At 37.9% G+C, this 72089-nt stretch overlaps 2 protein-coding genes, 1 long non-coding RNA gene and 1 pseudogene across 3 annotated transcripts in view; 1 reads left to right on the top strand and 3 right to left on the bottom strand.

Annotated features, from left to right (window-relative positions):
- The window catches only part of LOC110737846, a 3252-nt gene extending 3044 nt beyond the window's left edge, over positions 1 to 208 (bottom strand). The window contains exon 1 of the long non-coding RNA XR_002514483.1: positions 172 to 208. This is a non-coding gene — a long non-coding RNA (uncharacterized LOC110737846). The remainder of the gene's footprint in view (positions 1 to 171) is intronic.
- A 37817-nt stretch (positions 209 to 38025) lies between these two features.
- Positions 38026 to 43615, top strand: LOC110737845 (annotated as a pseudogene).
- A 4960-nt stretch (positions 43616 to 48575) lies between these two features.
- LOC110737585 (meiotic recombination protein SPO11-like) lies at positions 48576 to 49058 on the bottom strand. Its single transcript, XM_021917923.1, has one exon. The coding sequence runs from the start codon at positions 49056 to 49058 to the stop codon at positions 48576 to 48578; it is 483 nt and encodes a 160-aa protein (XP_021773615.1).
- Positions 49059 to 66236: 17178 nt separating this feature from the next.
- Positions 66237 to 67025, bottom strand: LOC110737584. Its single transcript, XM_021917922.1, has one exon. It carries the CDS (start codon positions 67023 to 67025, stop codon positions 66237 to 66239), a length of 789 nt encoding a protein of 262 aa, XP_021773614.1.
- Positions 67026 to 72089: the final 5064 nt, after the last annotated feature.

The raw sequence follows: 72089 nt of genomic DNA, 5'->3' as shown, positions 1-72089 counted from the left end.
AACATTAAAATTGCAATTAAAATTAAAATTCAACAAATATTGCAATTAAAATTAAAATAGTTTAACAAAAATCTGGAAATTAGGGTTAACAATTGGTGAATTGGGGATTTCAAATTAACAAATTGGGAATTTCGAAATTCGAATTAGGGTTAGCAACTTAGCAAGACATACCATAAGTTTAGCAGCGACTCAGCGAGTGGTGAGGAACCCAGGGGCCAGGGCGGACAGGCGGTGGTCGGTGGTCGGTGGAGCAGCGAGCCAGTGACGCCTGACGCACTCACGCACGCGCCTACAGCGAAGACTGAAGATGGAGCACAACCGCACAGGAGCAGCGACGCACCACGCACGCACGAAGCCTCGACGGTCGTCGGTTGGTGGAATGGTGGAGCAGCGACGCAGTGGACTAGTGGAGTAGTGGTAATGGCGAATTGGAGTGAAGATTGAAATGGAGCAGCGCTGTGCGATTTGTTTTGCTTTTTTTTTTTAATTTTTTTTTTAAAATTGGGGGGACAGCTATCCCCCATGTCACTTAATTGGGTCCGCCCCTGACCCACATAATTCATACCCCATTGCAGAACCCGCATAATAATGCTTTACCTGATATACAAACAAAATACACAGCTAGCAGAAAGAACACTAACCTAACCATCTTTATCCTCTTTTTATTTTTTCTATATAGTTTATAACACTATGATTATGCATTTTCATCTAAATAACAAAACACTTATCAGTAAATTGGCAAACACAAGTTGACTATTTTTCTGCCTATCCTTAAATATAATTGTACTCACCCGCCAAGTCAAGAATGTACCAACTCCATGTACAAAAACAACAAAAGCTTTTGTAAACAATAGTATAAGATACCTTCAGCAACAAAAGCTTCACATCATATACAAGGGAACGACAAAACAAATTTAAACTGATTAACATGATTACAAAATGATAAAAGAGTTACTATCTCATGTTGATCCCTGGTGTTGCTATCTTAGAAAGAAGAGCCATATAGGTATAGAATTTCCCTGTTCTATTCAACATAGCATATGCTAGTGCTCCCATTGACAAAAGATGGTGAAGCACCTGTAAAGATGAACTACAAGGGTAAAACATACATGTCTTTTATTTTTAATTTTAGAAAGAACATGATATCAATCAATTGGTCCTCCATGGTTAAGCATTTGTTGCTTTCTTTGAGCTTAGCAGATGAAACTAATAAGCTACCTTAAAATTTCATTGATACATCAATCTAAGGTGAGATATAGAGTTAAGGTATTACTTACATATTCCATTCCACTTAAAACATGATAAAACCAAAATATCATGGCACTATCAGAAAGGAAGCTAAGTACCCAACTGAAACCTGTCAATGTAGACAAGACAGAGAGTCTTTCATATTTCTCGCTATTTTTCGACTTAAAATCAAACCCAAGCTCCATTATTTCACTTCTTAATTACATAATCTTATCTTTTTCTTTTCCTTAAACCCTCCAAAACCCACTATCATATATTCTTATCTAATAAGTTAAATAACCTAAGCACGCACATGAGCTTGAACAATGGATGAAAAAAGTGGAAAACTAAAAGAAATCAACCCCAATTAAGTAGTTAAAGTTTTTCAATAAAAAACAACCACCAAAGTAAAGTCAAGTTACAAATACTCCATGAAAACAAGGGTAAAGTGACATATATATTAGATAAATTTAATATTTTTGATCAATCCTTACTCAATATAATAGAAAATTCTAGCTTTTTCAAAACCCCAACTCTGTTCGATTGAATATTAAGGCAAAACAAAAATTTAAAAACTAATATTCAAAGTTTGATTACCGGAATGGCACAGTCAAAGGCCTAATTTATACTCGTACATGTAATTACTCTGTAAAGCAGAAAATCGAAGCCAAGGATTTCTAAGTTTGGACTGCAATTTTACAGTAGAGTTAAGGTAACAATGGAGTGTTTTCTAGACAAATTTCATAACTTGACTCAATTATTAGATCAGTCTCAAAAATTCACATAAAATTCTTCACTTAATCAACGTAATTGACTACACACTCATATCACTATTCCTTTCATGTTTGATAACTTTCCTCTTTTTAAAGAGTAGGGATGAGGATATTGATTTTGTAATACATTTTTTTGTTTTGTACTTTTGTTGTACAAAATCTGTGAATGAGCAAGGATTGGAGAGTTGGTGGTTTCTCGCTGCCAGTGTAGCAAAGTGGTTAAAAAAAATCTGATATTTCAAATAATCAATTGTATAGGAATGGAAATGAATATGTACCATACAGGTACCAGACTTTATTAGTACTTTGGTGCTCCATATATGTCCTATATTGTTAGTAGATCTTCGATTTTTTTTATTTTTTTCAGAATGGCTTCCTAACCCAATATGTAGCACGCAATTTTTGGGTTTTTAAGGCCCTGGAAAAAAAAAATTCGAGAATCATAGGGGTTTTGTTGAGTAATGCAATGCGCCTACGTGAGTGGAGACGAGACAATGGAGGCCCTTTGAAGGTGTCAAAAGACACATTATTCCGCCTAATTCGCAAACCGTGCAAACGTGATTCAAGTGCAATGCTCGTTACTAGGTGCACTACGCGTTACTTGAGTTGCATTGCTCGTTATTTGAGGATAGGAACAGACATGAGTCCTGACGAGATCTTGGACCACCGCTATAAATATTAGGGTAAATGGCGACAGACCTCGGAATAGCTTCTCGGACAGCCAAAATTGAAACCTATAGTACACGATTTTCCCATAATTGGCCAACGCAGGGATATTCCCTTCTGGCAACCTCAATGTCCTACGTTGCCCTTAAAAACTTGTGTGGCCGCATATCTGACCTTAAGAACCCATCATGCAATTTCTGGTAATTATCGTGTCAGGAATCCTCTAAAACCATAGACTACTCTTCAATTTTGACCCACCTGAAAGTCCAAACGAGTCACGTCTCTTTTTCTCTTGAATTTTTCTACCTCGTGTCTTAAGTCGCTTTAAGAGGTCCCCTATAAAAGAAACTTACTCCCTCTGTCCACAAATATTTGCTACATATTTCTTTATATCCATCCATTAAAACTCGCTATATTTCCATTTTAAGAATTATGGTCCCTACAACTCCTCTCTACTTTTTCTCTACCCCACATACAAAACAACAAAATTACCAACCAATTACACCCAAAATCTTAATAAAGCAAAAAAGTGATATGTTGCAAACTTTGATGGACAGAGGTAGTACCTTTTAAAATAAAGGAAACGGGTTGCATAAAAAACCTAAGAACCCTTCTTGCGATTTTTGGATCCCGAAAACCGTGGATTATACACTTCAAATTTTGGCCGTTCGAGACATATTACTGCTCGTACTTTTTTCTTATTTCTTTTTTTTTTTTTTTTTTTTACGGGCTAGCTTATTTTTTGTTGTAGATTGATCAAAGCAGTCCCTAGCATCTAGCCTTGCTATAATTTGCTGTAAAGTGGTAAAAGCAATTCCTTGATTCTAGCCTTAGTGATAGCTACGTAGACTGGTATTAATGATTCACAAAATCAATGATAATCAGCACGGATGATATTCTTTTAAATGCATATTTATTAGATCATGAGTAATGGTATAACAAGTTGAATTGCTGCTGCAAATCCATGTAAAGATTATTTAAAATATAATCTATGCATGATAAAGCGTACTCCGTAATCAAAAGAGATATAACAAGAGGGGTGCAACCATGTGTACTAATTGTTTACAATAAGCGTGATCAATTATGCTAAGAGGGGTGCAACCATGTGTAGAGCGAATCAGATGAAATAGTAATGCTACAAAATGTTTTTATTTATGTATAAACGAATGATATATGAGTAAACCATATACATAACTAGAATTAACCAAAAAAAAAAAAGCATGATGTTTTGATGTCCTTTCATATTGCTGGAGGATAAACCATTACAAACCATAGACATAACTAGAACACAAGTACGTACTGGAATCCTGAAGCTCGTACAACTTAACATCAGAGTCTTAGACAAAAAAACATTAAAATATAAAGCATTAGAGCCCTAGACTAGTAGGTTTGCAATATGTCTGGATCCCACCCATAGCAACGGAATACAGCATTGGGAGGGGGGTATCAAGGAATGTTAAGAGGTCGAGGTCTAAGTCAGTGACGGCAACAAAGGGAAGATGATGAGGGTAGAATGCCTTGATTGCTCTCAGAGCCATATACGACAATATGTCCCAACTCACACGAACAATAAGGTACTCAGACTTGGCAGCATGACTTGGCAAATTAGATTGCAAAATCTTCAAAATCAGGTCATTGGGAGCTAAAAATAGGACAGATGCAGAGGTGCGGACAGACTGGGATAACTCAACATCGACGACAGGAAGAGATCGCCCTCACTCGCTATACAACTCGAGACTATTGCCATCAATGCCAAGGTCTTCTAACTCAGCATATGGGAGTTGGAGTCGTAAATTCTTTGTTTTAGGTCTCGTTTCCCTCGATATTGTATAGCCATTCCTGCTGAGTATTCATAAAAATCGTTTTCTTTGACCTCTAGTATTGCGTGATCATGATCGGTGAAGGCATTAGTAACAACTCCGCTCAAATATATTCAAGCTGCTTAGCTAATTCTGTGTTCTGCAAAACGGTGAAAGCAGGGTTAGAAAAGTCAAATGTCAAAGACTTACAACCCATGTTCCTATGATTTCAGAACCAAAAAACGGAAACACTTTTCCATCTCCAATCAGATTCAAGCTTTTAATAAACGAACCAAGGTAATAGTTTTCAATGTTCACTAATCTTTAAAATGACTGCCCTCCCTATCATATAATAGGCATAAGAAATTTGAAACAAGAAATATATGCTAGTTGTGCCTCCAAAAGCACCACATGATTTGGTAGATCTGAGGTAGGATATCTGAAAAACAAATACAGACTTGTATAGAAACATAGCATTCTTCACCATTATATATTAGCACACAAACACGTACAAACCACAAAATAAAAGGCAGGTAAAAATAACTTTTAGTGCAAAAGCTGACAGCTCTCCTAATCCAAAGGACACTCCTACTCTACGCCCCATTATTTAAGTCAAAATGTCATTTCTATAGTCAGCTTCCACAGCATGAAATGTATAGCTTCTGCTAGAGACAACATGATGCAGCACAATACTTTCATCTATGAACCAAGAGTACTTCACAAGTCATCTCTAGCAGAAGCTGAGGTTACAGTTCATTGATGCAGGCAACTTTGTAGGTGTGTCTAAGCTCACCAACCATAGAAGTGAACTAGTAACTAAGCCAGGTAGGTAAAGCACGTCACCGTATGGGGGAGAAGGGGGGGGGGGGTGAAGGATCAGTAAGACAGAAACGGAGAGACCTTTGCAACCTCCGATTTGTCGAGTTTATCTATATAAGTTCGGAAAAGGAAAAGAGAACCCATCAGACACATATGAAATTTAAAATCCGATTGTAGATAAAGTTTAAAACTCACTTTAATTCTTTGGGCCTCAGAAAGCTCCTCCCTGATATTTGAATTCTCTGACACAATCAGCCAGCTTCTTCTTCAAGTTCTCAACTTCCTGTTCAAGCCAGCAGTCCTGATAGACCAATAGAAAAACTTGTAACACTCCTGGCATTTGAAATTCCCATTCCAGCAGACAGCACATTATTCAGATAAACAATTGAAACACCCAGCAGTTTCACTTATTCATATATGTTGTTTACCTTCGACAATACATCTGAGTGGCAAAAGCAATATAACTGGGACCTGCTTGTGCAGCTCATCTTTCTCTAACAATAAAAATAATACAAGCATCATGTGTTACCAGTACAGCAGAAGACTGATAGTAAAAAAGTATATCAGAACGTCTAGTACTGCTCACAGGAAAAGAAATTATGAATGACACTACTACAAGATATTCCATAGTGGGAAGAAATTGAACTTAATACATACAAAAAAGTTGGGTGTCAACCCTTAAGCAAAAATCAGGTGCAAGCAACTGGTTCCCAAATGTATAATCACTCATCATTAACAAGAAATTAAACAGTTGATCATCAATAATTATATAAATAAATTAATATAAACAAGAGGAATTTGGGAAAACGGATAAGAAAAACCAACCTGAAAAAATGAACCCTGAATACCGGAATCGCCAATAGAAGCTTCAACCCCCAACTCTCTCTCTCTCTCTCTCTAGAAAAATCAAGAAGTTGTTAATGGAAAGAAGATGAGAGCACGTCAAAATGAAAAAAAGAAAAGAAAAAAATGAGTGTGAATTTGAATTGGGAGTATAATATAGTTTGTGGACGGGAGATTGAGTAATTGACAAGAAGGGAGGAAGGTGTCAATCTGTCAAGTCCCTAATTTTGTCCGATCTTCGTGCTTGCTTGTTTCACTTCTAAGCACAAACGACATTATGATTGTTTTGATTAGATGCTACTAGGTTTTTTTTTTTTTTTTTTCCTCTGGACTTTACTCTTTGGATATCTAATACATATTTGATGCCAAAGTCAAATGTCAAAGACTCGCAGAGCTACATTGGGTACAATAGATGAATAGGTGGAGGTGTAGTAGATGCTTCGACAGGAGAATTGGGTGTTGTAGGAGCCTAGAGGTACAGAAATAAAGGTTATAAAAGGGAAAATTGCTTTCAAGTTCTTTCGCCACAAAAGGAAGTGACAAATCAAGAATTCAGTCAACATAATAAAGCAACACGATAAAATAGGAATGGAGGCCTTTAAAAGCCATGACTCGCCATAGTTATAACAGGGGTTAGATCCGTCTGATAAATAAATGGATATGATCGTCTAATTATGAAACAGGTGGGCTTTATAAAGGTTTTATGTAAACATGTTTTAAATATTTTTAAATATTTTCATACACTAAAGTATCAATTCTTTGTAAGTTTTTAAGATTTTTTTTAAAAAAAAAACAACTGAAATTACATTAATTAAACTAAGTTTACAACAAACAAAAGGACAGTAAGTAACATAAGTTACTATTGGCTTAAGAAGCCCTTACACAATATCAATTAAGGTCATTAACGACATTTATCTTTTAGCTATTACAACGAATGAGGACAACGCATATAAGGCTTACCAATATACATTTAAACATGCGATGACAAAAATTAGACAAAAGTACAAGGCAATTGGATAATTTAAGGGGAAAAAAAGTGAAAAGTACATTTATAGACAAAAAATAGAGAGAGAAAGTGAAAAAAGTACAATGCAAGTGGATAAGTTAAGGGTAAATTAGGAAGTTCAATGAATAAAGTAAAAAATAAGGGTATAATGGTCTTTACATACTATTCAAAAATAGAAATAGGAACAACATTTTGGGTCTCTAAAATAGGAAAACAGAAACTATATTGTGGTACAGAGGGAGTATATATTCTCATACAAGGTCATGATATTGTAATGACTTTTACCGATATCACATACAAATGGGTTTAACAACACCTACTACGGGTTTATATAAATCTGAAATTGAAATTTTGCTACATCTCCCAACAAACATAAGTAACACTACTTCCATTAAAGGAACACATTTTTTTAAAACTAAAGAGATTAAAAAGGGCAATTCCAAGAGCCAAACAACTCCATTTCATCCTCCAATTAACCCTGAATTTGACTTGTCTTCGCTTTTCGATCTATTATATTCGGTGCTTCCAAAAACTAAGTTTTATTTTTTAGAAAAATTTACTTTAATTTATTAATCCGAACTTTCAGCGATTTACTCTCAATAATCCCAACTTACATTTATTAGGGAGCACTATGAACTTTTGGGTTGATTTTCTTCCACTAGGTCGATTTACCAGCGACTTAAAGAAAGGGTGATTTTTATTTTGTAAAAGTCATGTGTGATGTGTCGCAACATAATTGGTCCAAATTTTTTTTGTGAAAAAAGAAAAAAAAATTAAAAACCCCTTCCCAGCCAGCCACCATCCTTCCTCCCCTTAGCCCCAACCTCCAGCCCGACCGAAATTCGACCGCCCGCCTCCCCTAGCAATCGATAACATCCTGTTGGCCCTTCCCTACCCCTAAAAACACTCGGGCGACCCACCTACACCATCTAAACCACCCCTCTTTCCCCATCCCCAAAATAGCCCCTCCCTTCTCAGGTCGATGAAACCGCCCCTCCTCCCTTCCCTCGTCGTTGAAACGACCGATTTTTTAGCTCCCTCAATTGGAGATTATTGCCAAGAAATTAAATGTAATTGTGTTACTCAAGGTTTTTGTGGTAGATTTTTTTAGATTTTTTTTTTACAAAAAAAATAAATAAATAAATGGTAGTTAGTTGTTCTCAAAGTAGTCATTATAATGGTAGTTGTTGGTAAAATTTTCTTAAACTTTCACAAAATTACCCTATATCTAAAGTATAATACTCCGTTCTTCACTTTTTATTGGATACGTTTTTACTTTTACACATTTGTCAATACACCTATTTGATTATTATTAATCACATACTTTTTAAAATTATAACGATTGAATATTAATTGAGCATTCGTTGAGACAAATCAAACATGATCTCTTATGACTCTTTTACTTTTGTGAGTAAATTTGAAGATAATCTAATACCCCCCTCTATCCCATAATACATGACACAGTCAACATTTCACACATGTCAATGCACTACCTTGAATTTATTTGTATATAATTAAATATTATGAAAATTATTTTTAAAATTTTATTTTGAAACTTTATATATATACCTATTTAACAACATATTTTATGATAAAATATGTTTTTATTATGTTAGTAAAAAATTATGATCAAAACTAATACATGAATATTGAAAAAAGTCCAACGTTTCATATATTTTGGAACGGGGGGAGTATTATAAATAATGTTTAAAATCTAAACATAACCAATAAAAAGAAACTGGAGGAAGTATTATGAATAATATTTAAAATTTGATAATAACCAATAAAAAGAAACGGAGGGGTACCCTACAAAACTAATCATCCTAAAGTTTTTGTCAAAAAAAAAAAAAAAAAAAAAAAAATCATCCTAAAGTAATTGAAATACTTTAATATACATTTTGTTGATACATAACATTATTTTACCTTTAATAATTTTGATCGTATGTTTATTATAATTAGTTGATACTATGAAATTTTATACAATGTATCAATTTTTTTGTGCATATTATTTATAGAATTCAAGTCAATCTCCTAAAAAATTATGCCGACTAAAGAGATGCGCACTTTAAAAAATGGAGTGATTATTTTTCTTGCATTAAATGTCTGAATTTATTATAAAATAATTTATTATAATTGTAGTTAAATAAAGATATCTTAATGAATGTTATTTTTTTATAGTTATAATTTATATAAAAGTTATCAAAATCGATATTCCACTTTGAATTGGAAGGGATTTAGATGTGTATGTGTTACTGATGATAGTAGTCGTTTCAGAAGTTTTCCTACAAGTTTTTATTTCTCACATGAGAAGGTTTTTTCTTGTTTTAGGCTAAGAATATTTTAATTATGCAATTTTATTTTGACAATAATTATTTTTACGATATAGGAGAATTCGAGTAAGATGAATTTTAGTGGTTGTGACTATTCACTATAATTTAATTTGGTATGTATGCATGTATAAATTTTTTAATATTCGCATAGTATCATATTAGATATTTTATATACTTTGAAAATTGAAGTGACATCATTATATGAAAATTATGATTCTTGGATCATTTGATAAATTCTATTTAATGACTTGTTTACAAGCATGATAAGAAGTGATAATTTAATTATGACATAATACATTTATTAAAAGTGAACTGAATCATGTAATTATATAATTATAAGTAACAAAAAAAATTAATGTAACCTTAATTCTATTTTATAAGAAAGAGCTACATTTATTATTTGTGAAACATGATTATTATTTATTTCTCACTCGTATTTATAGATTGAGACAAGTAAGTAAATTTAATACTCTTTCATAGAATGAGTCGAGTCAAAGAAGGATTCCAATGTAGAAGTGTAATTATACACATTTTGTGTGTGTCATAATCATGTAACAAATTGATTAATCACGAAATTAAGGGGTGAATGCAATAAATTATTACATATAACTATTTAAAAATATGATATTCTAACGAATAAATCACAAAAGAAATTCAAAAAGAGGTGTGTGAATAGTGGGAAAGTGTAAATAATGCAATTAAAATAACGGATAAAGTAATTAACAAATTACAAAAAAAAAATTATCAATTAACAAATTACATAAATATTTATAATTATAAAAACAAATGATTCATTCAACAAAATTATAATCATTTTGCCCCGTGCCACCACAATATTAGAAACGGTTATGGTCTTATAGATCTCAAAACCAGCAGGATTACAATCAATGAGAGCTAAAACAGGCACTTGTAAGGTTTCCCACACCATTCTAACAAACATCCTGCAATCTAAGCTTGGTTCACCCCCACCGGTTTTGACGACACATAGAAACTGGCGGTGGAACCTTTGTGAGAGTAAATCTTCAAAAACAGTTATCTTTTCTACAATAAGATTAAATTTTGGATGTTCTTTGGCAATTTTAATAGATTCGATATTGGAGAAATTGATTCTATACGGTTGATTCAATATACTAGCATCGTCCTCAATATCTCCATTTGAATCAATATCGCTTCTGATGATAACAATATTTCCAACAAAAATTGAATTTGAGTCTGACGCTTTAACACCTAATGATTGTCGGGTGCAAAGAAAATGGCAACGTTAATCATCGATATAAGAGGAAACTTTAGCCATGGTTACTTCCCCTTTTTATGGTTGTTTGACAAATTATAATAGAGGGAACGAATGGGGGTTAATGAAGTAAGTTTTCCCTGTACTATTGCTTCAAGTTTCGAAACAAGAAGGCTGGTTAGAATTTTCAAAAAAAGTGACGCTCAAAGGACGAAGCTTTCTATCCTCTTTGAATTCACAATAAGCATAACACTTATTCACCTCATTAAATTCAGAATTCATTTTGCCTCTATCTGGGAGATGAGCAAACTAATTTTCTTGGATACTTTGTAGGAGACCTCGTTACTTTGTAGGAGACCTCAACGTAGAATGTAGCTCCCTCGCTCTCGCTCTCCCTCTCCCTCCAACTTAAGATGCTCAAACTTGGCACTGACACCACTAACATCGGCATCACCACCAGTTACTTCTTCCGAGGCCATTTGGATTTCAATTAGTAGAGTCGCACAAGTACATAATAGAGATAAATGATAATCAGAAATATGAGGAACAAAACAATAACAAAAAACAGAACAAGGAAAAATTCAGATAATGCGAAATCAAAGATAAAAGAAGAAACGTCGATAAAGATCACCATTAGTTAATATGGTGTTTGGTAAACAGAGTTTTATAACAGATTTTTGGAGCAAAACTCTCTTTTTCAAAAAGCTCCTCTACGCAGCGTTTTATATAGAAACAAGACTTTTATGCCCATTATCATTACCTCTTAATTGAATAAAAGAATCAAAAACTTTCACTCTCATTCATACACCAAATCTACAATATGATCAAATGACCCTCTAAAACGTCTTACATGCTCATTTCTGCATAAATGAACTGGAAAACGTAATTGTGTCATCTAGTGCCTCAATGAAACTATCGACATCCTCTCTTGTGTTGTAAAAATATAGGCTAGCACGGGCACTGGCATTTGTCCCTAAATGGCGATGCAAAGAATGGGCACAATGGTGACCTAACCTGATAGCCACTCCATGTTGAAGAGAAACAAAGGAGAAAGAAAAAGAAAAACACTTAAACCTTTGACTTTTTCAGAATGATATATACTTCAAGAAAAAAGAAAGACGCACAGAAAAATTCAACGCCAACATTAACCAATATGATCCAATGTAAGGGTTTATTGCGTAAGGTTGTAGGAAGAGAAAAAATGGAAAAGTATAATTGTACATGTTGATCAAGAAAAAAGTGGCAATATCAGTTGGATGTAAGAGCAACTCCAATGGCAAGCTAATTGTCAAATTAGCTTGCCATGCCACATAAGCTTTTAAGCTAATTGTCATTTTAGCTCCAATGGCTAGCTAATAGCTTACTACTTATATGGATCACACCTCCTTAATTTACGTTGATAAATTTCATTTTATTTATTCTAATTTGTTTTATTTTAGCAAGTTTTTTTCCAAGCAAATTAGCTTGACAAAACTAATTTGCTTGGCCAAGCTAATTGCATTTTCTAGCTCCAATGGTTAAGCTTGTAGCTAGGGATTATTTAATATTGCAAGCAAGTCCCTAGCTACAACCATTGGAGTTGCTCTAAGTTCTCCACATTAAATGAACAAAGAGCAGCTCGTCGAACTGTCTGGGATGGCTTAGGGCCATATATTCGAACTTTAGGTACAGAGACTAGCTTTCCATATAGATAATCAGCCAATTCCACCTGAAGAGGAGCACAAAAGTTAATATAGTACATTGTTACAACACTGTATACAGACTTTCTGAGGAGCCATACAGTCTTAAAGGCTAATCATCAATAGTATCTCTCATTCATTGGCCTCTTTAGTCTTGTCTTTGTTTTCTGATGTAAGTGGGAGAAAAATATTCTAACAAATACCTGTAAGTTTGGATAACTGCAACCTAGTTCAACTCAATAAGAACAAATTCTGATAGGTTTACACTAATGAATATCATGTAAATACAATGAAGCCAGAAGCTTTGGTTCTAGTAAGGATTTTTATGGATATAATTTCCATATGAGTAAAAGCATCGACATTGACAAAACAGAACCACTAAATAGATTTTGAGATATACACATTATTAGGGAATGATAGAAATGAGCAAAACGTTACTATAATGTGGAATATGCCTATGATATATACTTGGAAAGTTGGAAGTCTATATTGGTGAGATTCCTTTGACAATTATAAATAACTACTACAAGATTGAAAATTGAAATTACAACTTTCAACTGAATTATAATGTTGGAAAATTTAATCAAATAGTGGATGATTGAAAAATTTACAATGTCCATAGACATGGAAAAGAGATGTCATTCCAATTGAAATAAGAAATGTGGTTTAAAAAATCGGAAATTCTAACTGAAAAGGATCAAGATGTAGTGGCTTGAACCCTATCAACAACAACAACAACAACAACAACAACAACAACAACAACAAAAAAGAAGAAGAAGAAGAAAAAAAAAAGATACAGTGGCTTGAACACTTAAAACATCTGCTTAATAAAATGCGTCCTAACTAACTACTTCCTTCGTAACAAAAAAACACAACCAATGAGGGCATTATTTGTGAGGTATAAAATATTCATTCGCTGTATTTTTTTCTGTTAGAGAAAGTACAATAACTATTGAATTTTCTGGATGAGTTGCTCTCCTCAATCATTCTCTTATATTGTCCCTGTCTTCTAATCAACCTTCTTTATAAGCTCCATCTTACTGGCATTATGGATTTTCCCAACTTCCCAAGGCGCCATGTGTTATCAATTAACACAACTTAAGAATCATTAATGGCAGAATATTAAGGAAGGGGAAGGTCATTGTACTAATAAAATGCAAATTACAGGGATTTGATTGATCTTTCCACTTTCGAGAGGTAAATTCTCACCCCAAGTATGAGCTTTCCATAGGCTCACTCTGTCCCACTAAACAACTGGAACTCTCTTCAACATTCAACATGAGGCTTTTCTTCTACTCTATATATACAAAAACTAACTTGCTTGCTAACTTATTCCTTAAACCACTACTAACCAACATATTATAGCAATCCTAAATTAACCCTTCCTACTTGGCTATTTTATAACAACCTTCCCTATAAGGAAGGTTCATGACATATATTTCTACGAAGTTTTATTCAATTATTAGTAATGATGTCTCAACAATCGTAGATGTTCAATTTTTTAAGTCCATACAGAAGAATAAGGGAAATGCTATTTCCAATCGGATGAAGACATAATCATTACTTGTTCAACTGACAATGATACTACACTAAATTATTGGAAATTTTGTTGAAAAACGGTAGATGTTTCAAAACTTTAAAGTCCATACGCATGGAAAAGGGAAATGATATTCCCAATTTAGATCAAGACATAACTTATGTTAGTCCAAATGATAATGAATTTACATAAATCTTTGAAGCAACAATTAAAGCTTTATGACAATTAGTCAAGAATTATTCATTGAAATTTGAATAGGGCAATGTACCGACAATGAACACTGGAACAAACCTCATAATCATGTATCTTTTGCATGCCAATTCCTGATAGATAATCTATAGCTGCTCCTAAGCCAATGAATTCTCCAATTGCTGGTGCTCCAGCCTCAAACCTGACTCATACAGAGAGAAACTTTAAAACCAGCACATTAATACATAACCAAGCATCGAGCAAACATACAAGGAAACCTAAGAGCAATATGTCAAGAAAGTTCTCAAGCGGTTCAACATGGTTGATTCTAAGCCTCGGCTCTCTCCTCTTTCATCGGATGTCAAATTGACAAAGGAGGATTTCCCTAAGACAAAGGTAGAAAAGGAAAGAATGGACACCTAAAAATGTCTCCCCAAAATAAAACCCGATCATGAACAACCTTTCACCGCCATTATTGATCGGGTTGAGTATATAATTTTTGGAGTGCTTAAATCCATATATGTTCAATCCAATACATTTCATAAACCAACCTAATTATTAGCCAATTTTGCCCAAACCATAACTTATTTTCCACTTTTCGTGTCCACATCACAAAACTGAGCTAAACTGATTTTGTGGCCCTATAATATTATTTGGTTGGATAGGAATTTCAATAAGATTTCCATCAATATATCATAAGCCCAATTCCGATTTAAAATGAAGAAAATATAAGTATAACACTAAAACTCGGCCCAAAACCGACACCCTTGCACTAAAACAACAATATCTTAAAATCTACAAAAGATTATGACCGGATTCTAATTGGGTTAGAAAGTAGAATTGATAAGATTTCCAAGGATATATTATAAGCCTTATTACGAGTTACGGATCAAAAGTTATCAAAGTTTTAAAAACGCGTAAAAACTGGAATGTGCCGCGCCACAACCATTTCTGTCGTGACACGGAAAATGCCAACGTGGCACGACAAATTTTCCGTGACACGGTATTTTTTTAGGGTTTTTTCCGCGGCACTTTTCACTTCTAGGTTTCCGTGCTTCACCCTTCTCTTTTTCTCTATAAATAGGAGGCTGATTTCCTCAGTTTTGGGGCACCAACAATCATTCTCTCTTCTCTCTCTTGCTTTAACCTAAACACTAGCCTACCTTATTCTTCCACAATACATCCCTTAAGCACTCCCCGGAGTCCGTACTTTACCCGTAGCTCTACGCTTAAACCAAGGCGTGAAAGGTAGAACTGTTTGAGGGTTTGGCCCCAAATCAACTCTAGTTTAGTTTAATTCAACATTCATTATTGTTTATTAATTTTTCCTTGAAGTTACTGACGTGTTTATTATTTTATACTTGCAAGAAAACGCAATCAAAGGAAGGGATCATGTTCCTTTTGTTCCTATTATATTTCTAATGATTTTTATTATGTTTGTCATATATTAATTGTTGGATTTATGGTTAAATTGCTTCCAATATTGATGTTTATTCTATTATTATTCATTGATCACCATATTGCATGTTTAAAGGGAATATGTAATTGAATATAATGCCTAATAAGATAATTTGGACGACCGGTTTAGGTTACTTTTTAATCTTGTTGTTTAATCAAGTGGTCACAAATATTTTAGAATTATGTGTTGCATTAATATTTAACCAATTTAGCCTAATAATAGTTTGGAGCAAATTGAATCTTTGTTTGCATGCCTTTGAGATCGCAGGAAATACTTTTCGCTATAAGAAAAGAGTAGAGTCTAATACGGGCGAATGCGATTCTAATACCCCGTATTTTTGAAATGTATTTTCTAATTAATTAATTAATTAATTAATATTTTCTAAAAAGGGTATCTTAGTAATTTATTTTACTATTTGAATTTTGGAGCCGTATAATGATATTTGAATTTTGGCGCCAAATACATTTTAAAACTCAATTATTACTTTGGATTTTGGATAAGATTTATTATCCATTTATTTTATTTTAAAAACCGGATTATTTATATATTTCGGATATTTTTAATTATAGCAAAAACTATATTTTATTATTTAATTAACAAGGTTCGAAAATTCCTAATTATTGACTAAGATTTTTGGATTTTCCTAGTGTGGAAAATCTGATTTTCTAGGTTAATTTACTTAGTGAATAATTTGTATCTTTTTAATTAATTATTTTATACAATAAATATTATTTACACGATTATTTTTAATTCCTTAAATCTAGCAAAATAACTCCCTAAAATATACTAATAGGATCCTAAAATTTGAGCTATGGAACCTCGATATTTTTGGCCCTCATGGTCAAATTTTGGGTGATTTATTTTGGAAAATTGTATTTTTAATTATCTCCTTAAAATCTCTTATTTTCCTTAATTTTATCTCCCCATCTCCTAAATATTTGATCATCTTATTTTCCTACCTTATATCTTCCTTGATTATTCCCCAAGTAATTTCTTTTGCCATATTATTTTTCATGACAACACACTTCTCTTATTCCATTATTCTTAATCACCTTAATATCAAAACTTTCCATATTTCTTTCATTCTCTTCTCCAAGTATTTCCTTAATTTTTTTTACCATAATTCTTCCTATATTCTCCTACCATAATTATTGCATGAGATAGCCTATAAATACCCCTCATACCTCTCATATTATTCACACCAAAAAATCAATTCTCTTGTTCTCTTTTACTCTTCTTTTTCCCCAACCTTTTCCTAATTTTCTTCTCCTCTTTTCTAAAAGAAAATCTGCCCGTATATCTTTGGAGCTAATTTTATGGCACTTTTGGTCAATTTTAGGGTTTTTCTATTTCACAAAAAATTGTTCCTCTCAAACAATCCTTGAGTTTAGACTCAAGAATCACCCAATTCGGAGTTATATCAAAGGAGTTATGTCCTCTGCAAGTTCTGCCTATTCTTTCCAATGCAAATTCAATTCTCTTTAATCCTATTCCTTTATTTTCTTCATGGTTAGTTTTCTAAAATATAATTCCTATTTCAAAGTTATAAATTTATATTAAAGTGTTATTTTTACAATATTTTTATAGTCCATGCACATTAGATTTGGGTTTATGTCTAAAGATGTTGTGGTAACCTTATGGTTATGTTAATTGCAAGGTGTATTCGTGATTGAACTTTGAAAGTGCGAAGTGTTGATTGATATTCGGAACTAAGGTACGCTTAGGTGGCTAGATACCTTCGAAAGTGATTGGTTTGAATAACATGTTTTATATGATTTTATTGGTGATTGAATTAAAATGATTTGAATTACGATTTATGAAATAAAGTATGCTTGGAGGTATTGATTTTAATATTTGTTTTAATAAATGTATTTTTAAAGGATTGATTTTAATATCATGTTTTGAATGGTTTGAAATTATTTATTATGTTTAAAGGAATTTCCTTTTTTTTTAAAAAAAAAGGATGTTGGATTGTTTTAAAGAGTTTTTAAAAAGGTTTTTCATAGGAAGAGTTATTGATTTTGAAAAGTTTTATATGAGATTTAATTCTCAAGTATTTATTAAAAGATTGATTTTGAAAGCACGTTGAATTAAATAAAAAGGAGTTTGGAGTTAAGCTATTATAAAGGTTGATTTTATTCAAAGAGGAATTTTATTGAATTATTAATTAAAGCTTTACAAGCATGTTGTTAGTAATCCCACTATGCGGATTTGGTTGATAAGACTTTGGACTTTGTATGACTGAGTCTTTCCTCAAGAATAGCCTTGCAATATAAGGAGACTAGCTTGGGGTGTGTGCACACTTGGGTGAGGAATTGGTTTTAAAAAGAGGAATTGGTTTTATTGAATTGATTATTGAAATATTGAATTATTGGAATTGGTTTTATAAATCGTTTCATCGAATTATTGAATTATTGAGAATTGGTTTTGAATCATGAGTTTTGGAATTCATTGGATTAATTATTGGAATTGGTTTTAAAAGCATGTTTGCAAATAAATTGAATTTACTTATCTTACACTTATCGTACTTAGCATATTTTGTTAATCCATACTTCCTATTTGTTTTGGTTCCCCCTGTTTACCGTAATGGTAAGCAGTGTTGACTACTTTTAGGTGGAGTCATGAATGAGCATATGGGAGTCCTAGGATTTGCTTCACCTAGTTTAGGAATGTTGGTCTTGTCTTTATATTGAGTACTCATAACAATGTTACTATTATTATTAGTATTAATAAAAGAAAGTTGAGTTTCCGCTGCAAGTTTTGTTATTGAGTTAAGTATTTTGAGTAGCCTTGCGTCATCACGCGACGGTAATACGCCTAAGCCTATCTCTACGATATAATTGTACGTATTATACTAGTATTTTCGTAGAGGGAGATTTGGGGATGTTACAAAGTGGTATCAGTTTACCGGGTCTTAAAAAAAAAGATTAAAATTGGGAAAAATAAAACGGTGGGTAGACATTAAGAGGGCATATAGGATAGAGTTTCGCATTTGTGTGTGAAAGTCAAAAGATTTATTTTTATATAAAAACTATTTTCCTATTTGTGGAAAGATGATTGAGAAAAGGATGCTCGGGTTCTCTACAGAGGCCTATAATGGACACGCCTCTCTGTCTAGGAAAGGCTCGCCTCGACGCTATAGGTAACTTTTTGGGAGACGTGGGCTCGACCGTCCTATATCATGACTCAAGTACATTATTATTATTTTCGAAAACAAAAAAGAATTGAAACTATATCAAAGCTCGAGTCAGTGTGATTGGTTGTGCATTAAGTTGGTGTTATAACACCTTGGTCTATGGTCAAGAGGCTCGAAAATTTTGAGATATTGTCCATAGTTGGGTGATCTTGAGTTATACTTGGTTTATTATTGAGTTATGTATTGCTTTAAGCAATTGGAATTTATGAGTTGAGTTGCTTATGTGCAATGACATTGAATTGATTGATTTGTAAGTGTAATCAAGAAGATAAAAATGATTGATGATATGAGGAATAAATTCTTTGGTTTATATTATTTTAAAGGTGATGGGAGGTTTGAAATTTTGGTGTCTTGATGCTCATAGTTGAGTCATCTTAAGTTATACTTGTTGATTGATACGTATCGCATCATGCAAATGGAATTCATTGAGTTTTGATTTGAATTGCTCATGTCAAATAGTATTCATGTGTTTATTAAAGTGATTTATTTGTATAGATGTTGGATTAAATCGGAAAGATTTTTTTTTTAATATTTATTACTTGAAAGGTGAAGGGATTAGTATGCATTAATGATTTTGTGACTAGAATAACTATCTTTTTTTCAGTCTCTTTATGAGAAGTTTGACCTTGAAGTATTCACTCAACCACCATGGCTAGTTCTATTATCTCTAGCCCATTTACCTGGCATAAAGATAAAAAGTATGAATCTTTCTTTGAGAATGAGAAGCACCATTATGAGGGAAAGTGGCTAGCAACCTAGACTCGATTCAAAAGTGATTTGTACTACCTTAAAGTTGACTATGAACCTAGGAGGAGAGTTGTGGAACCACCAAAGTTGGGGAGAACCAAACCTTGAAATAAACTTACCAACTTCATTACTTGAACTCCCAACTACTCTTTTATTTACCCAAGACTTCACAAGGAGTTTGTTTCTTCCATTGATGAATCCATAACACCTTTTGAAAAATAATGTCACTATGGTCGTGGTGGACAAGATCAAAGAGCAATTGAGTAAGATTTTTGAGGACTTCACCTATGTGGAACAACCTTCCACGCCTTTGGATATGAAGGACAGGCTTCCTGAAAAGTTCTCCACTGCTGATATTCCAAAATTCAAGCCCACTGACAACCCAATATTCCACTTGAAGGCCTTTTCTACAACCATGGTTCTCAGGGGATTGGATGTAACACTCTTCCCTATGGTGTTCCCTCTCTCCTTAGAGCATGCCGGCAAACAATGGTTTTATTCTCTAGATGCCAAGCACACTGCAACTTGGCAAGATGTCACTGAAAGTTTTATGAATCGTTACAAGTGTAACATTCAAGCTAGAACTCTGAACGTGAACTCTCCATTCTCAAACAGAAAGAGAATGAAGGCTTCACCGCTTATCTGAACAGGTGGAGGGAAACAGCTGCACTCTTGGTGAATCCTCCCAAAGAAAAGGAGATGGTTCGTCTCTTCATCCAAAACCTAACTCACAAGTACAGGCAACATCTCAAGTTCCTGCCAGTGAACACTTTGGAAGTTGTATATGATATAGGCATCAACATTGAGGACGAGTTAATAAAGACTGCTGGTAGTAAAAACAATAATAACACTTGGAAAAACAAGAAGAACGACCTTCCTTCTTCTTTGTCTTCTAAGCCCGAAAATACTACTAATAATATAAGTCAGGTCGATAGCAATGAAGTGCTAGCTCTTGATACTCCCCTTCAAAAGAAAAGGAGAACTTACACTCCTTTGGGAATGACATACAACACTGCCCTTGATCGCCTTTACGATCAAGGCTTGATTACACCTATTGGACCATTCTCAGAGCCAAAACCTGAATAAAGGAGTGCCAAGTGGAATCCAAATGCCCACTGCAAGTTCCATCAAGGAAGGGGCCACACCACCGAGCAATGCTGGAATCTGAAAGATGTCATTCAAGACTTGGTTGATGCAAACAAGCTTCCTGTCCCTCCAGGCGGCAAGAAGTAATGAAGACAAGGCGCACGGCGAATCTTTCGCACAAGATTTCATGATTTCTCTCTTATTTTTTTTATTTACTTCCCTTTTCCCCACTCAAGTCTAGTATAGATTTCCCTTTCTGTCTTTATTTGAGCATTATGATAGTTTGTTCACCCTTTCTTCCATTAATATAATGAGCATTTCTTTTACATCTCGATCATGTTATTTTCGCATAAAAAAAATTAATAATATTAAAAAAAAAAAAAAAACTTGTGCCGAACCAAGCACAAGGTATACCAATGATTTGAGGCACCCTTTGCAACCTATCATTTCCCCTTTAACCATCCACACACATCACATATCCCTTTTCTTCACTAACCACTTTAAGGCTTGTCTAACGATTGGCCTTGTCTAACGATTCAACTCACATTCACCTAACCTTGGGATGAGAAGATGTGTAGTTTGTGTAATATTCAAAAGCAAGTAAAAAGAAAAGCAGCAAAACAATAATAAAACAATGTCTAAGGGCAAGTGTTCCAATGTCTATGATATGAACACGTCTTGAATTGCGTCTCTCATCGAGTGCTTGGTACCGTGCCTAAGAAACATGAATGCTAAGTGAGTGATGGACCACATGATCCGGGATTGCTCACATTGATTAAAAAGAATTATGCAAAAAAAAAAAAAAAAAAAAAAAAAAAAAAAAGCAAAGATGAACAAATAAATTTTGCAAAGTTCAATTTCAAATACACAATTACACATCTTGGGGGGTTCTCTCGGGTCTTGAGCCTTTTACACTTTCTTCTTCAAGTCACTAGCTTAACCACATTACAACCCTCGAAAGACCTCTTTGAGGTATACATACACTTGTGAAAGTTCGGCTTATCCATGTCCATCTAGAGCTAGATTTGGGGGCTTGAACCCACATTACCAAGCCTAAAGAGTCACCATCTTGACTCTTTTCATGTCTCTTTCCATCACCATAGCTTTTGCAACTAGCCTTAGTATCACTTTCACACACTTCATTCACATATTCATGGCCATATCCTCCTTCCCTTAGGAACCCCTTATCATGAAATCTTGTTCCCACACCACGCATGCTTCACAACAACATCCAACAAAATCATCATCATCATTATTCGATAGCATTATCACAAATGTACTTAGCTTCCTGACCTAGGTACATTCATCAAGATTCGTTGTTACACTTGCTTAGCTCCTTGACCTAAGCAATACTCAGCAATCACCATTGTATACGTGCTTAGCTTCCAGACCTAAGCAACTTTCAAGATGGTTTGTTTTTTTTACACACTATATATGATGCTTAGCTTCCTAACCTAAGCAACATACATTGTCAACAAACTACTGTGCTTAGCTTCATGACCTAAGTGCATTCATTGATCGTGTCACATGATGTAATTGTCCTTAGCCTCCTGGCCTACGAACATTCATTATGCATACAATATTTTCAAGACGAGCAATTCAATTTGACAAGAAGAAAATCCATGCGATTCGTCTCACTTTGCTCAATGAGGAAGCTCAGATCTTCTTCCCTTTTTCATGTCTTTTCTTTTTCGGAAGTTCAAAAAACTTTTCAAATTTTTGTCGGCGTCAAAGTACAAAACTTCTTCTATTTTTCACCTTTTTTCTTTTGAGGAAGTTCAAAAACTTTTTCAAAATTTTTATTGAGGGAAGTTCGAAAACTCTTACTTCATTTTTCACGTCTTTCTTTTTTGGGAGAAAGTCGGTACCCTCCACTCATGACAAAAAATGACAAAAATTTTTGCTTTTGCATTTTCATTTGCTTGTGTCTGCACACACACTCAAAACATACACATACACACACATTCACCAGTCATACACATGTCATGTCTAGTCAAGCTTGGCCAAGTCAGTTGGTCAAGTCAATCACAGTTTATGCGAGTCCTTCGGCAAATCCCATTTTGTAGGTCTTAGGTACAACCCACGTTCGGGGAAAAGCGAACCATCTACAACCCACGTTCGAGGATAAGCGAACCATCAACAGCTCACGTTCGGGGATAAGCGAACCATCAAAAGCCCACGTTCGGGGATAAGCGAACCATCTACAGCCCACGTTCGGGAATAAGCGAACCATCTACAGCCCACGTTCGGGGATAATCTAATCATCATCATCTGCATCCCACGTTCGGGGTATAATCGAACCACCATCAAACATTTATCAAACATCTAGTGACCATATCCCGAGGCGAGGACGATTTACGAGACACAGAGACTTGTAATCTCTCATTATCAGACAAGTTTTTCCTGAGGCGTGGAATATTGTCGATCGTTGCACACTTCTCGAGGCGTAGAAGTCAGAGATTGTGTCACAAGGCGTTGACATTTATTGTTATTCCCGTAGTATGGAATTTCACTTATGTGCTACACGAGGCGGAGTGGCTCACGATAGGGTTCCCGAGGTGAGGAAACTATCTCAAATCAGACAAGCTTTTCCCAAGGCGTGGAAAATTTTTGGTCGTTTCACACTTCACAAGGCGTAGAAGTCAGCGATTTTATCACCTTCTAGCAGATCGCTCAAAGCGTAGTGGTTCACGGTAGAGTTCCCGGGGCGAGGAAACTATCTCATATCAGACAAGCTTTTCTCGAGGCGTGGAAAATTATCGGTCGTTGCATACTTCTCGAGGCGTAGAAGTCAGCGATTATATCATCTAACAGAATTCCCAAGGCGTGGAAACTATCTCATATCAGCATTCCCTTGGTGTGGAAAATATCATCTAACAGCATTCCCGAGGCGTGGAAAAACATCATCTAACAACATTCCCGAAGTGTGGAAAAATATTATAACAGTCTTCCCGAGCCGTAAAAAATTATCATCTGGTGGATTTCTCGAGGCGTAGAAAACTACCAAAGCGTGTTTGTTGCCATGTACTGGTGTCAGATACGCACTCTATACCCTTCACTCTTTTATTTGTGGAACTAACGCTTTTCTACAGGTATCGGCGTATACAGAGTGATTAAGGATCGCAGAACGTCTTAAATCATTCTCCGTCCCTATCGAATACTTTGACTATTGTTTTCTAAACTGACATTTCTACAAACTCAGTCAAAGTGGGGGCTTCTGTAGACACCTAAAAATGTCTCCCCAAAACCAAACCCGATGATGAACAACCTTTCACCGCCATTATTGGTCGGGTTGAGTATATAACCTTTGGAGTTCTTAAATCCATGTTCAATACAATACATTTCATAAACCAACCTAATTTAATTCTTAGCCCATTTTGCCCAAACCATAACTTATTTTCCACTTTTCGTGTCCACATCACAAAACTGAGCTAAACTGATTTCATGGACCTATAATTTTGATCCAAATATTATTTTGTTGGATAGAAATTTCAATAAGCTTTCCAAATATATATTATAAGCCCAATTCCAATTTAAAACGAAGAAGATATAAGCAAAACACTAAAACTCGGCCCAAAACTGACACCCTTTCACTAAAACGGCGATATATTAAAATCTAAAAAATATTTTGACTGGATTCTAATTATGTTGGAAATTAGACTTGATAAGCTTTCCAAGGATATATTAAATGCCTTATTCCGAGTTACGGATTAAAAGTTGTCAAAGTTTTAAAAACGCATAAAAACTGGAAATTGCCGCGCCACGGCAATTTTTGCCGTGACACGGCAAATGCTAGCGTGGCACGGCAAATTTTCCGTGACGCGATATTTTTCTAGGGTTTTTTCCGCGGCATTTTTCACTTCTAGGGTTCCGTGCTTCACCTTACTCTTTTTTTCTATAAATAGGAGGCTGATTTCCTCAGTTTCGGGGCACCAACAATCATTCTCTCTTTTGTTAGTGCCCTGAAACTGAGGAAATCATCTCTGTAGGGTTGCCTTCAACATCCCCCCTTGCTTCATTGGACAAATTCTTGTCTTTTGTCAACCTCGGACTTCGTCTAGTGGGTGAGCTAATTGCAGACAAAGTCTCCCCCATAATCAACTCCTCCTCCATCTCATAAGGGTGGTCTACATTGCTGGTGTTCAGTAGCAAATTATCATCATATCTCTAAAATTACATCTCAATTCAAAGGACATTATTTCTATTTTAGTGGAAAATGCAAAACTACAATACTTTATTCACATATTCAACAATTCAGGCATACAATGAACACAATGAACCTACGGCAACAAAATGAAAAAGATAGGGCAACAACTATAGCTCAAATCAGAGGATATTAAAACCATACTCCTGAATTCAAACAAACAAATCCCTAAAATAAACAATACAACTACACTAATCCAACCACAAGAATTCATCCAACCAATTCCAAATATTACACTAAAATTGTTTTGGGGTTTTTTGAGTGTCCTGCGGGAGAGTTACAATTCCAAGACTGGATCCATGCGCCTGTACCTGCAAAACAACGGAGACTCCAGTGGGTGGGAGTTCCGCCTCCGACGATCAAGTTAGAACGTGTATGAGGAGTAAAGTGTGCGGAATGTAAATGGGACTAGGCTCCTCCCGGAAGAGAAGTGGTTATCTGACTATCTTTGATAGTCTCAAAATCCGAGCCTTAGCTCTCAAGAAGTACAATTAATGCTGGAGTAAATGATTAGCAATTAATGTGCACGTGTGTTTGTCAATTTCTGAATAATGTTCCTCTAAGGGAACATTTCCCTTTTGTAGGGTGTTGGAATGCGTGCCAGTACTAGGTTTCTGAAAACCTAGAGCTGACTGGGCTTGCCTAGGCAGATGGGCCATTAAAGGCCACTTTCCTAGTTGGCAATCTGCCTGCCACGTGTCTTGGCCTAATTGGTCCAACTTGGGCTTCCCACGAGGTGACACGTGGCAGGCTCTGTTTGGTCCACGTGGCTAGATTTCATTGGTCCACGTGGCGGGGTTTAAATCCCTTAATCATTTTCCCCTCACAGGGGTGACGTGGCTTGCCACGTGGCGCCTGTGACAGGTTTCACGCTCTGATTGAACAACGGTTTTTACCGTTTTTTTATTTTTTTTATTTTCTGTCCCTTGGAATTCACCCCCCTATAAATAGGGGGTGTCCAAATCATTTGGACGTTCCAGAACCTTTTTAAGACAGAACTCTGGACGCTTGCTCTGACATTTTGGACGACTACCACTTGTTTACAGACCGCCTGTTCCCAGACCGCCTGCTTCTTCAGCCGCCCGATTTTTCAAAAGTCCAAACCTCTCTACTCCAAGGTAACTGCATGTTCTCTTGTACTTTCTCTTTGCTTTTCTTTTTCAAAAATGGTAGCCCAAAAGCACGCAGCACGACCTAGGTTAGTGATCAGCCGGTCACTGGGGACGGCTGAATCTAGAACTAGGATTGTCGACTGCCCCATGCTGGACCACCCTTTGCGAACTGCCCAGAATCCGACTGTGTATGTGTCTGTGCAGGACACCATGGCCAGAACAAAGAGAACGACCAGGATAACAAGTTCAGATGGCTCTTCCTTTTGTGTGCCTATGAGCGAGCTTTCGGAGGTACCGTCTGGCCCTCCAAGCACCCCGAGTGATTCTATTTTGGCAGACTTAGGGGAGGAGGTACAGAATGACCCTCCTATCATTGATCTATTCGGGCAGGAGACTGCTTTGCCCGAGAGCTCGAGCGACGACTCTGAGCCCAACACCTCCAGTCGGTACTCTGACGACTCTGAGGAGAAGCACTCTTGGCTACATACAGCGAGAGAAGGCCATGAGGCTGAGAAAGGGGAGAATTGGGCAGAGCCGGCTGCTACCCAAAGAGAAATGTATACCCCTTACTTTTGCCATGTTCCCAAAGGCAGGCGCAGGGCCATGTCTGAAAAAATTGGAAGTTTTAGAGCTGACCATGTAATCGGTCATGGTTATATTCTTACAGTGCCGGATGCCGAGGATGCAGTAACCTGGCCAGAGAAGTCCAGCTGTAGGGACGAGTGTTTTGGCTGCTATGAGGCGGCCATTAAAGCTGGTTTAAGATTTCCTCTACATCCGGCTGTAGAGAGGATTTTGGATGGGTACCAACTGGGTCTCTGGCAACTGGCCCCAAAATCTTGGTTCAACATCTTGGGCTATGTTGCCGGCTGTGAGATGTATGGGGTAGAGCCAAGCTTTGAAGCTTTTGCTTACATAAACTACAAGTCGGACCCTAAAAACAAGCAGGACCGGCTGGTTCCAGCTGTCTAGCCATAAAGGCTACATGATGACCATGGGCAAGGAGAACAAGTGGAAGGATTGGAGGAACACCTTCTACGTAGTCTCTCACCCTGACAAGGACAAAAACAAAAAGTTCAATAGGTGGAACAAGGATCCACCTTACCTAACAGGCGGATTTGATCTGATCTACCGCATGTTCCTCAACGAGCCAAAGAAGAGATCCTGGACAGAGGGCTCTTCAAAGTTTACATACAGGCGAGCCCCGAGACTGGGGTAAGGGAGTTCATCCCTCAAAATTACATCCCAAAGTATAACTGGTTATACAATGGGAAGTACCTGGCCGCCTGCGGCCTTAGCGAGGAGATACCGAGAGGTAGCGGACCGCCTGTTTAGAGTGTCTTAATAGACTTGGCTAATTCTGTGTCTAACCATTTGATTCATCTTTTGCAGATAAAGCGATGGACAAAATCTCGGCCTCCAAGAAAGCATTCGCCCAACTCTGCGCAGCCGTTCTGGGCAAGCAGACCATTGAGGAGTCGTCTGCCAAACAGACGCCCAGGGTGAGCTCCTTCACCTTGGCACAACTTCTTCTCTCTTTTTTATCTGTCACCTATCTATGACTTAATGACTTGTGTTGCAGAGCGACGTTGCCAGACCTTCCTCCTCTACCCAGCCGGACCCCAAGGTTAGAAAACAGACGACTGGGGATGTGTCAACTCTTGGCAATGCCAGGAGGCAGGCGTCCGAAAGGCAAGGAAGGACCCCCTAAAGCGGGGCAAGGACTCTGGCCACCCCTGGGAGCAGCCGACCTCCAAGAGAAAAGGAGGCGGCTAGAGGTATAGTTTATTCACATCTTCAAAGTAACACCAACCAACCGACTCTTCTAAAATCAGGCGGCTTGTTTTCTGTTTATATGCCGCGTATTAATCAGTCTACTTTGCAGATGCCCCTTAAGAGCCGGACCTGATTTAGATGGCCAGGTCCATGCTGAAGGCCATTCCTGCTGAGGATAGGAAGTCTGTTAAGAGAGTCGGCACCCTTAACCGTGAAGCCATCCTAGCTCTCCTTGCCAAGGTACACTTAGTAAAAAGTCTTCTCTTTCATTAAAACATTTGTCTTGTCGCCTGTAACTAACGACTGTTTTTGGCCGAGTGCAGTCTATGCTGCGAGTGTATGGTCTCCGCAAGCCCATCGCCGAGAAGAACAAAGAGGTAAAAGCTGCGAAGGCCATGGCCGCCTCTGATTCTGATAAAGCTATGTTCCAGATAGCTCAAAACGAGATTCTGACCCCTAACATATTGTATTACCAGGCGTCCGCCACTTTGCAGGTCAAGAAGGACTTAGAGGCGGCCAGTAAGAAGATCTTGGAGCTAGAGAAGTCTGTAAAGGACCTCAAAGCTGAAAGGGAGCCTCTAAAGGAGGCGGAAAAGGAGGCCGCGGGACTCCGCAACCGGGTAAACAAGCTCAAGGGCCGCCTGCAGAATCAAAAGGCTGACCTCACCCAATAACTTAATGAGAAAGCTAGCGAAGAGAAGATGGTCATTGTTCAAGATATGATGGACGACACCAGCGTCATCATGAAGATAACCTGGACGACCCTTTTCCCTGATACAGGCTATGAAAAATGGGAGAGCCAATTTGCCGCTTGTACTGATCAATTCAACAAGCAAATCATGGGTCAGGTAGATGACGAAGAGGAGGTGGAGGATGAAGCGTTCGACTCCATTTCCGGGGAATCGGACCAGGAAGAGGAGGACAAACAGGAGGCAGATGGTGATGAGGAGTCGTCGTAGGAGGAGGCGGATGCCGATAAAGAACAGCCGTCGGTTGACGATCCAAATCAAACGGCTGCCGACACTGAACGTCCTCCTCCGACTGCTTGAACTCCTGTTTTTCTTTAATTGTCAACTTTCTTCGGCCTGCGTGCCGCTTGTTCTATATCATTACCCGATCAAGGGGTCGGGGTTTATTTGACAATTTCAAATTTTAACATTTCCAGTCGGTCATCTGGCCGACTTTCTATTTTAATCATCATCTAGATGTTTTTGTCGGTATTCTTCAAATGTTGAAGTTTTTGATTGTTTGCTTTCCATGAATTTTGCAAAGTGTATGTAGCTTGATTCTTGTTTTCATGAATGCTTTGTATAACGACTGTTCTTGCCCCTGGGTGACTAGCGCCTGGTTTTCAAAGGTGAGTTGATTGACTTGGAATTTTTGATACTTTTAAGTATTAGTAATTCTAAGTTAATCAATCACCATGGTGATTGCCCCAAAGTAGGAGGTCAGTCGGCCATTGACCAGGCGAACACCTAGCATGAGTTGGCTCTCGGCCTTATAGTAAATCGCAATATACTAAGTGTCCGTCTACTTGGTGCGTGTATAGAATAGGCGCTAATCTGGAAATTTTTAATCAAAAAGGAACAGTGGCCGAATGCCGTCTGTCTAATATAGGGACATGCGGCTTCATTCGTGCCTTTTAGATTCCATTGTAGGTTGGGTACGAGACTAAGTTAACCTTTCTAGGTTAAATCAGTTTTCGTCACTTGTACTTGAGTAATTAGAAAAAATAGTCGGTTGTGCCGCATGTTGTGCTTGTAACTTAGAGGAAAAGTGGTCGAGTACCGTCTGTTTGTTAAAAAACAGGCGGCTTGGTTCGCACCGTTTAGGTTCCTTCCCAAGTTTGCCGGAGTGACTATGAGTTAACCCTTGGGGTTAATCGATCTCTGTCACTTTGATTTGAGTGAGTAGAAGAAACAGGCGGCTTTGGCCGCATGGTACCTCTTTATATGCCAAGTTTTGCTTGGTTATTTACTCAAATTATGCCGACTGTATTGTCCCAAGCAATAACAGGCGGTTTCTGACTTAGATTTTAACTGTCTACCGCGTGCTTTCAGTATAGCGGTACGTTGATCTTTGTCTCAGGGCAAACGACTTCAAGGTCTTGTTAGGTAACGCTCGGTAGGACCGCTTTTTTTTTTTGGTGTATAAAGCAATGTGCCACCCAAATGGGAGATGCTCTCTGCAACGAATTCACCCGAATGGATGTCGACGGATGCCTGCTCTTTCTTGTGACAGACGTATTAGTTTAATTTTAGAAGGATCATCCGGCCATGGGCCTCTGGTAGATCATTCGGCCTGTGGCCTCATTAGTTTGTTCAGAAAAGAACAGATTGCTAAGTTGTCTAGACTTGATGTTTTTACTCAAGCAGTTAAAAGAAATAAGGCCAATTGTGTTCTACACAGGCGGCTTGCCCCACTGAGGAGACTTGCACAAAAACTGAAGTAAATTGCAAACATTATTGATATGTTTACAAATAATTTACAAATCTCAGAAGTAGTACTTTTTTTAAGTTGTCTACATTCCAAGTTCTAGCTAGCTGCATGCCGTCTAGGGTTTCCAGGCGGTAGGCGCCGCCCCTAACCTCTTCATAAATTTGGTAGGGGCCATCCCAATTAGGAGTCAGTTTCCCCTGCTCGTTGGCCCTACCGGCTGCTTCCATTTTTCGGTGCACAAAGTCCCCTACTTTTAGGGGCCGCTTGTGCACTTTTTTTATTGTAAGCTCTCTTCATTCTCAGATGGTAGATCTCATGGCGCAAGGCTGCATTGCCCCTGCGTTCTGGAAGTGAATCCATCGCTAGCCGCATGGCTTCCAAGTTAGCCTCTTCATCATAAAGCATGACTCGAAGAGTCGGCTCATAGTACTCAATAGGCAGAACGACCTCTGCCCATAAACCATGAGAAATAGAGTTTCACTAGTCGCCCCTTTTTCAGTCGTCCTGATGGCCCACAGAACATGAGGTAACTCGTCAGCCCATAGGCCGCCGACTTTTTCAATTTTCTTTTTGATGCCATCAGAGATTAACTTGTTGAATACTTCAAATTGGCCGTTTACTTGGGGGCGACCGATTTATGCAAAATAATGAGAGATCCCTTGGTCTCCCAACCAGTTCTTGAGAGCAAGAGTCTCAAATTGAGGTCCATTGTCAAAAACCATAGACATGGGTACCCCAAATCGAGTGATGACATTTCTCCAAATGAAGGAGATGACATATTTTGTTTTTATGCCTTTGACTGCCTCCGCTTCTACCCACTTGGTGAAGTAGTCGACTGCTACCAAAATATATCTTCGTCCGCCTGTAGCAGGCGTATAGGGACCCAAAATGTTCATGCCCCATTTGGCGAATGGTACTAGGCTATGGATAGCCGTCAGATCAGTAGCTAGACGATGGATGAGCTTGCCAAACCTTTGACACTTGTCTCATTTTTTTACCATCTCCATGACGTCTGCTTCTAGGGTAGGCCAGAAGTAGCCTTGCCACCTGACTCTCTTCGCTAGGGTCCTGCCGCCTATATGGGAGGCACAGAACCCTGAATGCAAGTCTTCGAGGACCTCTTGGCCCTTTTCTAGGGTAACGCACTTCAAAAGAGGTAGTAGATAGCCTTTTTTGAAGAGTTCCCCTTTATGAATTTCAAAATTGGACGCACGGTTCTTCATTATGATCATCTCTGGGTAAGTATCCGGTAGGGTGTCGTCTGTTAGATATGCCCGGATGCCATCCATCCAGGTTGAGCTTCGATCACGGATTCCAATGGGCTCCTCCTCAATGCTTCTTTTTTCCATTACTTCCCAAAAAACAGACCATGGTGTGTCGCAAGAGGCTGATGATGCCAATTTGTAGAGGTCATCCACCTGGTTATTCTTGGACCTGGGCACTTGACTTAGACAAAATTCCTCAAGTGTCCCAGCCTCTTCCTTAACCGCATGTAAGTACTTGATCATAGCCAGATGTGTGGCTTCATAGTCGCTATGATATTGGCTAACTATCAATTGCGAACCGGAACAAGCGTCCACTTTCCTTGCCCCAGCCGCCTTACACATGCGGATGCCGGCTAGTAGGGCTTCATACTCCGCCTCGTTGTTCGAGGCCTGGAACTTAAACCGCAGCACATATTCATACTTATCCCCTTCAGGAGATTGACGTATGATGCCTGCACCACAGTCGTTCATAGTGGAGCTCCCGTCCACATATACCTTCCAGACTTGTTCAAGGTTTTCTGGGTCAGCCGGCCTAGTCATTTCAACAATGAAGTCGGCAAACGCCTGTTCCTTCACTGCTTTCCTTGGCTCAAAAGTGATCTCAAGGCTTTGGATTTCAATCGCCCATTTGATCATTCGGCTGGACGATTCCATGGTTGTAAGTGGCCGCTTGATTGGCTGGTCAGTATAAACCACGACCGGATGCGCCAAGAAGTAAGGTTTTAATTTCTTAACTGCCATGAAGAGGGCCAGGCCAACTTCTCAACCATAGGGTACCGTAACTCAGCATTCCTCAAGACATGGCTGATAAAATAGACTGGGAGCTGACAGCCGTCTCTTTCAGCAAGGAGAACGGCACTGAGAACATGATCAGAAACGGCCAAGTACATGTATAACACTTCCTTTGGTAGAGGGTTGACGAGCCTTGGCAAAGAGTGCAAGTGTGCTTTTAACTTTTGGAAGGTCGCCTCTGCATTAGCCCCCTATTCAAACATAGCCTTCTTTTTTATTGCTTGGAAGAAATAGAGGCACTTGTCGCCTGACCGACTGAGAAATCTCCCCAACGCTGCCAGGCAACCCGTCAACTTTTGAACTTCTCTTACAGTGTGGGGCAACTGCATGTCTATGACTTCCTGTATTTTCTCTAGATTGGCCTCAATCCCCCTTTGATCAATCAGATATCTGAGGAACTTCCCAGACTCAACACCAAAAACACAGTTCTTGGGATTGAGCATGACCTAGTGTCGCCTGAGTGTGGCGAATGTTTCTCGGAGGTCTGTAAGATGGTTCGTTTGTAGTTTGGAGTTGACAATTATATCATCAATGTACGCCTCCACATTCCTCCTTATTTGATTAATGAAGACCGAATTAATCATTCTTTAGAAGGTAGCAGGTGCATTCTTCAAACCAAACGGCATGACAGTATAGCAAAATAACCCCTGATCAGTGACGAATGCCGTCTTTTCTTGATCTTTCTTCCACAGGGGTATTTGGTGAAAGCCTGAATATGCGTCCATGAAGCTCATCAAGGCATGGCCGGCTGTAGAGTTAACTAAACAATCGATCTTTTGAAGAGGATAACTGTCCTTGGGACATGCCTTGTTCAAGTCTGTGTAGTCTACACACATGCGGTAGGTACCATTCGACTTCTTAACAAGGACCACATTGGTTACCCAGTCAGGGAAGTAGCACTGCCGAATGAAGCTTGCATCTAACAATTTTTTCACCTCGGCGATTGCAACCTGGCTTCTTTCCTCACCATGGTTCCTCTTCTATTGCCTTACTGGCTTCTTTTTGGGATCCACAGCAAGTTTGTGGACGGCTAGATCCGGGCTAATGCTTGGCATCTCTTCCACTTCAAAGGCGAAGATGTCTTTGAATTCTTTTAATAAGTGGTGCAAATCTGCACCGAGTTCAGCAAAAGCAGTTGTCCCAACCTTGACAGTTCGGTCAGGATGAGAGTTATCTAAGATGATGTTCATGTGTTCACTAGCCGGCTGGGGACGGAGCTCATCTGGCCTTTGACCGGTCAGTGATTGCTATTGTTTGTCTTTTTTCTCGACCACCAACTGGTCGGCCTTTCTCTTCTTGCCGCCTGCTATGAGGGCAGGCGCTGCTTCTTTGACCTTGTCAAGGTCAATAGTTTCTCCACTAGGGCCAGATGCGTCCACAGTGGGTTTGACATCAGAGAGATAATACTCCCTGGCCATTTTTTGGTCTCCCCTAAGGGAGCCGATTGTTCCATCGCCCCTCTCAAACTTGATAAGCATAAGAGAGGGAATGATGACAGCTTTGGATTCATTCAGGGTGGGACGCCCCAAAATCACGTAATAGGCCGTCAGCTCTTCAACAACCAAGAACCGGACCACCATGTGGCGTCCTTCCCCTTTTTCGCCGAGCCCGATGGGTAGGTCTATTCGGCCTACATGATGTACTACACCTCCCCTAAATCCCACTAAGGGATGAGAGACCGGGTTCATGCTCTCAGGCTTGTACCTGAGCTTGGCCAGGCACTTGTGACTGATCAGATCTGAGGAACTACTAGTGTCAATGAGGATTCGGCCAACTCTTTGGTTGGCCACTTTGCATTCGATGACTATAGGGTCATCATGCGGCCTTCTAACCTTGCCCCTGTCACCCTCAGTGATGACCACTTCTGGGAATGAGTCTCTAGACGCATGTCCCTCGTCAATTGAGTTGACATCGAAGCGTCTGATGTAGCCCTTGTTACCCCGGATCGTTGGACCGCCTCTAACGAATTCGTCTTCTATTGTATAGATTGGAGTATCATCAGTCTTCGAACTATTAGAAGGTTGAGGCTTCTTTTTGGACGCCTGTCCAGGGTTAGTCTGCAAGGTAACCTTGGACCTCAGAATATAGGACTTGAGTGCCCCTTTGTCAGCCAGGCGGTCCAACAGCCGCTTGAGACTAAAGTAGTCGTTGGTGTCATGGCCAACATCCTCATAGAAGTGGCAATATTTGTTTCTGTTTTGATTTTTTACGAAACCTTTCATAGCAGCCGGCTTCTCAATGGGAACCCGGTCCTTTATCTCTATGAGGATGGAGTAACAGTCCTTATTAAATTCGTACCTCGGAGAGTACGATTTTGCTTCCTTTTTCTTTTTCTGGGACGGCTGTTCAGAAGCATCAGCCACCTAGACTTGTTTTCTTTTCTTTTCTTCTTTTTTTCCTGCTGTATTGACCGACTCTCTCTCTTGTCAGACCTCTTAGAGTCTGATTGTTTGCTGATGTTACAGAGCTCGGTCGCCTGTATGTAGGCGTCCGCCTCCATCAGCGCCTCTTGGAGGGTTGCCACCCTCTTCTGGACAAGGTCAAACTTGAAAGTCGACCCGTCCTTCAGACCCTTGAAAAAGTCTGTATAGGCCACCTCATCAGACAGCCCTTGAATCTAAATTCTCATTAGATTGAACCGCCTGATATACGAGCGTAGCCCTTCCTTCTCACCCTGCTGTATGGCTCCCAAGTCAAGACTTGTCTTCTTGGCAGGGATATTCATTGAGACGTTTGACGCAAACAAGTATGCAAGCGTCTTAAAATTATTAATACATCCGGCTGTCAAGTTGCCGAAGCATTGCTGGGCGACGCCCTTCAATATGGCCGGGAAGCATCTACACCATGCGGCATCATCCAACCCTTGAAGATACATAAGGTTGGTGTATGCCATCAGGTGGTCTTCTGGGTTAGTGGTACCATCATAAGTACCTACCAACACATTTTTCACCTTGGCCGGCTGTGCAGCCTCAGTTATTTCTTTGGAGAACGCAGTTGGTTGTTCCCTTAACCTTTGTAGACGGAGCTGCCAGTCCAAAGGCTGGACGTTTTGTGTAGCCTGCCCCCCGAAGAGGGTCGGTTGCATATAGTGTTGTCCATACGGCATGTATGGCTGTGGAGGCACATACGGGGCCGCCTCGAACATCTGAGGATTAGAGTGGGCAGACATGCCGCCTGTCTGATCCTCTCGGTTTGATTGAAAACACCTCATTGAGGTGTTCTGAAAGCTGTCATTTAAGTTCGACGTTGAGGCCGACTTTGACAGTTGCATGCCTTTCTTTTGCTGGGTGAACATCCGAGCATCAGAATAATTTTTCTTTGAAACATCCGGCTGAACGTGCGAATGACCTTCCTCTTCCCTAGCTCAGGGAACCGGATCTTTGTTAGGTCAATCCTCTCCCCAGGTTTGGGGTAAGGAGTTGCCTCTCAGTCCTTGACCGTTTGTTCCTCCCAGACTAGGGGGGGCTTCTTGGCCGACTATTCTCTGATGGGAATAGTTGTCTGCTTATTTAACAAGTCCTTAATCTCCCCTTTGAAGCTTGTTATGAGACTCATGAGCTCGTCTCTAGTGATGGGGGCAGCACCTTCGGCCGCTAGAGGCTGACCAGTCGGGTGGTTGACTAGCTCTCTAAGGCCTGCTTGTTAACCAACTCGTTCCTCCTTTCGGTGGGACGGATGCGCCGAGTTCTGAGGGACCATTCAGTGGTCGTATGTGTTTCGACTGCATAGACGTCATCTGTATCTTGGTCAGAATGGACCTGAACATCGTCCATAGGCCGTTTCTCATTAGGAGGCGGTACAGACTGTGATTCCATCTCTGAAGTACTCTCCCCACAGACGGCCCCAAATGTTTCGGGGTTTTTTGAGTGTCCTGCGGGAGAGTTACAATTCCAAGACTGGATCCATGAGCCTGTACCTGCAAAACAACGGAGACTCCAGTGGGTGGGAGTTCCGCCTCCGACGATCAAGTTAGAACGTGTATGAGGAGTAAAGTGTGCGGAATGTAAATGGGACCAGGCTCCTCCCGGAAGAGAAGTGGTTATATGACTATCTTTGATAGTCTCAAAATCTGAGCCTTAGCTCTCAAGAAGTACAATTAATGCTAGAGTAAATGATCAGCAATTAATGTGCATGTGTGTTTGTCAATTTCTGCTCAAGAAGTACAATTAATGCTGGAGTAAATGATCAGCAATTAATGTGCATGTGTGTTTGTCAATTTCTGAATAATGTTCCTATGAGGGAACATTTTCCTTTTATAGGGTGTTGGAATGCGTGCCAGTACTAGGTTTCTGAAAACCTAGAGATGACTGGGCTTGCCTAGGCAGATGGGCCATTAAAGGCCACTTTCCTAGTTGGCAATCTGCCAGCCACGTGTCTTGGCCTAATTGGTCCAACTTGGACCTCTCACGAGGTGACACGTGGCGGGCTCTATTTGGTCCACGTGGCTAGATTTCATTGGTCCATGTGGCGGGGTTTAAATCCCCTAATCAAAAATAAATTTTGGAAAAGACAATGCCTTGCAATTCAACTTGCCTATTAACTACTCGGTTAGTGGACGCAGCTTCACATATTGTAATTTAATCAAACGAGTAGCAGCTTCAACTCAAACCACAACTCAAATTTTGGGTAATAAAATTCTACAACCACAATAGCTCACATTTTCAATTACAAATAATCTTACAAAACTCAGATCTTCATTTTCAACTAATTTAGGAGAAGTACGAATACAAAACATAAAATTGGGTCTTACCTTCATTTACTCCGTCAGCAGCGACTCGACCACCATCGTCGTCGGCGTTCGGACCGGCATTCTACCCAGAAAAAGCTCAAGTGGAGCTCCTACTTACAAAGAATACTTCGGTTCTTTCAGGTTGATGGAGGTTAAAAACAAAAACCATGGTCAAATATTATAGTTAGTTGTGCAACTGGAAACAAATAAATCCGTTCCAATAGACATCACATGATTTGCACGTGGTATTTGTAAAAGTTTTCTAAATAACAAAAATGCCACTGGATCACCTCCGCATATCAATCCAACGGATCGACCTGGAAAGACCTCGTTTCACCTCCTCTCTCTATTCACAACCCACAATCCCACACCAGTTTCAAATTCAAACTTATCCTCTCCTTGAAAAAAATTCTCATCTCTAATACTCCTACTTCGTAATTCCATTTTGGCTCTTCAGCAGCATCGGCAATTAAAAGGTATTAAAGGGAGTTTATGTAATTTAATTTAATGTTTAGGGTTTATTGTAAGTTTTTTATTTACTTCTTCTTCTTCTTCAATTTTAACGTGTAGTCTGTTTGTCCGTTGAACTTTTAATAGGAACTATTTGTAATTTTATAAAATGGATAATTATTTGATTTTCATGGTTGCTGCATCAGTCAAAAACTATAGATTTATTGATCTAAAGCAATAATATTAGGGCTTGTTTGGAAACCCGTCATTTCATTTGAAATGATGGAATTGGGCCAATTCCATTGTTTCGATGGTTGAGAAATTGAAATTAGCCCAATTCCATTGTTTGGATGGTTGAGAAATTGAAATTGAAATTGAAATTAGTTGAGAAATTGAAATTGAAATTAGCCCAATTCCATTGTTTGGATGGTTGAAAAATTGAAATTGAAATTTAAATTAGTTGAGAAATTGAAATTGAAATTAGCCCAATTCCATAATAAGGTGATAAGCAAAACTCACAATTCCAACCCTTACCCCCTTACATTCGAAGTCCAGCCCACTTTTGATCCAACCCATTTTCAATCCAACCTTCATTTCATTAGTGTCAGTTCTTTCGTTTCTCTCTCTTTAATCTCCTTCAATTTAGGGTCATTATTCAAGGTATGTTATTTGATTTTTCATGATTTCCCATTTGGTTTTGCATGTTTTGGCATTTTTCGATTGAATTTTTCACCATTAAAAACGAAATCGATCATATTTAAATGATGGTTATATTCATTTCGCATTATTTATTCGAATGATATTTGTGTTTGTTTGGCGCAAATGAAATTCAATTGTGTTAGCTGTTTATGTTTGATTTCTTGTGTTTGCGTTCGTGATTTAATTTGTTAGGTTTAATTTATTTTCAACATTTGTTTCGGAAGAATTATTGAATGATGGAATAAGATGTTTCTGATTGTGATATTTTGGAAGTGATTTGAAAAATTAATTTCTTCAAGGTTTTATGCTTTGATCGTTCTATTGTACTGCATAGCAGGTATATTCTTTACTTCATTCTATCTATCTAATTGCATAACATTATTCCTTACTAAGTCCATATACTTTATGTTTAATTTGTTCTTTGCTTAAATTTGGTTGAATGTAATTACAAGGTTATCCAAACAATGATATAAGAATTCAATTTTTTGATTTCCAAACGAGTTTGAGGAAATGGAATTGGAATTGGATTTCGAATCATGATTTCAATTACAAAATTTTAAATGAAATCCGTGTTCCCAAACGCTACCTTAATTCATTTATGGCTAAATTGATTTTAGTTACTTCGATTTTTTTTTTTTTTTCTCCTCTCTGGATTCACCATAATTAATTATTGAATAGAAGAATTAAGGTATGTGATGTGTTGTCTCAGATTGATTCGGTTCTGTTCATAATTTTGAATTTTCGTGCATAGAAACCCTAACTTTGAAGTTCATTCAGATATATATATATATATTTCTCGATTTATCTTCTGCCCCTTCTGGTTATTAACTATATATTTGTTTGTTTGAAGGAAGGAAATTGTAATTGTAATCAAGGTGATGGACATCACAATTGAGGTAATTGTTTTCTTTACCAATTTTTGATTATCTTTTCTGTCTTTGTCCAAAACTTCTACGATGCACATGCACTTTAGTTGACTTGCCAGTTTTCGTTTTATTGATTTGATTTGATTTCATTAGTTAATTATTTATTCCTTGTAATTTACTTAGTTGAAATAATAATAATAATAGTAATAGTAATAATAAAAATAACAACAATAATAATTGTGAGTGATAAAACCCTTAGTTGAAATGCATATCTCGAGGTAAATTAGGAATTTTCCCTAATAGCACAACCCTGCCCCATTAAAAATCAAAATATCAACTCATCTCATTGTTGATTTAATATTAATTTTCAGGTACAGGTATTCGCACTTCCTGGCTATGATGATAAGACATTCACATTGGACGGTTTCAAATATTCCGATACCATATTCAATGTCAAGTCTAAGATGTGCAAGAAATTAAGTGAAAATGGGTTGGCATTAGATGATCCTGACCGAGTCAGGATGTTATCATCTGAAGGACTCTTCTTGACGGACGATGACAGGACATTAGGATCTTATTATCCTGCCTGTCACCACCCCACTCTTGCCATTTTTCTATTTCATCGTAGTAAAGAAATAGAAGATGCGGCTTTGGAGGAGAGTCGCTGGGAGGCTAAGTGTAAGCAAGTGCGAGAGGAAGAGGAAGCAAAAGCAGAGGAGGAGGAGAAGAAGAACAAGGTCAGCAGGAAGAATGGCTATTCAATGGCGAGGGAAGGCAGACCTAAAACCAAGGATTTACAACTCCAACTCCCTTATGTTGCTGAAGTTAGAAGACCTTGGCATTGATGGCAATCTCAAGTTGTACAGCGAGGTAGGGTCATCTCTTCCTGTGGTGGATGTTGAGTCAGCCCACTCTGTCCGCACCTCTGCATCTGTCGTACTTTTGGCTCCCAGTGACCGGATTTGGAAGATTTTGCAATCTAATTTGGCTGCTAAGTCCGAGTACCTTATTGTTCGTGCTAAGTCCGAGTACCTTATTGTTCGTGTGAGTTGGGACATAGATTCTAAAGATGCATCTTTTTTGGTTGAATATTTGGACATCAAGTGGCTCGGCCTCAGGCCTTCTCAGCTCAACAGTCTTAGTCTCCGTACTGCTGATGCTTCTGATGACCATGACCATGCCTGTCGTGGATCTGCTTATGACTTTGGCAAGGTTATTCGTATGCTCAGGGTGAATCCCCATCTGCGTAGGAAGGAAGACTGGTTGAAAGCATTGGACTGGCTTGAACAGCATGGCAAGAGTGTACTATTTCAGCCTCGCTATTTCGACAACGATTTTATCCCCAAGAAAGTTTCTGCAAAGGATTGGGTTTAAATTTTAAAACCCACCTATTTACTAGTCTAGGGCTCTAATGCTTTACTCGTATATTTTAGTAGTGTTTTTATGTCTGATATTCTGATACTAAGTCTTTTATAGACATGATCTTTGGGCTGAGGATTTACTCTTTGCTCATTTACTTATATTGCCAATTACCACAATTTTAATTTGCTGTCTTTTCTTTATTTATTTTTTTATTTTGCATGCTTAATATGGGCATGAGGACAAACTTTACAAATCAATAGCAATAGTGAATTGAGTGTAGAAAGTGTAAACTTTTACTGTAGATGAGCCATATCTTAAGGTTGACCAGGTTTAGCGGCTGGGCTTCTCATCAAATGCTGCGACAACTGTTCTGAGTCGTGAAGATGGTGCTTGTAGGGGTTCTGGTATGTTAACCTCCTCATTTTACCATCCGACTAATTTCTGTGTTTTTTTGTTGTTGTTGTTGATGAATGGAGACAATCTTTGTGTCAATATGCTTTGTTTATTTAGTACTTCGTATTATGGAAACAATACTAGTAGGCTTTCCAGTAAAGTTTATTCTTTATTGTCTTTTCTATTTGGTAGATGTTATAATTGTTCGTTGGGTTAGAGTTTGCAATTTTAATGTGTGTGTGTGTGTGTGTGTGATGATTTTACATGCAACACGTGTTTAGTGCGCGTTGCATTTTTGAAATAAAACTCTTTGCTTTTTACTTTTCTTCCATCTTTTCTTGTTCATGTTGCTCATCACTGGCGTTTCAAATTAGGGTTTTTCTAAGTGCAATGTTTTTTTGTTTCTTTTGTTTTTGTTTTAAATAGAAGTCTTTTGAATTTTTGAATTTTGTTTTTATTTCTTACCTTTGGTGTTTGTAATTACAGTTTTGTGAGCGTCTTTTTTCCCTCACTGGAATTCTGGAAGCTTGTTTATGTGCTTTCTTTCTTCTTCATAAGATTCAGAATTTCAGATCTAGGTTGTGCAGATCCTAAAGCTTTTAGCCTTTTCATCAGTGGATTGAGATTCAGATCTGGGTTTTGTAGATTTTTAATGATTTCAATAACTCAAAGCTACACTCGGGTAAGTTCCTTTTGGATTATCACCGGATTCCCCTTCTCCATCCCCCATTTCACGATGATTTATGAGGTTTTATCCAATCCTTGTTTATTCTTGTTAATTTACCTTCGGTTTTTGTTGCTCCAATTTCCTATTCTTTCAGTTATAGTGTTGGATCATGATTTTGATTTCTTTGGTTTAAAAAAAAAAACACTGATTTGTTTTTGTTCGTGTTTAACTGTATGGGAGAAACCAAAGAAAACAATGCTAGGAGGAGCTTCCTGATCATGATAAATAAGGGGAGAAGGTACCGGATCCAACACTCACCAAAGCTAACGGCGAGCCACACACTAATAATGTACCTTTCTTTTCATTCTCTTAGTGCTTTATAGTAATTTTGTTGATTACGAGAGAGTACTGTTAGCTGATTTTTTTTCATATCTTTCCTGGGGTTTGTGTCTTGGTTGTTTTGTGGAATAGAGATTCATTAGCTGATATGAGGTGTTAGGATTATTTTCATTTTTGCTGAGTAGGGTGGCCAACTGTTTATTGTTGCTACTATTCAATTTTTCTTAGGTTAGGTACTTAGATTTTTTGCAGTTTTATTGATTTTTGTTTTTAAAAGGTGTTAAATGGTGCTCTACTGTTGTTGCATTTCAGTTTTTCTTCTGTTAGGCTTTTTGCTCCTATAATGGATATGCAGTTTTTTTTTCTCTTTTTATTGCCATCTATTGCTGTCTCTGTCCATTTGCATATGAAACCACCACCATCTGACCAGGTTTGGTTTGGGTTCACCAGTATGCCTGATATACAGTTCCAGTTGGAACCTTCTGTCAAGGATCACAAGCTTAGCAATGGACGTATAGCTTCATTTTTTATCAATCGGTTTAAAGTCAGAATTAGGTGTTTCCATCTTAAATCATAAAATTTAAATTTTTTATTTAAATCTTGAATTAGTTCAACATCTTAAATTATGTTGTTGATGATAGTTTGCCATTCTCCATAGTTTTCAACTGCATGGGCTTGCGCCTTGTGTCTTTCAAATCCCACCATTATGTATTGTAATTATGATATTGCTGGTAATGCTTACATAATTAACATTACCTACCTGATCTGGGCTAATATATGTCGTTCTGTTTTAACTTGCGCAGCATGGATTTTCATGTTGCATATGTCATTTGTTGTAAATATGGGGTAAAATTCCAACTTTGTAGTGTATGACCTGCGATATATATTTTCTGTTATGTCGTTACGTATATAGCTAACTTTAAGTATAAACTGTCTCTTGTTTTTGTTTTTATTTCTTTTCAACTTACAAAACCCTTTCCAAGATAATTACTAATACAGTATCTGTTATATATGGGTTGATTTAGCAGCCAAGAACAATAGTTAAGTTAATTTGGCTCTGTTTTGCTGATCCCATCATATCTTTTTAATGCAGTCAATCTATTCGGGATACTTTAGTGCTTCTAAATTGTGAAAGTGTGTCTGTTTCATGGATGTTAGCGGAGAGAGATGATTGGGTTCCACGTAATGCTGCTCCATTAATGTGGTTTAATCGAGAAGTGCCCCCTGATATCCCTTCCTATGTGCCTAAAGACAAAAACATAGAAGACAAGAGGAATAAAGTTGATTCTGTAAAGGAACCTGTATCTGAAGATAGTGGTCAAATTGTCCCATCTACAGCCATTCCTAGAAGTTCGTCAGACGGCGGTGTCTCTTCGCAGGATTTGAAAACACCATTATTGCAAAACGAAGAAGCACTAGATATGGTTTTGCACTAGAAGCAAGAGAACTCCAAAAGCCAGCCTTCTACTTCAAGGTATGTAAGCTTGAGCGAAGAAAGGAGCAATGATGAAGAAGATGATGCAAGGTCTAAGAAGCCGCCGGTGGGAAGAAAAGCTAGGATGTTTGACTTGGGGAAAAAGATGGGTGAGATATAGAAGAGAAGAGGCGCCATATCGAAGAAAAGAGTAGGTTTATTGTTGAAAAGATGCGAGGGCCATGAAGTGGCTAGCTTGTTGATTACTAGTAGCCCTCGATAGTTCAGCGTGTGAATTTTTGTCGTAATTATTGGTTTAAATATTTATTATTCTTATGAAGAGTTTAAAGTAAATTGTCGTGATTTCAAGATTTTTTAAAAATATGTAATGTCATGAGGGTAAATGGTAATATTTGTATTTATTTATAAGTAGGCATAATCAGATAATAGAAATACATAATTGGTAAGTAGAACTATATTGTGAAGACAGCTAACCTTGAAAATAGAAGCACTATATATACGATAGCATAGTGTCCTTGGTTTTTTTCTTCTACCCTCTCATTAACGCTGGACTAATGTCAAAGAATGTAGCATTTTTAAATTAAAATTGATACAATTTTTTTTTATGTATAGCTCAAGCGGTCTTTAATAAATAGCAATACAACCGGACTATATGAACAATTTGGCGGTGTGAGTTGAAGAGATAATTTAGTAGTGTAAAAGACTACAATTGATTGTTTCTATTATTTGGTGTACAAGTTTTTACCATTGTTCTCTCCCCTCTTTAGAAAAAACTAATGAGTATGATAATAATTGTCAAATTACACATGATTCATAAATCATAACTGATAATACTTGTAAAAATAAATCAGAGATGCCGGCTACAGTCACTGATTTCTCAACAAAATGAACAAACCCCATCCTTGCTCACCAAATGACCTCTTCACCAACTTGGTTGTCCAACCAACTATCTCCCTATAGATAAAGCTTAATAGATTTAAGCAAATCAACACCCAAAAAAAAAACATCAGTAAACAAACCTAAGAGAAGTTTGCAACGATTATTTTCTTAATACTCCTAATTGTAGTAAAACAAACCTAAGAGAAGTTTGCAACGAATATTTTCTTTTCTTTCTCGACTGCATCTAGTCTCCTCTGTGGAACTTCAAGGACTAAACAAGAAAACACAAAGCCATAAGAAATTAAAAAAATACTAAAGTTTAGTACTTGATATTTGAAGAGAAGTAAAAGGAAAAGGACTGATGAAACCTAAATCCTCATAAATAACCTCATCGAATCCAACATCTCTTAAGTTTTTGGAACGAATGAATACATCATTAGTATATATGCTAATAGTAAGCAATGGAGGGATTATTTTTCATGCATTAAATGTCTGAATTTATTATAATATGATTTATTATTAAATAATTTATTATAATTGTAGTTAAATAAAGATATCTTAATGAATTTTATTTTTTTTATAGTAATAATTTATATCAATGTTATCAAAATCGATATTCCACTTTGAATTGGGAGGGATTTAGATGTGTATGTGTTACTGATGATAGTAGTTGTTTCAGAAGTTTTCCTACAAGTTTTTATTTCTCACATGAGAAGGTATTTTCTTGTTTTAGGCTTAGAATATTTTAATTATGCAATTTTATTTTGACAATAATTATTTTTACGATATAGGAGAATTCGAGTGAGATGATTTTTAGTGGTTGTGACTATTCACCATAATTTAATTTGGTATGTATGCATGTATGATTTTTTTAATATTCGCATAGTATCATATTAGGTATTTAATATACTTTGAAAATTGAAGTGACATCGTTATAAGAAAATTATGATTCTTGGATTGTTTGATAAATTCTATTTAATGACTTATTTACAAGCATGATAAGAAGTGATAATTTAATTATGACATGATACATTTATTAAAAGTGAACTAGCTTTTTTGCGGCACTCAAATTCCATTTTATAAGTAACAAGAAAAAATTAATGTAACCTTAATTCTATTTTATAAGAAAGAGCTACATTTATTATTTATGAAACATGATTATTATTTATCTCACTCATATTTATAGATTGGGACAAGTAAATAAATTTAATACTCTTTCTTAGAATGAGTCGAGTCAAAGAAGGATTCCAATGTAGAAGTGTAATTATGCACATTTTGTGTGTGTCATAACCATGTAATAAATTGATTAATCATGAAATTAAGGGGCGAATGCAATAAATTATTACATATAACTATTTAAAAATAGGAAAAATTCATGGGAATATTCCCACCTTTGGATTATTTTTTAATAATCTGACCTTTACCCCCAATTCTTTTTTAATGGTCCCACCTGACCAGAAACCGGTTAAACCGGTCATATTTTTTTTTTGGGTTTAAAATACACGTGTCACTATACAATTTGTCTAAAATTTTAAATTAAAAAACAAAATTTAAAAAAAAAACAAAAAAAATAGCAACCCAGCCACCTCCTCCACAAGTCCCAGCCACCGCGTTATCGTCGTCCACTGGCCCCAGCTACCTCCTCCACCAGCCCTGACCATCAGATCGAAGTTCACGTACGTCGTCGTCGTCGCTATTGTGGGTGGTCCGGCCGGCCTAAATCGAGGCAGGGGAAAGTGAGGGAGGCTAAAATCATGGCGGGGGAATGTGTGGGTGGCAGAACTCGAGCCGGGGAAAGGGGAGGGAGGCCAGAATAGGGTCGGGGGAAGGGGAGAGTTGCCGGAATCGGAACGGGGGAAAGGGAGGGGGCCGGGATCAGGACGGAGAAGGCGTTTAGGGTTAGGGTTGGGTTTCCAGTCCACCACCTCAGCCACCTTCACCCATACCCCAACCCGAGACCACCTACCAAACAACTATTGCCTTCACCAACTGAACCGAAACCACCACCCATCACCCTACCTGAACCGAAACCACCACCACCTTCACCCATACCCCCACCTTAGTTGAAATCTCCTGTGATCAGGTAGGGGATCGTTGCGCACCGACGCCGGTGCCGGTGATGTGGTTGGGGGCTGGGTGGCCGGATCCGGTGCTGGGTAGAGGGCTAGGTGGCCGGAGCCGCAGGAGAAAGCGGGTTTAGGCAGCTGGCCCCGGTGCTAGGTGGTTTTTTTATTTTTTTTTCTTGTAAAAAAACTAACTTTTTAAAAAAAAAATTATTTTTATTTTTTTGACCAATCACGGGCCGCCACGTGTCATGTAACCTGTTATAACAGGTTACATGACCAGTTGGGGCTATTAAAATAAAATGGGGGGTAAAGGTCGGATTATTAAAAAATAATCCAAAGGGGGGATTATTAAAAACGAATGGCCCAAAGGTGGGATTATTCCCATGAATTTTTCCTTAAAAATATGATATTCTAACGAATAAATCACAAAAAAAATTCAAAAGAGGTGTATGAATAGTGGAAAAGTGGTAAATAATGCAATTAAAATAACGGATAAAGTAATTAACAAATTACATAAAATTATTTATCAATTAACAAATTACATAAATATTTATAATTATAAAAACAAATAATTTATTCAACAAAAGTATTATCATTTTTCCCTGGGCCACCACAATATTAGAAATAGCTATGGTCTTATATATCTCAAAACCAGCAGGATTACAATCAACGAGAGCTAAAACAGGCACTTGTAAGGTTTCCCACACCATTCTAACAAACATCCTGCAATCTAAGCTTGGTTCACCCCCACCGGTTTTGACGACACATGGAAATTGGCGGTGGAACCTTTGTGAGAGTAAATCTTCAAAAACAGTCATCTTTTCTACAATAAGAATAAATTTTGGATGTTCTTTGGGCGATTTTAATAGATTTGATATTGGAGAAATTGATTCTATACGGTTGATTCAATAAACTAGCATCGTTCTCAATGTCTCCATTTGAATCAATATCGCTTCTAATGACAACAATATTTCCAACAGAAATTGAATTTGAGTCTGATGCTTTAACACCTAATGATTGTCAAGTGCAAAGAAAATGGCAACATAAATAATCGATATAAGACGAAACTTTAGCCATGGTTACTTTCCCTTTTTATGGTTGTTTGACAAATTATAATAGAGGAAACGAATGGGGGTTAACGAAGTAAGTTTTCCTTGTACTATTGCTTCAGGTTTCGAAACAAGAAGGCCGGTTAGAATTTTTAAAAAAGTGACACTCAAAGGACGAAGCTTTCTATCCTCTTTGAATTCACAATAAGCATAACACTTATTCACCTTTAGTAGATTCGATCGTATATTTATTATAATTAGTTGATACTATGAAATTTTATACAATGTATCAATTTTTTTGTGCATATTATTTATAGAATTCAAGTCAATCTCCTAAAAAATTATGCCGATTAAAGTGATGCGCACTTTAAAAAATGGAGGGATTATTTTTCTAGCATTAAATGTCTGAATTTATTATAAAATGATTTATTATAAAATGATTTATTATAATTGTAGTTAAATAAAGATATCTTAATGAATGTTATTTTTTTATAATAATAATTTATATCAAAGTCATCGAAATTGAGATTACACTTTGAATTAGAAGGGATTTAGATGTGTATGTGTTACTGATGATAGTACTCGTTTCAGAAGATTTCCTACAAGTTTTTATTTCTCACATGAGAAGGTTTTTTGTTGTTTTAGGCTTAGAATATTTTAATTATGCAATTTTATTTTGACAATAATTATTTTTACGATATAGGAGAATTCGAGTGAGATGATTTTTAGTGGTTGTGACTATTCACCATAATTTAACTTGGTATGTATGCATGTATGAATTTTTTAATATTCGCATAGTATCATATTAGGTATTTAATATACTTTGAAAATTGAAGTGACATCATTATTAGAAAATTATGATTCTTGGATTGTTTGAAAAATTCTATTTAATGACTTGTTTACAAGCATGATAAGAAATGATAATTTAATTATGACATGATACATTTATTAAAAGTGAACTAGCTTTTCTGCGGCACTCAAATTCCATTTTATAAGTAACAAGAAAAAATTAATGTAACCTTAATTCTATTTTATAAGAAAGAGCTACATTTATTATTAATGAAACATGATTATTATTTATTTCTCACTCATATTTATAGATTGGGACAAGTAAGTAAATTTAATACTCTTTCATAGAATGAGTCGAGTCAAAGAAGGATTCCAATGTAGAAGTATAATTATGCACATTTTGTGTGTGTCATAACCATGTAATAAATTGATTAATCACGAAATTAAGGGGCGAATGCAATAAGATATTACATATAACTATTTAAAAATATGATATTCTAACGAATAAATCACAAAAGAAATTCAAAAGAGGTGTGTGAATAGTGGAAAAGTGTAAATAATGCAATTAAAATAACGGATAAAGTAATTAACAAATTACATAAAATTTTTTATCAATTAACAAATTACATAAATATTTATAATTTTAAATACAAATGATTTATTCAACAAAAGTATTATCATTTTGCCCCGGGCCACCACAATATAGAAACGGCTATGGTCTTATAGATCTCAAAACCAGCAGGATTACAATCAACGAGAGCAAAAACAGGCACTTGTAAGGTTTCCCACACCATTCTAACAAACATCCTGCAATCTAAGCTTGGTTCACCCCCACCGGTTTTGACGACACATGGAAACTGGCGGTGGAACCTTTGTGAGAGTAAATCTTCAAAAACAGTCATCTTTTCTACAATAAGAATAAATTTTGGATGTTCGTTGGCGATTTTAATAGATTTGATATTAGAGAAATTGACTCTATACGGTCGATTCAATATACTAGCATCGTCCTCAATATCTCCATTTGAATCAATATCGCTTCTAATGACAACAATATTTCCAACAAAAATTGAATTTGAGTCTGACGCTTTAACACCTAATGATTGTCGGGTGCAAAGAAAATGGCAACATAAATCATCGATATAAGACGAAACTTTAGCCATGGTTACTTCCCCTTTTTTATGGTTGTTTGACAAATTATAATAGAGGGAATGAATGGGGGTTAACGAAGTTTTCCTTGTACTATTGCTTCAAGTTTCGAAACAAGAAGGCCGGTTAGAATTTTAAAAAAAGTGACACTCAAAGGACGAAGCTTTCTATCCTCTTTGAATTCACAATAAGCATAACACTTATTCTCATTAAATTCAAAATTCATTTTGCCTCTATCTAGGAGATGAGCGAACCGATTTTCTTGGATACTTTATAGGAGACCTCGTAACTTTTCTAACATAGCTTTGTGATCAAAGGTTTGCACCTCAACGTAGAATGTAGCTCCCTCGCTCTCCCTCTCCCTCCAACTTAAGATGCTCAAACTTGGCACTGACACCACTAACATCAGCATCACCACCGGTTACTTCTTCCGAGGCCATTTGGATTTAAATTAGTAGAGCCGCACAAGTACATAATAGAGATAAATGATAATCAGAAATATGAGGAACAAAACAATAACAAAAAACAAAACAAGGAAAAATTCAGATAATACGAAATCAAAGATAAAAGAAGAAACGTCGATAAAGATCACCATTAGTTAATATGGTGTTTGGTAAACAGAGTTTTATAACAGAGTTTTGGAGCAAAAACTCTCTTTTTCAAAAAGCTCCTCTACGCAGCGTTTTATACAGAGGATTGGATTACAAGACTTTTATGCCCCTTATCATTGCCTCTTAATTGAATAAAAGAATAAAAAACTTTCACTCTCATTCATACACCAAATCTACAATATGATCAAATGACCCTCTAAAACGTCTTACATGTTCATTTCTGCATAAATGAACTGGAAAACGTAATTGTGTCATCTAGTGCCTCAATGAAACTATCGACATCCTCTCTTGTGTTGTAAAAATATAGGCTAGCACGGGCACTGGCATTAGTCCCTAAATGGAGATGCAAAGGTTGGGCACAATGGTGACCTGCCTGATAGCCACTCCATGCTGAAGAGAAACAAAGGAGAAATAAAAAGAAAAACACTTAAATCTTTGACTTTTTCAGAATGATATATACTTCAAGAAAAAAGAAAGACGCACAGAAAAATTAAACACCAACATTAACCGATATGATCCAATGTAAGGGTTTATTGCGCAAGGCTGTAGGAAGAGAAAAAATGGAAAAGTATAATTGTACCTGTTGATCAAGAAAAGTGGCAATATCAGTTGGATGTAAGAGCAACTCCAATGGCAAGCAAATTGTCAAATTAGCTTGCCATGCCACATAAGCTTTTAAGCTAATTGTCATTTTAGCTCCAATGGCTAGCTAATAGCTTACTATTTAAATGGATCACACCTCCTTAATTTACGTTGATAAATTTCATTTTATTTATTCTAATTTGTTTTATTTTAGCAAGTTTTTTTCCATGCAAATTAGCTTGACAAAACTAATTTGCTTGGCCAAGCTAATTGCATTTTCTAGCTCCAATGGTTAAGCTAGTAGCTAGGGATTATTTAATATTGCAAGCAAGTCCCTACCTACAACCATTGGAGTTGCTCTAAGTTCTCCGCATTAAATGAACAAAGAGCAGCTCGTCGAACTATCTGGGATGGCTTAGGGTCATATATTTGAACTTTAGGTACACAGGCTGGCTTTCCATATAGATAATCAGCCAATTCCACCTGAAGAGGAGCACAAAAGTTAATATAGTACATTGTTACAATACTGTATACAGACTTTCTGAGGAGCCATACAGTCTTAAAGGCTAATCATCAATAGTATCTCTCATTCATTGGCCTCTTTAGTCTTGTCTTTGTTTTCTGAGGTAAGTGGGAGAAAAATATTCTAACAAATACCTGTAAGTTTGGATAACTGCAACTTAGCTCAACTCAACAAGAACAAATTCTGATAGGTTTACACTAATGAATATCATGTAAATACAATGAAGCCAGAAGCTTTGGTTCTGGTAAGGATTTTTATGGATATAGTTTCCATATGAGTAAAAGCATCGACATTAACAAAACAGAACCACTAAATAGATTTTGAGATATACACATTATTAGGGAATGATAGCAATGAGCAAAACATTACTATAATGTGGAATATGCCTATGATATATACTTGGAAAGTTGGAAGTCTATATTGGTGAGATTCCTTTGACAATTATAAATAACTACTATAAGATTGAAAATTGAAATTACAACTTTCAAGTCAATTATAATGTTGGAAAATTCAATCAAATAGTGGATGATTGAAAAATTTACAATGTCCATAGACGTGGAAAAGAGATGTGATTCCAATTGAAACAAGAAATGTGGTTTAAAAAGAAAAGGCCTTTAATTATAATCGGAAATTCTAATTGAAAAGGATCAAGATGTAGTGGCTTGAACCCTATCAACAACAACAACAACAAAAAAAACAAAAAAAAGAAGAAGAAAAAAAAAAGATACAGTGGCTTGAACACTTAAAACATCTGCTTAATAAAATGCGTCCTAACTAACTACTTCCTTCGTAACAAAAAAAACTCAACCAATGAGGGCATTATTTGTGAGGTATAAAATATTCATTCGCTGTATTTTTTTCTGTTAGAGAAAGTACAATAACTATTGAATTTTCTAGATGAGTTGCTAGATCTCCTCAATCATTCTTTTATACTGTCCCTGTCTTCTAATCAGCCTTCTTTATAAGCTCCATCTTACTGGCATTATGGATTTTCCCAACTTCCTAAGGCGCCATGTGTTATCAATTAACACAACTTAAGCATCATTAATGGAAGAATATTAAGGAAGGGGGAGGTCATTGTACTAATAAAATGCAAATTACAGGGATTTGATTGATCTTTCCACTTTCGAGAGGTAAATTCTCACCCCAAGTATGAGCTTTCCATAGGCTCACTCTGTCCCACTAAACAACTGGAACTCTCTTCAACATTCAACATGAGGCTTTTCTTCTACTCTATATATACAAAAACTAACTTGCTTGCTAACTTATTCCTTAAACCACTACTAACCAACATATTATAGCAATCCTAAATTAACCCTTCCTACTTGGCTATTTTATAACAACCTTCCCTATAAGGAAGGTTCATGACATATATTTCTACAAAGTTTTACTCAATTATTAGTAATGATGTCTCAACATTCATAGATGTTCAATTTTTTAAAGTCCATACACAAGAATAAGGGAAATGTTATTTCCAATCGGATGACGACATAATCATTACTTGTTCAACTAACAATGATATTACACTAAATTATTGGAAATTTTGTTGAAAAACGGTAGATGTTTCAAAACTTTAAAGTCCATACGCATGGAAAAGGGAATTGCTATTCCCAATTTAGATCAAGACATAACTTATGTTAGTCCAAATGATAATGAATTTACATAAATCTTTGAAGCAACAATTAAAGCTTTATGACAATTATTCAAGAATTATTCATTGAAATTTGAATAGGGAAATGTACCAACAATGAACACTGGAACAAACCTCATAATCATGTATCTTTTGCATGCCAATTCCTGATAGATAATCTATAGCTTCTCCTAAGCCAATGACTTCTCCAATTGCTGGTGCTCCAGCCTCAAACCTGACTCATACAGAGGGAAACTTTTAAACCAGCACATTAATACATAACCAAGCATCGAGCAAACATACAAGGAAACCTAAGAGGAATATGTCAACAAAGTGCTCAAGCGGTTCAACATGGTTGATGCTAAGCCTCGGCTCTCTCCTCTTTCATCGGATGTCAAATTGACAAAGGAGGAGTTCCCTAAGACAAAGGTAGAAAAGGAAAGAATGGACACCTAAAAATGTCTCCCCTAAACAAAACCCGATGATGAACAACCTTTCACCGCCATTATTGGTCGGGTTGAGTATATAATTTTTGGAGTGCTTAAATCCATATATGTTCAATCCAATACTTTTCATAAACCAACCTAATTATTAGCCAATTTTGCCCAAACCATAACTTATTTTCCACTTTTCGTTTCCACATCACAAAACTGAGCTAAACTGATTGCGTGGCACAATATTATTTGGTTGGACAGGAATTTCAATAAGATTTCCAACGATATATCATAATCCCAATTCCGATTTAAAACAAAGAAAATATAAGTATAACACTAAAACTCGGCCCAAAACCGACACCCTTGCACTAAAATGACAATATCTTAAAATCTAAAAAAGATTTTGACCATATTCTAATTGGGTTGGAAAGTAGACTTGATAAGATTTTCAAGGATATATTATATGCCTTATTACGAGTTACGGATCAAAAGGTATCAAAGTTTTAAAAACGCGTAAAAATTGGAATTTGTTGCGCCACAGCAATTTCTGCCGTGACACGGTATTTTTCTAGGGTTTTTTCCGCGGCACTTTTCACTTCTAGGATTCCGTGCTTCACCCTACTCTTTTTCTCTATAAATAGGAGGCTGATTTCCTCAGTTTTGGGGCACCAACAATCATTCTCTCTTCTCTCTCTTGCTTTAACCTAAACACTAGCCTACCTTATTCTTCCACAATACATCCCTTAAGCACTCCTCGGAGTCCGTACTTTACCCGTAGCTCTACGCTTAAACCAAGGCGTGAAAGGTAGAACTGTTTGAGGGTTTGGCCCCAAATCAACTCTAGTTTAGGTTAATTCAACATTCATTATTGTTTATTAATTTTTCCTTGAAGTTACTAACGTGTTTATTATTTTATATAATTAATATTTTAGAGTAAGCAATCCAATTGCTAATAGCTCCAAGCTACTCTTGGTTCGATAAAACATCGCATCTAATGCTTCCTTGACATTTTATCTCCATTGCCACGACATCTAAGGACTCCTTACTGATATCGTTGAGCTTAACCAAGACGACTTGTATACCTAGTATACCTTACATTCCTAGGGAAGCGGTGATGCCTCGCTTTGGCGTAACCCATCACCACGCGCATTAGTTCGGTAAGTGTCGTTCTTAGATTGGCAAGTTTGGCTCAATATTATAGGGACCTAGGGTTTCTATGTTGGTTGATTTAAGCGAACTTAATTAATCATCGCAACATTTGAAATCCTAATCATGCATCTAACATATCATTCACATATATAAGTATAATTATATATAGAAAACATAAAATAAGATGCATTTGGCAACTAGCATGACCCCTTGAAATCTTCAAATCTTCAAGGGTCTTCGATGCACCATCTTGGCTCGTCTTCATAGAAACACCGTCTTGAGATATCTGCGCCAAAATTTCAATTACTAGCTACTACGACTAGGATTAATCTAAATATTAAGGTACAAAAATACGCAACGGTACGCAGACCGTATTTAGATTTACAAAAATACATAATGGATCGCAGTCCGTATTTACTATCCTATTCGGGCCCCACTAGTTGCCATTTTCTCAAAATCTGTGAAAGAATATACATTCCATTCATCCATTCACTATATGTGAATGGCCCATGCATTTTACAACGAAAACAAGTAACAATGCGTAACGCGCGCGAACTAGTAACTAACTTAGGTGGTTAATCTAATTAACGCGCCTAATTAAAACTAGTCAAAGTTGTTTAACATTTTATGTGTTTAAGACGCAATTAGTTCATGCAATTAACGAAGCTCCCACTAAATTCCGCATCCAACTTAATTAATCCAATTAATTAAGCCGGTTAACCCAAATTTTGTCAAAATTAATTAATTTTGCAAGAGCCGGAAAAACCGAGGCCTAGCCTCGTTAAAATAATTAAATAAAATTAAAACAGAAAAATTATGCAAAAATCCAATAACTCAAGAAAAAATTGCCCACCCAAAACCGTGGGATGCGTGCTTTGGGCGCTAGCATGCTTTCCCAGCAATGCATGCCACGCATGCTGGCACCAGTAGCTTGCTAGGCATGCTAGCAAGCTTGCTGGCGCTGGCAGCGAGTGGCTGGCTTGCTAGGGCTTGCTGCCTCCATGCCCAGCAGCACTCGCAAGGCCCTGCCAGCAGCCATAGACCACGCACCATCACGCAACACATGTGCACTCTCCCCGCCACACTGTAGAATCCGCGTCTCGAGGTGGGAGCACCCTCATGCGCACCTAAGGCAGCCACATGTGGGCTGCGTGAGCAGCCCGGCTAACCTTGGTGGCGCTTGGGTGTTTTTACCTTGATTTTCGTGCCATTTCTCTCGGGATTTTAATCCTGATATATGTGTGACATAATTATGACTCTAAATTAATTTTAGAATCAACATTGGGCAATAATGAAAAAATATAACAAGTCTAACTTAAATATATTCAATTTTAATAGTGCACAAGCCTAAATTATTCAAGAACCATTCTTTGAATTAATTTAGGTTTATCTTTATGCTACAAAATTGAAGGCCTACACTCATAAAATATTAATTAACAATGAGATTTGACAAAATTAAAGGGGTTGGAAAAATAAACCCATTCATCCAATGAAAATTTTCCAACATTAACTTGTGTACAAATGAAAAAATTACATCTTCCAATATGAAGATTGATCAAAATTCAATCATAAGTTTTGAACTTTAAGGACTTTAATCAACTTAAAATGACTAAATCCAAAAATTAGTTCAACGTAGAATTTAGAAATCAAAGTTCCAACCAATTAAACATTTAAAGATTGGATCTTTAATACATTAGGAACTTCAAAAATTGCACATTCACCATAAACATTCCCACTTTAAAGCAATTTATTTGCATAATTGTGAAATTACAAGTTTATGTGAAAAATGAACACACCATATTAAGCACTAATTATGACTTCATAAACATGCTTAATAGGGTTTATAATTGCAGTAGATTAGGGATGAAACCATACATTTAATCTACCCTTAACATGCCATAATTAATCAAGGTTTAAAGATTTAAAATTTTTCTTCAAAAACAAAAAACCCCTCGAGAAACGATTTAGAACATCGATTCCACCCAAAAATCACTATTATTGAGTCGAAATCTGGGTTCGTAAACCAAAATTAGTAAAAAAATACGAGATTAAAACTAATTAAAACGAGCTTCTAATCTAATTAGAAAGCACAACCAGAAATTTAAATCCATTTTAAATCACCTTAATTAATTATTAGTTACAAAAATCAAAGTGAGCGCGGCTCCGATACCGCTGTTGGGTTTCGTAGAGTCCGACTCTACGCGGAAGAAAAACCCGCCCAAGACCGGCCCACTAATTAAGGCAACTAAGCATGCAAACACATATTAAACAACAATTAAGAGAGAGAAGGAAAAGACATTCATACCCTTGGCGCGTGCTTCGCTCGATCCCGAGCTCTTACTTCAAAACCCGAACCCCGCAAATGCGAAGGTCTCCAACGGCTCGTACCCACGAACCCAACCCGAATGGTCCTAGTCCCGAAGGTTAGCCGGGACTTGACCAATAAAAACTAGTGTTTTACGAACTTAAGGTTTTCTCACTTTTCTAAGGAGTTGCCTTTTTAGTTCCACTCAAGTGTTTTTCCCAAATCCCAAAACTTGGGTATTTATAGGGAAATGAACCTTGATTTCCCATTCTCAATCAATGTGGGAGATTTGCAATTTCCCTTATTTTATTTTAATCAAAACAAAATAATAATTGCAATTCAATCAACAAGTTACAAGTGGCAATGGGAGGAGAGGGAGAAGGTGAGGACCACCAAGGGAGGGGACCAACCCACCTTGCTCCCTAAGGCAAAGACCAACCATTGGTCCCCACACAAGAAACCGGACCACTCCTCCATGTGGCTGGCTGGCAGCCCGCCTTGGCTGCCAAGGCTGCCAGCTGGCGCCTAGCACCAAGGCTGGGTAGCCCATCTAGCCAGATAGCACACACGCATAGCCAGCCCGCAATGCATGCGCAGCCAGCCAACACAAGGCCAGCCAGCACGCGTGCTCGCTGCTGCTTGGTGCGTGGTGCTAGGCGCTGCTATGCGAGGCTGCTGCTTTCTAGCACACACGCACAGCTCTGCATGCCCAGCACGCTGCTAGCTGGTGCGTGGTTCTGTGCGATGTACGAGGCTGCTGCTAGCAATGCGCCAGGCCTTAGCACGCTAGCAAGCAGCGCAACCCAGCACGCTGCTAGCATGTCCGATGCTTGCGGCTAGCGATGGCTGGGTGCTTGGCCTAGCATGCTAGCAAGCACGCACCATGCTTCCGATGCTTGCGGGCTGTGCTAGCCATGCCTAGCACGATGCGATGGCTACGCTTAGCCACGCATGCACAACCACACCACACGCATGCACGTATCTTGCGATGCTTGTGCCATGCGATGTGCGTGTGCTAGGGGATGCTAGGCACGCATTGCTTGGGACCTTGCCTAGCCTAGCACTCACATGGCTAGGCCAATGCGAGGCTACGGCTAGGCTCGAACTTGTTACTTAATTGATTTCACGTCTCGTTGAATTCTAAATTCGACTCGACTTGTGACGCTCGGTCTCGACGCTCTATACTCGATATCCGACATCTCTGTTCATAATACTCTAATGACTCATCTAATCCTTCGGATTGATTCGTCGTTTCGAATGGTGGTTCGATTGGGTTCGACCCGAAGGGTTCAGTCAAGATTAAGCTGTAATATTAATTGTAAATTAATATCATTGATCGGAAGCGGCCTCCACCTAGGAATTCCGATCACTTTACCTCACTGAAGAATTAGCTTTCTAATAATTCTGAACCCTCTATCGGAGTAATACACTTGTTGCAAGGACACCATTCCTTTCATGACTCTTTTCATATCTCTTTCCATCACCATAGCCTTTGTAGCCAGCCTTAGTATCACTTTCACACACTTCATTCACATATTCATGGCCATATCCTCCTTCCTTTAGGAACCCCTTATCATGAAATCTTGTTCCCACACCACGCATGCTTCACGACAGCATCCAGCAAAATCATCATCATCATTCAATAGCATTATCACAAATGTACTTAGTTTCCTGACCTGGGTACATTCATCAAGATTCGTTGTTACACTTGCTTAGCTCCATGACCTAAGCAAAACTTAGCAATCACCATTGTATACGTGCTTAGCTTCCAGACTTAAGCAACTTTCAAGATGGTTTTTTTTTTACACACTATATATGTTGCTTAGCTTCCTAACCTAAGTAACATACATTGTCAACAAACTACTGTGCTTAGCTTCATGACCTAAGTGCATTCATTGATCGTGTCACATGATGTAATTGTCCTTAGCCTCCTGGCCTACGAACATTCATCATGCATACAATATTTTCAAGACGAGCAATTCAATTTGACAAGAAGAAAATCCATGCGATTCGTCTCACTTTGCTCAATGAGGAAGCTCAGAACTTATTCCTTTTTTCATGTCTTTTCTTTTTAGGAAGTTCAAAAAACTTTTTCAAATTTTTCTCGGCGTGAAAGTACAAAACTTCTTCTATTTTTCATCTTTTTTCTTTTGGGGAAGTTCAAAAACTTTTTCAAAATTTTTATTGAGAGAAGTTCGAAAACTCTTACTTCATTTTTCACGTCTTTCTTTTTCGGGAGAAAGTCGGTACCCTCCACTCATGACAACAACTGACAAAAATTTTTGCTTTTGCATTTTCATTTGCTTGTGTCTGCACACACACTCAAAACATACACATACACACACATTCACAAGTCATACACATGTCATGTCAAGTCAAGCTTGGCCAAGTCAGTTGGTCAAGTCATGCAATCACACTTTATGCGAGTCCTTTGGCAAATCCCATTTTGCAGGTCTTAGGTACAACCCACGTTCGGGGAAAAGTGAACCATCTACAACCCACGTTTGGGGATAAGCGAACCATCAACAACCCACGTTCGGGGATAAGCGAACCATCAACAACCCACGTTCGGGGATAAGCGAACCATCTACAGCCCACGTTCGCCGATAAGCGAACCATCTACAGCCCACGTTCGGGGATAATCGAATCATCATCATCTGCAGCCCATGTTCGGGGTATAATCGAACCACCATCAAACATTTATCAAACATCTAGTGACCATCTCCCGAGGCGAGGACGATTTATGAGACACAGAGACTTGTAATCTCTCATTATCAGACAAGTTTTTCCCGAGGCGTGGAATATTGTCGATCGTTGCACACTTCTCGAGGCGTAGAAGTCAGCGATTGTATCCCAAGGCGTGGACATTTAGTGTTATTCTCTAGTATGGAATTTCACTTGTGTGCTACACGAGGCGAAGTGGCTCACGATAGGGTTCCCGAGGCGAGGAAACTATCTCAAATCTAACAAGCTTTTCCCAAGGCGTGGAAAATTTTCGATCATTTCACACTTCACGAGGCGTAGAAATCGGCGATTTTATCATCTTCTAGCGGATCGCTCAAAGCGTAGTGGTTCACGGTAGAGTTCCCGTGGCGAGGAAACTATCTCATATCAGACAAGCTTTTCCCGAGACGTGGAAAATTTTCGGTCATTGCATACTTCTCGAGGTGTAGAAGTCAGCGATTATATCATCTAACAGAATTCCCAAGGCGTGGAAACTATCTCATATCAGCATTCCCTTGGCGTGGAAATATCATCTAACAACATTCTCGAGGCGTGGAAAAACATCATCTAACAGCATTCCCGAGGTGTGGAAAAATATCATAACAGTCTTCCCGTGGCGTGGAAAATTATCATCTGGTAGATTTCTCGAGGCATAGAAAACTACCAAAGCGTGTTTGTTGCCATGTACTGGTGTCAGCTACGCATTCTATACCCTTCACTCTTTTATCTATGGAATTAACGCTTTTCTGCAGGTATCGTCGTATACAGAGTGATTAAGGATTGCAAAATGTCTTAAATAATTCTCCGTCCCTATCGAATACTTTGACTATCATTTTCGAAACTGACGTTTCTACAAACTCAATCAAAGTGGGGGCTTATGTAGACACCTAAAAATGTCTCCCCAAAACCAAACTCGATGATGAACAACCTTTCACCGGAATTATTGGTCGGGTTGAGTATATAACCTTTGGAGTTCTTAAATCCATGTTCAATCCAATACATTACATAAAATAACCTAATTCTTAGCCCATTTTTCCCAAACCATAACTTATTTTCCACTTTTTGTGTCCACATCACAAAACTGAGCTAAACTGATTTTGTGGACTATAATTTTGATCCAAATATTATTTTTTTTGGATAGGAATTTCAATAATATTTCCCACGATATATCATAAGCCCAATTCCAATTTAAAACGAAGAAGATATAAGCAAAACACTAAAACTCGGCCAAAAACCGACACCCTTTCACTAAAACGGCCATATCATAAAATCAAAAAAGGATTTTGACTGGATTCTAATTAGGTTGGAAATTAGACTTGATAAGCTTTCCAACGATATATTATATGCCTTATTCCGAGTTACAAATCAAAAGTTGTCAAAGTTTTAAAAACGCTAAAAACTGGAATTTACCGCGCCATGACAATTTCTGCCATGACACGATATTTTTCTAGGGTTTTTTCCGCGGAACTTTTCACTTCTAGGGTTCCGTGCTTCACCCTACTCTTTTTTTCTATAAATAAGAGGTTGATTTCCTCAGTTTCGGGGCACCATCAATCATTCTCTCTTTTGTTGGTGCCCCGAAACTGAGGAAATCATCTCTGTAGGGTTGCCTTCCACATCCACCCTTGCTTCATTGGATAGATTCTTGTATTTTTTCAACCTCGGACTTCGTCTAGTGGGTGAGCTAATTGCAGACAAAGTCTCCCCCATAATCAACTCCTCCTCCATCTCATAAGGGTGATCTACATTGCTGGTGTTCAGTAGCAAATTATTATCATATCTCTAAAATTATATCTCAATTCAAAGGACATTATTTCTATTTTAGTGGAAAATGCAAATCTATAATACTTTATTCACATATTCAGCGATTCAGGCATACAATGAACACAATGAACCCACGGAAACAAAACAAAAAAGATAGGGCAACAACTATAGCTCAAATCAGAGGATATTAAAACCATACTCCTGAATTTAAAAAAAACAAATCCCTAAAATTAACAATACAACTACACTAATCCAACCAATTCCAGATATTACACTAAAATAAATTTGGAAAAGACAATGCCTTGCAATTCAACTTGCCTATTAACTAGTCGGTTAGTGGACGCAGCTTCACACATTGTAATTTAATCAAACGAGTAACAGCTTCAACTCAAACCACAACTCAAATTTTGGGTAATAAAATTCTACAACCACAATAGCTCACATTTTCAATTACAGATAATCTTACAAAACTCAGATCTTCATTTTCAACTAATTTAGGAGAAGTACAAATACAAAACATTAAATTGGGTCTTACCTTCATTTACTCCATCAGCAGCGACTCGACCACCATCGTTGTCGGCGTTCGGACCGCCATTCTACCAAGAACAAGGTCAAGTGGAGCTCCTACTTACAAATACTTCGGTTCATTCAGGTTGATGGAAGTTAAAAACAAAAACCATGGTCAAATACTGTAGTTAGTTGTGCAACGGGAAACAAATAAATTCGTTCCAATAGACATCACATGATTTGCACGTGGTATTTGTAAAAGTTTTCTAAATAATTAAAATGCCACTGGATCACCTCCACATATCAATCCAACGGATCGACCTGAAAGACCTCGTTTCACCTCTTCTCTCTATTCACAACCCACAATCCCACACCAGTTTCAAATTCAAACTTATCCTCTCCTTGAAAAAAAATTCTCATATGTAATACTCCTTCTTCGTAATTCCATTTTGGCTCTTCAGCAGCATCGGCAATTAAAAGGTATTTGAGGGAGTTTATGTAATTTAATTTAATGTTTAGGGTTTATTGTAATTTTTATTAACTTCTTCTTCTTCAATTTTAACGTGTAGTCTGTCTGTCCGTTGAACTTTTAATAGGAACTATTTGTAATTTTATAAAATGTATGTTTATGGTTGCAAATCCTGATAATTATTTGATTTTCAATGTTGCTGCATCAGTCAAATACTATAGATTTATTGATCTAAAGCAATAATATTAGGGCTTGTTTGGAAACCCGTCATTTCATATGAAATGATGGAATTGGGCCAATTCCATTGTTTGGATGGTTGAGAAATTGAAATTGAAATTAGCCCAATTCCATTGTTTGGATGGTTGAGAAATTAAAATTGAAATTAGTTGAGAAATTGAAATTGAAATTAGCCTAATTCCAGTCCAATTCCATAATAAGGTGATAAGCAAAACTCACAATTCCAACCCTTACCCCCTTACATTTGAATTCCAGCCCACTTTTGATCCAACCCATTTTCAATCCAACCTTCGTTTCATTAGTGTCAGTTCTTTCGTTTCTCTCTCCTCTTTCTCTCTCTTTAATCTCCTTCAATTTAGGGTTATTTTTTCTCTCTCCTTCCTATCGTCGACATTAGAGTTGTCAAAAGCTGACCCGACCCGAACCCGAACCCGATTATTAACCGACCCGTCTAAACCCGGAAAAATGATGACCCGAACCCGTTATGACCCAACCTGAAACCAACCCTAGACCCGAGTATACCCGAGTATTTGAGACCCGAACCCGAACATGAACCGACCTGAAGATGACCCGACCCGAATATAACCCGTAAAATATTGACTTGAACCGAACCCGACCTGAACCGAAATTGACCCAAACCCGTTTTAACCCGTCAAAACCCGAATTTAACGAGACCTGTTACTAACCCGACCCGAATTCAACCTGACCCGAATTTAACCCGACTCGAATTTAACCCGACCCGAATTTAACCCGACCTATTACTAACCCGACCCGAACTTCAACCCGATCTGTCACTATCTCGACCCGAAATCAACCCGACTTGTTATTGACCCGACCCAAATTCAACCCGATTTGTTATCGACCTGACCTGAAATCAACTCGACTTGTTATTTTATATATCTTTATTATTGTAGATCAGATACTTAATAAAGATATATGTTATATATATTCTAAGCTACTCGACTCGATTTGTTATTGACTGACCTGAAATCAACTCGACTTGTTATTTTATACACCTTTATTATTGTAGATCAGATACTGAGTCGACATTATTCAAGGTATGTTATTTGATTTTTCATGATTTTCCATTTGATTTTGCATGTTTTGGCATTTTTCGATTGAATTTTCAGCATTAAAAACGAAATCGATCATATTTAAATGATGATTATATTCATTTCGCATTATTTATTCGAATGATATTTGTGTTTGTTTGGTGCAAATAAATTCAATTGTGTTAGTTATTTATGTTTGATTTCTTGTGTTTGCGTTGGTGATTTAATTTGTTAGATTTAATTTATTTTCAACATTTGTTTTGGAAGAATTATTGAATGATGGAATAAGATGTTTCTGATTGTGATATTTTGGAAGTGATTTGAAAAATTAATTTCTTCAAGCTTTATGCTTTGATCGTTATACTGAACTGCATAGCAAGTATATTCTTTACTTCATTTTATCTATCTAATTGCATAACATTATTCCTTACTAATTCCATATACTTCATGTTTAATTTGTTCTTTGCTTAAATTTGGTTGAATGTAATTACAAGGTTCTCCGAACAATGATATAAGAATTCAATTTTTTGATTTCCAAACGAGTTTGAGGAAATGGAATTGGATTTCAAATCATGATTTCAATTACAAAATTTTAAATGAAATCCGTGTTCCCAAACGCTACCTTAATTCATTTATGGCTAAATTGATTTTAGTTACTTTGATTATTTTTTTCTCCTTTCTGGATTCACCATAATTAATTATTGAATAGAACAATTAAGGTGTGTGATGTGTTGTCTCAGATTTATTTGGCTCTGTTCATAATTTTGAATTTTCGTGCATAGAAACCCTAATATATATATATATATATATATATATATATATATATATATATATATATATATATATATATATATATATTTCTCGATCTATCTTCTGCCCCTTCTGGTTATTAACTACTCCCTCCGTTAATTTTTATTTGCAACTTTTGCCATTTTAGTCCGCTAAAAATTATTTGCAACTTTCTAATTTATTTCCATTTTTGGTAAACAAAAACCCTAAAAATTACTATTTCACCCTTACTTAAATTTTGTGATTTTTTTAATTCTACCCCTTATTAACCCTAATCCCACATTACATACAAAACATCTACAATTAACCTAATCTAATTTCTCCCTCCATTTATTTCCCCCAATCCAATCCCAACAGCCACATTCCCAACCACCAACATTTAATTGAAAAAACATTGGGATTATTTCTGGCTTCTCGAGTCTTCTTAAGAACCCTAGATCTGGTTCTTCGACTTTCACTCTCCTTCGCCTCTGTAATTTTCTCCATTGTTCCTCCTAAAATCTGAGTTTTCGTCCTCTCAACTTCCAATAAAAAGAGTCCCCCACCACCATGGTTAACCTATCTCCACTTCGCAACGCTTATATCGCCACCGATGACGAGGGTGGGGCAAACCTGATAAAAACCCTGATGACAGGTATCGCCGAAGGATCTCCTTTTACTCGTGAGTTATACGCGTTTGAGGAGGCCCTGAATTACTGTTCTCCGACCACATACAAGGCCTTGGGCCAAGTTCTTGAAAGCGTAGACGAGGATGAGCGTAAAAATACCGGTGAGGGTCAAGGAGATTCACGGGGGAAACAAGCGCTAGACTGCACTGGTGTTTCTGTAGATCCAGTGTGCGACAGTGCTGAGGGGAGTGTTATGCCCAAAACTAAGCCCAGATCCAACAATCCAAGGCCACCACGCAAGTTTCGGCCTAAAAGGAAGGCGGCCCGGGTGGCTTTGAGTCGTATTCGGGGGTTGCTTGACAAGGAATTCATTATCCTGACTTCTGATGACGAGGCTGACCAAGGTGACGACGGTGAAGTGGTTGGCCCTCTTCTGAGGAAGCACTCTGCGAGGCGGATGAACCTTAGGGTTCAACCCTCCAAGTGACCCTAGCGTAACGCTTTCTAACCCTTCCTGTGTTAATTTTTTTTTAAAAAAAAAGTCCCTATTTTTTGATTTTTTCGATATACTGTTGATTAGCTTTGTTAATTGGTTGGTGTTGTGGGATTCTGTGACTAGATTTGGATGCATGTTGGCTTAGTTGGTTTTATATGCGTAGATCTGGATTGATGTTGGATGGTTGCCTGTTTTTGATTGCCTGCTCTTTTGTCATGTTTGTTGTTCCGGAATTTGTTGGCTAGATAGCTTGTTTGTTATTAGCTGGTCAGTTGGATGCTTGGCTATGTCTGTTGTTCTGGACAATGTTGCATGTATGCATGTGTTGGAGTATATTTTACCAGCTGTTGGATTGTTGGAAAATGGCATATGGGTGTTTGATTGATGAATGATGAGGCTAATGTGTCTGTACATTTTTTAAAGGTGCCTTGGTCATACCTTGAAGTGTTCTCAATGATCAATTAAGTATAGAACACATGACAGTCCCTTATGTGGTAGCATGACTTATATTCAGTCCCCTAAGTGTTGTGTTGTGTACTCTGTCAAAATCCAAATGAGGAAGGGACTCTATTGACCTTCCCAACCCACAAGTGTTTTGCTCCAATGATGTGCTTTATGCTGTTATTGTTGAGGTAACCTTGTGGTTGGTGGTTTATTGAAACATGGAAACAAAAAAAAAAATTCTAATGGATAGAGTGCCCACTTAACATCAGACTCTTAACCATTTCTATTCCATTGAACATGTGGTTACAAAAGTACTTGACATTGGACTGCCTAACATGATTCATCACTGTAATCAACAAAATACACCTAACCACCTAATACCAGAATAAAAAACAGAACATAAAACAAAATTACCATACCAACTGTAAGTGGTTATGTGTTGCAGTCCATGTGTCTCTACTTTGATGTGATGAGTCCCTCAGTCTGCATCTACCTCAAATTCTTCTGTTCCTTGTTCAGTCCCCTCATTTACTAGCCTAAACATAGTGTCTAGGCACTCCACTGCCTCCAAAACAAGTTCCTTCTGCACTGGTACATTATTTGGCAACTCTCCAAGGTTTTCGAGTTTTTTCTTGTTCATGTGGGGTAATTTGTACTTATTCCCACCTTGTACCTTAAGGATCTCAATCATGCACTTTTGCAAAGACAGCCAAATGTACTTGTTGACTTGAGGATTGAATGCCTCATAAGATTCTTGCACTTTTGTAACTAACTCATCTAGGTTGCTAGGAAAAGACTGATATTACAATGATTGAATTGACCTAAACAACCCTAAGTCAAGCACATTCAAATCTGGTGATTGTGGTGGTTAGAAAACAAATTGAATGTTAAATCCATGACCTGTTGTTGCTGCCATAAACTCTGCATCAGTAGGAACTTGGTGTGGCCTTGCATTGTCCCATTGGATTATAATATTTTTTGGCTGACTGTCAGGCCACTTTGAAATAATTGCTGGATTGACATTGGCCACCAACATGTCTCTGATGACCTCTCTGTTTACATTCTGTATTGCTTTTGCTTCCCATGTTCCTGCTACTCTGTTTTTATTTGACTTCTTGGCTAGTTGTTTGACTGTGAAAGGGAATATTCCATATTTCCCATCATGAAGTAGTCCCCCATCTGTGTCATACAATGGCTTCCCAATTAAGCCCATAAACATTGCTTTAAGCTTGAATCTTGTGGATTGTATAGGCCTATAAGGATCTTCCTCACTAGGTAGGAGGTAAAACCTCCTCTTATCAGGGTTCAGATAGAACCATTTCTCATCCATGTGTATCACATTCTTGATTTCAACAAATGTTGGGTCCCCATTACTTGTAACTGGATTTATGTGTGACAAAATCCATTTCATTCTTGCTACCTTGTGGTCTGATGTCAGGGCTGGCTTTTTGGTACTTGTGTGTGTTCTTAACCTTCCCTTTTTCTTCAAATTGTGAAGTGTCACATGGGAGATCTTTAATGCTGCTGCATAGCTCCTTTCTGTCTGCCTTAAATGTAAAGGCATTGATTGAATGAAGTCATCAGAAAATTCATTTGGCTTTCTGCCTACTCTGCCATATTTTTTGCTCCTAACATTAATCAAACTGCCCTGCGCCATTTGTTTCTTTATGTCTGCAAAAATTCTTGTGATGCTTGATTTGTGCACATTGTAATTAACTGCCAAATGCTTTAAGTGACCTCTTGGTAAGTTGCCTTGATGCATGTTGACCAACATTGAATCCACTATTTCTCTTCTTTGTTTCATGGTGAGCTACTTTCTCTGTCTCTGTTGAGTCCCCTGGTGAATGGCTTGTTCCATTTCCTGGAAACCACCCTCAGCTTGTGTGTGTTTAGTGTTTTGCTGGCCTTGGTCTTCTCCTTCTGTGTCTTGCATCATATCATCTTTAGAGTCGTAGTAATCCATGCCCATATCTTGCAAATTTTTTGCGTATTCGTAGTACAATTCTGCCTCTTGTTCTTCTGTCAAAATTTGATCCACATCGAAGTACGTCGCTTCAAATGAGTCTGCCATGATTGTCTGACCTTGTTTGTTTTCTTAGCTTCAGCTGATTGATGTCACGGTGGCTGCTGTGTTTTTGAGAACAAGATGAAGGAAGAAGGAGCTGCAGCTGCCTATGAAGGTGTTTGGGTCTTAGTCGGGTAGTATTAACTTAATTGTAGGAATTTTTTTGGTATATAATGGGCTAACTTAATTGTATTAACTTAATTATCTTTTGGAGGAACAATGTTTATGTTTTGGGTGAACAAGAAACCATTAAATGATGTTTGAATGGAGAGGTTGTATTTAATTGCCTCTGTAATATGAAATGCAGTGCTTATATAGGTCTGCAGATTTCAAACAGTACACTGTTTTGTACTGTAGTTTAAAATTTAAGCAAATTTTTGGTGGGAAATGAAATTTCTCCAAATTTCAGCCCACAACAAAATTTCAACGAAATTTTGAGGGGGAAATACAATCCCTCCAAAAGTTGTACAGGTTTTCCCACTACTTTTCTTAGTGGTGGGCCAAACCTTTCTCTCTCCAAACACTTAAATCACATTCAATTAACCCCACTAATATTTTCCCCTTAACTTTTGCCTCGTGAACCGCGATTCCCCCTAAAATTGCAAATAAAAACTAACGGAGGGAGTATATATTTGTTTGTTTGAAGGAAGGAAATTGTAATTGTAATCAAGGTGATGGACATCACAATTGAGGTAACTGTTTTCTTTACCAATTTTTATTATCTTTTCTGTCTTTGTCCAAAACTTCTACGATGCACATGCACTTTAGTCGACTTGCCAGTTTTCGTTTTATTGATTTGATTTGATTAGTTAATTATTTACTCCTTGTAATTTACTTAGTTGAAATAATAATAATTATAATAGTAATAGTAATAGTAGTAGTAGTAGTAGTAATAATAATAATAATAGTAATAGTAGAAGTAGTAGTAGTAATTGTTGGGTTTCGTAATGACCCGACACTACGCGGAAGGAAACCCACCAAGATTCGCCCCTTAATTAAAGCAATTAACAAGCATAAATAATTAAACAAACAAGATTAAGCACGAGAATTATACCTTTGTCGCGTGCTTCGCTCCCAAAGAGCTCTTACTTCAAAATCCCGAAAACACGAGATCTCCGACGGATCGTACCCTAGACCCGACCCGACTGTCCTAAGTCTCGAAGGTTAGTCGAGACCCGGACAAAATAACTATGAGTTTTACGAATCAAAGGTTTACTCTTTCTTAGAGTTGCCTTTTTAATTCCACTCAAGGTTGTTTTAATTCCCAATACCAAGCTTGGTATTTATAGGGAAGTGATCCCTTGATTTTCATTCTCCAACCAATGTGGGAGAATGTTTTATTTGCCAATTAATTTATTTCTAAAATAAATCAATAAATAAATCAATAAATAAATGCAATCACAATCCGACAAGTGTCAAAGGGAGAGAGAGTATTAGGTGAGGACCATGGAGAGGTGGGGGGACAAATGCCTTGCTCCCCAAGGCTTTGCCCAAGCCTTGGTCCCCACCCCTCACCAAAACTGGCCTAGGAGAGTTGCTGGGCTGGCAGCCAGCTAGGCACGCCAGCTAGCACTGCCAGCTAGCACTGTCAGCTAGCACTGCCAGCTGGCCCAGCCAGCCAGCACAAGACAGCAAGCATCAGCCCAGCTAGCCATGCGCACTGCATGCTGCTATGCTGGGTGATGCACATGTTGTGGCTTGCTAGGCGTTGGGCGCTGGGCGCTGCTGGCTGCCTAGCACTCCCTATCGCACGCACATGCATACATACCCAGCATGCGTGCTGCTAGCGAGCCACGCATTCTGGCTCCCCTTTGCCTCGCACACCACGCACACACCTTCGCAGCATCTCTCGCACATGCACTAGCTACGCACCATGCGCACTAGCTACACACCATGCGCACTAGCATGCATTGGCCTCGCACCACACGCACACCCACACATCACACAGCAGTCTTGGTGCGTGGTGATGCTTGGCTGTTGTGCGTGGCCTGGCACTACGCTGGCGCCCAGGCCCTCGCATGTGGTGCGATGCTTGGTGCTGCCACGCGAAGGCTAGCACACAAGCCAGCACGCACATGGTGCACCAATGCCATGCAGGCATCCATGCTAGCACTTGGTGCCTGCGATGGTGCTGCCATGCCAGGCACGCACGCACGCAGCACCCAGTGCTTGCCATGGTGCACCTGGTGCCTGCAATGGTGCTGCCATGCCAGGCACGCACGCACGCAGCACCAGGGCCTGCGATGGTGCGCCTGGTGCGCCTATTGCTTGTGATAGGTGCCCTGCGCATCCAGGCACCCACGCTAGCATGCTGCTAGCTTGCGATGGGCTGTCAGGTGCTTTTGGGGCTTGCGATAGCTTCCATGCGCACCTAGGCACCCAGGCTAGCATGCTGCTAGCTTGCGATGGGCTGCCAGGGCACGCCTAGGCTGCGATAGGGCCTAGCACACCATGGTGCGCCTAGCACACACATGGTGCGCCTAGGGTTACGATGAGCTAGCCTAGCCTAGCTACGAATACGCTCATACTTGTTGATTGTGATTTTGCGACGCTCGATCTCGACGCCCTAGGCTCGATTTCCGACGTCTATATTCGTAAAACTCTGCTGACTCATTAAATCTTTTCGGATTAATTCGTCATCTCGGATCGGTGATTCGATTGGGTTCGACCCGAAGGGTTCAGTTAAGATTAAGCTGTAACATCAATTCTACCTTGATATTACTGATCGGAAGCGGCCTCCACCTAGGCATTCCGATCACTTGATCTTACTGAAGAATTAGCTCTGTAATAATTTTGAACCCTCTATCGGAAGAATACACTTGCTGGAAGGACACCATTCCTTTCAATCTCCCACTTGTCCTTCCGGACAAGTGTGCATACAATGTATAGCCCATTTCCTATGTCACTTAATGTTTCTTCGTGAACTATAAGGTAAGATTCTTTGTCATCCTTATTACGTTCAGAAGTGTTTCTCGATCTCCGAGTTCGACTGTCAATAAGCAGATGATTTCTAAAATCCATCTGAGCACGACCATGCATTTTCACAGTCTCGCTCTTCGAGCGGCCTTGTAAACAGCAAAACATTTTCCCTATTGTTAATAGGGGGACAATCCCAGTCTTGCGTTGTAAGTTCCTCTTACTAAGAGGACATAGACTCCCGAGTGTTTCCGTTATGATCCCCAGTTACGGCAGACGTTAGAAAACATCAAAGAGTCTAGTGCTCAAACAAGAGAACTTCACAATACTCATGGTCGGAGAAAACAGGTTCCGATACCCATAATGAAAAATGTACTTATGACAATATTTTTGAAATTTCTTAAAGTACTCTCATAGGTCTTATCCAGTACAGTTCCAAACTGTACCTGTGCAAATGATTTATGACTGTCACGTCCTCGCAGCACAAGAAACGGTGCTGTAAATTATACTACACACTAATCTATGGCGGGTCATCAATCGTCCATCCGTTAGATGACTTTGATAAGGGACAATTTTCGATTTAAATATTCAACGTTCACTTAACAGGTGTTTCTTTATCCAAGACATGGTCTTGATACCCTGTTTTGAATATTTCCGTAAATCGAATGGACTCATTATTTAATTCTAAACCACAATTAAATAGTAATGGAGTGAATGATAATTTTGCACAAAATTAATTACTCCATTAATGAATGGTTTCAATAGTGTCTTACATTAAAACAACTAGTTTAATTAAAACATATGTACAGGGAATTTCAAAGCCAGTTTCCAACATGCTTGATTCCCATTGCCTCAATGTGCTTGTTGTGTTTCACTTGAGGCAGAGATTTAGTCAACGGATCGGCCACATTATCATCCGTGCCGATCTTGCAAATTCTGATTTCACCTTCGGATTTCCATTCCCTTATCATGTGAAATCGCCTTTGGACATGTTTGACCTTCTGGTGCTCTCTTGGCTCTCTGGCCTGAGCGATAGCTTCATTGTTGTCACAATAGAGGTCTATCGGACCCTTAATGGAGGGTACAACACCAAGTTCACTGATGAAATTCCGAATCCAAACAACCTCCTTAGCAGCTTCTGAAGCAGCCAAGTATTCGGCTTCAGTTGTAGAGTCTGCAGTTGTGCTCTGCTTGGCACTCTTCCAGCTGAACGCTCCTCCATTCAGACAGAATACATATCCTGACTGTGACTTCGAGTCATCTCTGTCAGTCTGGAAGCTAGCGTCGGTGTAACCTTCAACAACCAGATCTTTTCGCCCACCATATACCAGGAATTTATCCTTGTTCCTTTTCAGGTACTTTAGGATATTCTTGGCCGCAGTCCAATGCGCCTCTCCTGGGTTCGATTGATATCGGCTCGTAGCACTCAATGCATACGATACATCTGGCCTTGTACATATCATGGCATACATGATCGATCCAATCATCGAAGCATATGGGATCTGATTCATTCTCTCTCGCTCAACAGGTGTCTGTGGACAATGTTTCTTGCTGAGAGTTATGCCATGGGACATGGGTAGATGCCCTCTCTTGGCATTCTCCATGTTGAATCGTGCCAGTACTTTATCAATGTAAGTACTCTGGCTCAATCTAATCGTCTTCTTAGATCTATCTCTGTAGATCTTGATGCCCAATATGTATTGTGCCTCTCCTAAGTCCTTCATTGAAAAGCACTTTTCC

Source organism: Chenopodium quinoa, unplaced genomic scaffold (assembly GCF_001683475.1).
Source record: "Chenopodium quinoa cultivar QQ74 unplaced genomic scaffold, ASM168347v1, whole genome shotgun sequence".
NCBI lineage: Eukaryota > Viridiplantae > Streptophyta > Magnoliopsida > Caryophyllales > Amaranthaceae > Chenopodium > Chenopodium quinoa.
Note: the sequence above shows the minus strand (reverse complement) of the source record. Positions and strands in the feature narration are given on the sequence as shown.

Excerpts from the sequence above, each read along its gene's own strand:
- LOC110737585 (XM_021917923.1), bottom strand. The coding sequence starts at position 49,058 with ATGGCTAAAGTTTCGTCTTATATCGATGATTTATGTTGCCATTTTCTT.
- LOC110737584 (XM_021917922.1), bottom strand. The coding sequence starts at position 67,025 with ATGGCGCAGGGCAGTTTGATTAATGTTAGGAGCAAAAAATATGGCAGA.